We start from the raw sequence: 71,753 nt of genomic DNA, 5'->3' as shown, positions 1-71,753 counted from the left end.
TGTTTCCTCCCACAGTCCAAAAACATGTATGTCAGGTTGATTGATGACTCTAAATTGCCCATAGGAGTGAGTGTGAGTGTGTGAGGTTGTTTGTCTCTATGTGGCCCTGTGATGGACTGGTGACCTGTCCAGGGTGACCTGCCTTACACCCAAAGAGAGCTGGGATAGGCTCCAGTTGATCCCTGTGACCCTAGAAAATAGAAATAAGTGGATATAGATAATAGATGGATGGATAGTCATTCAGGTGCCACCATAAAATACATTTGTATTACACCAAATTATTACACTTTTTAAAATATTCACTTGTTCAACAACCTGACTTTATGTCTTTGGTCAAATTAATAGAATACATCCCAATATAATACCCCATTCCAGATTACTATTATTATCAAACAAGGGCATCAAAGCCTAACTCTTCTTTGTATAATCAAAGGCTTAGGTCTATTAAAGTAGAGTGAGAGGATGTCCTGTATTTGCCCCAAAACTCCTGCTTCTGAGTTGGCCACTCTGCACTACAGTGCTGAGTCTTAACAAAAGCAGGAAAGACACTGAAAGGAGTCAGGACACATAAAGGTCACCAGATGTACACTGAATGACCAAGGATGTGCCTTACGAAATGGAACACATATGTTTTATTTAGAGCCCAAACTGGATGGCACAGTGCATTGAAAACCTTATTCCTGTTTTTCCAGTCTAGAAAGTTGTCAATTTTATGATCATTTTCTTGACTTGAGAAAAAGCCTGTAGCATGAGACTTCCTAAAGGTGAAGAGAAGTTCAAGCTAAACTTCTCTTCCACTGGGTTTGAATATGAAGTCCAGTGAGCAAACAGACATCTTTTTGTCTGCAGTGCACTTTTTAAACTGCAGCACAGTTCCTCAGCCCTGACTTCCCCTTTATTTAATCCTCCCCATGACTGACTACACTCTCTTTAAACTCTCTGTAACCTTTCCCCTCACTGAACTTCTCCATTTCAAGATTTTTATCAAGGCTGAACCACAAGCAACCTCTTGATTTCCTCCTGATTGCTGAAGCAGTGGCAAACATAAAGGAGGGAGTTGAAACTGAGGTCAAGGTGTAAAACTTGACAATTGGCTGTTTGTCTGTGGCTTCTCTCTTTGATTTCCTGACCTCAGCATGAGGCCAAAAGGATGTGAATGCTGCACACCAGGCCACCAATGACTCAACTACAGGCAGAGGACTCGGAAGTCCCACAGCAGATATTTCATAGCTATGAGGCTTCTAAAAAGTATTTCCTGGCATTACAGATGCCTGTTCTCTGACAAACAACTTTATGACCATACTTAACCTCTTCTGTCAAGGCTACATGGCAGCACATGAACTCTGTGAAGCACCAGCTACTTTTGTGCTTACATTTTATAGTTAAATGAGATACTTTCTTCTTAAATGCTTTGTTTATTCACACGAAGACCACACAGAGCCACTACTAGGTGATTATTGTGAGAAATATGCTTCCAAATGTTCAGTCACCCTCCCCTCATACAAGTGGTTGGTTTGACCTCAGATGTTATGTAAACATACACACGCACACACATTTGTAGTGTAATTACACTGTGTATATATATATATGTGTCTGTGTGTGTATATAGATATATATCTATATAGATATAGATATGTCTATATATATATATATAGAGAGAGAGGTATTACAAAAATCCTTCTGCAGGTTGCCTTAGGGTAATGCTATTGCAGTGCCTCTCCAGTCATGCAAATAAAGAGGTTAAAGCACCTGGAGAGACTCCTGTTTCCAAAAAGAAGGTCAGATTGTTTTATTTTCCCAACCTTATACCGGTTCCCCCCAGTGGGACCTTTGCTTTTGAAGATGTACCTCTTTGTGAAGTCTGTTCCTTAAGCCCCAGGGCCATGACCTTTTGTGCACCTCCTTGCCCTGACCTGGCTGATCCTGTTTCCCGAGACAGGATCAACTGTTGTACTGCAGCTGTGACCCCTCCCTACCACCACCACTCCACAGTACACATGCACACACATACAAACCACACAGCAAACCACCAGCACCACCCACCTTCCTTCCGCCTCTCTTCTTCTCCCCAGCATTACACTCAAGCCATTCTAACATTTTGTGTAAATATGACAAGTGTCAGCATGGCTTAAGTCATTTCTTTTCCTTCATGCCAAATAGCCTCTTGACCCTAACTACTTCCAATGACCTCCTAGTCTACATGCATAGTTGCAGTAATTAGTCTTAAATGACAAATTGGCTTGATGTGTAGAGTCTGCAGAAAAGAATGAAAACAATAAGTCAAAGTGAAAAAGCAACTTATGTCACCTGTGAACACCATGGGTGTAAAGTACAAGATTAAAGTGCAAGAACTAACTATTTTTATGCTTGATAAAGTGAACAGTAGCTATTTTGGAAATGCTTCCATACTGATAGCCATGTACAAGCATGTAAACAGCCCCAGTGTAATATTCATGGTGACTGAGTCCCCGCAGATCACAGAGTCGTCAGCTGGAGAGATCTTGGCTGACATTGAAAGAACATGGATGATGCTTGCCATGTCAGATAAGCACAAAAGTAAATGTTTTCCAAACTGCCCAATGAAAGAGCAATGTAAATCTCCTGTTTGCTAATGGATTTTACCTCTGCAGATTTTCCCAGAAGTGAACATGTTCTATTTTCTTACAAATTCTTGCTCATACATCTGGAGCTTTTTGATTGATGAAGATTAAAATGTATTTAATTGTATTTACAGTTGTATTTGCAGAGGTGATTCATTTCACTCTTAACCTCTCTTTGACCTTAATGTCTTCTCAGTTTAAACCTAGAGATAGTAAACAACTGCTTTCTCACCATATTTCAACACTTTCATGTGGAAACTCTCCTCTTAAGGAAATTTATTTACCACTAATTTCCTGCATGCATCATCAAAAACCATGACACTATGGTTGATCTGCAGGGTCATGAACCTTTCAAGTAAACATTCCTCAAACTCCCCAGTTGAATGAGAAAGGGCAGATCAGTGTCAACCAGCCTGGAACTTAGTTGCAGTGCAAGCTAAGGGCCATTTAGGGCAAAGCATGCCAAATTTAACTCTGTTAAGTTTGTACTCTGATGTTCCACTCAGTGTGAAGTCAGACAGAAAATAATACTAATGCTGCATGTGGCATTCAGAAAGAGTTTTGTTGTGTCTTGAAAACAATGTTAGGAGCATTTGAAAATTTGACATTTAGAAGGGAAATCAAATTGTAGGAAATGACATAAGAACAAAAATATGTTATTTTGCTATTGTTCAGGATTTGTAAAGCTTTTTTTTTAGTCATGCTTGTAGCACTGTTCTGTCGGTCAGGCTGGCACTGGTCTGTGGGCGATATCTTAACTATTATCAGTTAGATTGGCACAAAATTCTGTACAAGAATTCATGGTCTCCAGAGTATGTACCTTAATGTCTTTGGTGATTCCCTAATGTTGTGTTGGTTGCAAGCAAGGCTATAGAATCTTGGTGGATGATGTATAAATGTATAAATGAGATTTATACAGTATGTATATTTTTGCAAGATATAATGTTATTTGTGATGTACCCTATTAGTGACCATGGATTTTATATTTAACATTCCAAGTACAATCTTCTTTCCTCTTTAATACATGTTCACTGCCTATAATCCTAGCTGTGGTATGGTGCCTCTCAGGTAAGTTGTGTTCCTATATTCTTTGTCATATATATTTAACATTTATGATAGATGTTTGTGTCTGTGTTTGATGAGAATCAGGTACTAAAATCTCGATGTGGCACAGTAATTTCCCCTGGTCATATTGAGGCTTATCTTGTCAAAAGACCAAGAGCTATGCTCTAGTATGAGGTATAAATGCTTTCAGATGACACATCCGTTTTTATGGGTTCATGTTCTATGACAGATACATATCCTGTTGGGAAATTATGAGCCAGCAGTGTTGAAAATAACTGCTGGGTTTTCTGCTGGAAAGAGAGTAAATTTGACTGATATATTGACTGACTGTCGGGTTTCAGCATATGGAGAAACTGGACTCTGTCTGCCTCCAGAAAAGATCCTCCCACATATCAAATTTCATAGTGACCGTGCCAACTCATTTGGAATTAAAGCCATTATGAGATAGACTACACTCATAAAAATTATCACAACTCAATTTCATATAGTATAGTGACCTGCACAATAGTCTCTTCTAGAGTGTGTGGATTATATTGGATGATGCTTTGTCAGCCAGATTCTGAGACATGTAATTGCTGCAAGCCTTTAGTTAATAAAAGAAAAACTGCTTTATTCACAATAACTCCACAGTGTCCATCTGCAGCCTTGGAGCCTGGCCTGACTGTAAAACCCCTGAGTAAATCATGGACAGTGAGTTAAACCTGGCAAGTACACAAATAGACTCAAGAGGGCAGCACAGAGACGATGACCATGGCTGCAATTCAAGATTTTATTTATAAAACATTGTTGCAACATAATTTGTATACAAAGGGTATACATGGAAACAACCTAGTCTGTTTGGAAAAGAGTATTTTAAAGTGAGACATATCCTAAATTATCAGAATCCTATCATTTAATGTATATTAAGATACAGTTGTGCTATATGGTACATTTTATTTATAGCAGATTTATGGTGTGAATAAAGATGTTGCACAACCACCAGGCTCACTTTCAGGTTCCATTTTGATCTTCAACAAACAAGTCTGGGCTCTGTATGTATCAGCTTGTCAGCCAGGGATCCATTCACACTGCAGCAGCTACTGTTTGACTTTGCCAATTGATCCATCAGCTTATTTTCTGATTAGGTTCCTGACAGCTTCCCAGATTCTCTGACTGATAGTCCTGCCTCCTATTTTGAGGTCAAACTGTGTCATGTGTCTCCTCAGACAAGTGAACTGTTTTAAGATGTGTTCTCAGGTTTTAGGGTAACCTTCACACATTCTAGTGGTCAGTCAATATTTCAGCAAGCCGCCCATTAGATATATAAGATATTGATTAAGGTGCAGTGCTGAACACGGAAAACCAATTGGAATCATTTTCATGATTAATTTCCTTTTTCACATTCTGACTTCCACTGTATAAATCTGTCATTATACGATCTGGAGCTTTGCGGGAGGATATTGCCATCTGTTGGAAAGAAAGCTGAATGACATCATAACACAAGGATTGTATTGTATCAAGCTTATTGATAAGCATTATGAATATATTTTTGCATTTAAAATCAAATTGCACTGAGCACAGGTGTACAATTCTTCTTTTTAGAAAAATTGATAAATGCAAATAGATGAAATTATCCTTCTAACATCGCTGTTGAATATTTCCCCCAGTAACACCATAATGTTTTGACTATTCTCATTAATATTTATGTGTACTACTTAGGTGACACAATTCATTTTAACAAAGCATGCTGGCTGCTTCTGTTATAACTATTACAACAATGCTATTCCTGAACATCTAAAGAATGACCCGTTTTGTGTGAGAGGACTGTTCTCCTCCATCTCACACTGAATTAATTGACAGATTTGAATGCCCAGTGTTTGGATGTTGGTATTATTTTATCTGTTGGAATAATTAGGCCAGAAATCGGACAACCTTCACAAAACCTACAGAACATGCGTTGATAATCCAAGGATTGACGAATTATGGAATACCATAATATGAATAATAGATTTTTTTCCCACCTATGCATTACTATGTAGATAGTTTTTTCATTTTAGCTGATCAAGGTGGAGCCCCAGCAGGGACCTTTCTGTGTGGAGTTTGCATGTTCTCCCTGTGCTTGCGTGGGTTTTCTCCAGGTACTCTGGTTTCCTCCCACAGTCCAAAAACATGTATGTCAGGTTGATTGGTGACTCTAAATTGCCCATAGGAGTGAGTGTGAGTGTGTGAGGTTGTTTGTCTCTATGTGGCCCTGTGACTGACCTGTCCAGGGTGTACCCCTGCCTTTCACCCAAAGAGAGCTGGGATAGGCTCCAGCAGATCCCTGTGACCCTGAACAGGAATAGACGTATTAGATGATGGATGGATGTTCATATCATGGTTCTTCCTAATTGCAGTATAGCATTTGAGCCAGCTTCCAACAGAAAAGAGTTTGTTTCAATAACCTTTCTTAACTGAGTGTGAAAATCTGGAAGACTATACAGTAAGGGATCACTGAATACAATGATATAAATGTTATCCACAGATATTAAAATTATCTCACCACAGATTGTTGGTCCCTTTTAAATGAAGACCTTTGCAGTGATCGCAATATGCAAAAAACTTACTCTACAAAATAACTCAAGCAATAAAAATAAGTCTTGGGAGGTAAAAATATAAACCAGTGGAAAATATAAATAGATAAATTACAGGTACCTTAAGTGAACTTGCTAAAATAAGTACTACTATTAATAGTACTTATTTACTTTCCACCTACCTTCCATAGCTTAATTAATGATCGTCTGTAGTGTTGTGGAAGGTGTGGACATGATCACCAGCTGAATCTGCATACTAACTCCACATATTCACATTAAACCAAATACATTTAAATACTATGCCTCTTCAACACAGTGGTGTTGAGCGCTTCCATCACCATCATCATGGAGGCCAGAGTATAGCACATTGCAATAATATATCAAGGCTGCACCCACAGTCCGCGCTTATTGTGGGAGCAGTTCGTGCCGAGTGACGTGACTTGGGGCTCTTCAGTAATTTGTGTGTTCATTAAGCTAAATACCTGTTCAAAATGACGGTCTTGTCTTATTTCTGGTATAACTGTTCACTGTAGCATCCCTGCTGTTACTAAGTGGGGCAGGTGGAGCAGTGCTGGAAGTTTGCCACCATGACTGAGTTTTCCATGCTGTTTCATGACCTGCTGCATTGTGCATGTATAAGTTGTTCTAAATATTAAGCCAATAAAACCTGCATGTCGTAGCCACAGGCAGTATGAGGTACAAAAAGTGATAAAGGAAATTCTCTCTTATGTCACTTTGTTTACGCCCATTGTAGCAAAAGAACCACCACAATCTGCGGAGAAGCATCCCAAGAGTTGAGGGTCAACAATTCCAGAACACAGACCCTTACCATAAAAGTTGGAAGGAGTGAGTAACGTTTTATTGCCAACCAAGAAAACTGCTTTAACACAAACACCCAAAAAACAATCTTATCAGCAAGCTCTAACACTAAACAGAGCACTCTACTTAAGCTATAACCAATGAGCAAACCCACACACGTACATTTCCAGAAAACCCCATGGACTGGTCATCCTCAAAGACCTCCGAGCCAGGCCAGAAACCAGCAATAAAACACTCTTTTTAATAGGATTCAACTTAAAGGACTGATGGCGCCACTAAGACCCCTACTGGAGAGATTACCTCAATGAAAGCCACACACAAACAGATACATTATTTGTCTGTATTAATCCATGTATTCATTATATTGTAATCAATTTAGCCTGGATTATGTGTGTTCAAGTCATACATAGCTAAATAATCAACTGTGTCACCAGATTTATTCATTTAAACTTTTAATTTAAAATTTTCTGTCAGTGAATCAACTTATGACGAAACCTCTGCTATGAACATGTGCTTAATGTGAACTAACCATTGTTGTTAACTTAGTCATGTGTAACAGAAAGTGTCAGCGAAATGATCACGCTGTTTAATAAGAGTCTCTGCCGTCTGTAATTTTGAAGAAAGGATTAATTTTTCCCTCTCTTCTCCTTGGAATCAATTTTATGACTTTGAATCCCCCGCTTCCAGACGAGAGCCTATGAAAAGGGAGACAAGCCTTTGTTCCAGGTTCTGTTTCTGTAGCTGAACTGCCTGGTTGATGGTTGGTCTGGCTGGGCCCTGGTTGAAACAAGATCCACCATATCATTGGTAGGGCCTCGGAGAAGGGCAGTGGTACCCAGGAGTAATATCCAGGCACCCATGCATTATTGAGCTGGACCTGCTGATCCATTGGGGAGCCGTTGTTGACCTGTACTGTTCAACCCTCACCATCAGTGCACTGACAGTGGCTCTCCAGCCTACTTTCTGACAAAGAGGCACGGAGCATGGGGAGATGGCCACCAAGCAGCCCTGATCCAGCCGACGCTGATCCATGATGGCAAGCCCTGACGCCAAACTATGCCCCTCAATGGAACCATCGCCTACTGACCCGGATCTGCACCAGCACAGCTGCGCTCAGTCATGACTCCCGAGCCGGCCGACACCTCATCTACTGAGACCACTGAGGCTGTCCACGACCTACGGCAGCATAGCAGTGGGACCTTGATCAACTGCAATGTGACCTGTTGGGGAGGCTCCTTGATGAGAACAAGGACATCTTTGCAGCCAGGGATGAAGACTGCATGCAGACTAGTCTAATCCAGTACTCCATCGACAGTGGCTCAGCACAACCCAGCCCCACTGGCATGCCCTGTCCAAAAGACAGATAACAGAGGACATGATCCACAAAACGCTGGCTGCTGGAATGACTGAACCATTGAACAGTCCCTGGGCTACCACAGTCGTCCTGGTGTGGAAAAAGGGGGTGGGTGAAGGTTCTGCGTGGACTATCGCCATATCAATGTGTAGCGGACCTAAAGCAGCAGAATATGGTCAATTCCTCATTGAGGCAGGAGTGATATCCCTCTGACAATTTATGATTATAAAACTCTTTGTGACCCACTAAGGTAAACAACAGGAGATGGTACAGGCCCTCGCAACAAGTACTGCAATCTCAAGACTCCTTTTGATAAAGAGCAGATCACTGGCTCTTCACAAAAAAAAAAAAACTTTTTTTGGTGAAGATTTGAAACCTATACAATGACTTATGAACTGGTCTTCATATCCTGTCCTTATATTCCTGCTAAATATGTAATATGTGACCAGACTTCTACAGAGCATCATTGTCAGACTACGGTGTGATATAGAAGTGGGGCTATTGTTTACCTGCTATGCTTGTAGTTAATTTATAACTATGAAGTTTTATTGATTCTCATTTATGTTGTTGATGAACTATTGACTCTGGTTAGCTACTAAGTTTGTCATATGTTTGAACTTTGCTGGGTGGAAAAATAAATTTTTGTTCCCATCTTAGAAAAACATTCTTAAAACTTACAACACAATAAGTTACTCTCTTGATTCACACCAAGACCAGTGAGATTTAAACCAATCACCAGCAAGGAGGCAGAACTTCCTGGACCAAACACATCGTGCCAAGCACAGTCATGGGACGAACCAGATGGATTCCCCCACCCAGCGTGGCAAAATACAAAATGACAATACATACACAGACAGACCCTGAACTCAGAACTCTCTGAGGAGAACTCTGAAAGAATGAATACTTGGAACTGAACTCTGAGAACTCTGAACTCTCTGAAGAGAACAGAAATAGACAGCGTTCCAGACAGATTCAGAGAAAGTTAAGAGAGTTCCAGACTCTCAAGACCCTCTCACTCTGGGGAGAAAGACTCTCAGAAAGAGAGCACCACACAGAAGAACCATGAAGTAGAGACCACTTTTACTGCCCAGCAGAGGAGAAACAAAGACATTTTCCCTGCCTGTGGCTGCCCTACAGCTGACAATCCCACATCAACCAACTCCTTGAGACAACCCTGCAGTGGCCACATGGAGAGTGAGGAAAGGCGACGGACACTCAGGTCCGTAGCCAAGGTCTACTCCCTCCTAGGAGTCGGACCAGCCCACAGCGGAACAGACCGAGCCTCAGTAAACCTGAGGACAAGCAAGCAACTTGTGGCTGTGGTGGTTCTCTCACACTAATCTCAGTTGGTCTCCATAGTTACTTAGAGTTTCCTCCTAAACTGTGTTTAGACCTCAGACTCAAACACAGAACATGAATTAATTTCAAGATTTCTTTTCCACCACTGCAAACAACCTGCTGTTAGACTGTTATAATGTTTTATTTGTTAATTTTGCTAATTTCTCAGATCAATTCTTCCTCCATTTCCTCCTGTGTAAATAGCATGTTTATATTGTAAATAGCTGAACAAACCTTAAAAAGGCATCTGTGACTGGTATCAACAATGTTATTTCACACAGTAAATATGTCACTGAATCGGGAGAACTTTCCCTGATTGTAGACTGATATCCTGTACTACTCGTTAATTGACCAGTTGATCTGCCATTTAAAAAATCTGGTGCCCCAAATTATGAAGATGATTTATGATATTCATAATTCATAAACAAGATATAATAAACCTTCATGTTCAATACATGTATATATTTAAATTCACTACAAATGCCATCACCAAGAAGGTCTCACGTCACCCTAGTTGGTACAGCTCCCTTGACATGTGCAGCAGCTACTGGTACGTAGTGCTACACCCCAAATCAAGACCACAGGCTGCCTTCACCTTTGGGCAGGGGCTGTGGTAAGGGAAGGGAGAGTTAGGGTAAGGGAGCTCAGTGCACCGATGATCCTCGGGCAGTCTAGGCCTATAGCAGCATAACTAAGGGATGGTTCAGGGTTAGCTGAAGCCAGCCCTAACTATATGCTTTGTCAAAAAGGACGATTTTATGTCTAGCCTTAAAAGTACAGCGTGTCTGCCTCCTGAACCCAGACTGGGAGCTGGTTCCACAGGAGAGGAGCTTGATAGCTAAAGGCTCTGCCTCCCATTCTACTTTTGGAAACTCTGGGAACCGCAAGTAGACCTGCACTGTGAGAGCGAAGTGCTCTATTGGGATAATATGGTATTATGAGGTCTTTAAGGTATGAAGGAGCTTGATCGTATGTGAGAAGAAGGATTTTAAATTCTATTCTGGATTTTACAGGAAGCCAATGAAGAGAAGCTAATATAGGACAAATATGATCTCTCTTGCTAGTTCTTGTCAGGACTCTGGATGCAGCATTCTGGATTAACTGGAGGCTTTTTTATAGAGACACTGGGACATCCAGATACTAATGAGTTACAGTAATCTAGCTTTGAGGTAGCAAATGCATGGATTATTTTTTCTGCATCATTTTTGGCAATGTTGCGTTAGTAAAAAAAGGCAGTTCTGGAGATTTGTTTTATGTGTGAGTTAAAGGACATGTCCTAGTCAAAAATAACTCCAAGGATTTTCACAGTAGTGCTGGAGGCCGGGGATATGCCATCTAAAGTAGCTATAATTTTAGAAAAGCTATTTCTGAGGTTTTTAGGCCCAAATACAATAACTTCTGTTTTCTCTGAATTTAAAAGTAGAAAGTTACTGGTCATCCAGGCCTTTATGTCAGTTAGACACGCTTGAAGTCTGGTTAACTGGTTTCATAGATAGGTACAGCTGAGTGTCATCTGCATAGCAGTGGTAACTAATGGAGTGCTTCCTAATAACATTACCTAAAGGAAGCATGTACAAGGTGAACAGAATCAGTCCTAGCACCGAACCTTGTGGAACTCCATAACTAACTTTTGTGCTCGTGGAAGGTTCATCATGGACATGAACAAACTGGAATCTGTCCAATAAATAGGATTGGAACCATTTTAATGCTGTTCCTCTGATACCAGTCATATGCTCCAGGCTCTGTAATAAGATGATGTCGTCAATAGTGTCAAATGCAGCACTAAGGTCTAATAGTATAAAAATGAGTCCATTATCTGAGGCTAAGAGAAGATCGTTGGTGATTTTTCTGTACTATGATGTGCTCTAAATTGGCTACAGACCTCTATCTCTCTATCTTCTATTAGTGAAGAATAGTATGCAAATCTGGCTTCATGGAGAGATTTTTTAAAATGTTAATAGACTGTTTTTCCAGGCTAGATAAAATTCCTCTAGATTTTTGGGACGCCACTTCCTTTCCAGCCTTCGTGATGCCTGCTTTAAGGTATGAATATGTAGGTATGACTACGACAAGCCATGGCTCATCTGAGAGAGGTCTTCAGCGCCATTCGACACGCTGGAATGCAGCGGAACCCTGCAAAGTGCCAGCTGTTGCAGAGAGAGATGATGTTCCTGTGGTAGGCACAGACCCCGCTAACATACATGACCTCTGCAGTTTCCTGGGTCTGGCTTCCTACCGGCGCTTCATCAGGAATTGTGGCCTCCAACAACCAGTTTTTGGTGTCAATATGCATAAGCTACTGTGGCCACGCCGCTCCGAGGAGGTGCCTGTTATGTAGATAAACTTCCCTTCTGATGACATTCTTGTTTCCATGGCAACGTTGGGATTCTGAAGACAACGTTAGACGAAGCAAATTAAGTACAGCAACCATGCCTCATTACTCAGTCTTGTAATGCTTTTAAATAAACAGGCCAACCAACAAAAACACTAAAAAACTGTTACCTAAACATTTCCATTTTTCATACTACCAAGCAAACAGCAAGCCTGTCCTATTTGACAGTAAAAATGAGGCTATGAGTAGAGAGTACGTTAGCCAGGCAGCATTAGAGGTAGCTAACTTATGGAGCTAACATGGCTAATGTCAACACATCAATGATATAAAAAAACGTATTTAGAAATATAGAAACTCACAACTGCAAGATTGTAGGACTGCTCATGGACTGTTGGTGTGTATCAACCTCAGCTGTGAAGCGAATCCAGCATTGAACTGGCCCTCATTTTCAGAGCAGTCAGGTGAAATGGTGAACAAACTGTGAACAAAACTTTGGGGAGATTTGCTGGCATTTGTTCGTTATATATGAAATAAATCCACTCTGCCTTCTTGTCTTGTGAGTTTGGGAGTGAGAACATGGTGCTCGTTGTTAACACTTAATATCCTGAGTCACAAAATATGTGCGCTTGTGTCTTTAAAAATGCCAGTATATTTTTTGCAGTATCTCTTAGGCATTAGTTTATTGAACTTGGTGCTGCTCCCTACTAAACTGCTGTAAAAGGTAGGGGGCGCTACATATACAAGAGGAAGTGGAAAACCTATCATTTTGCGACTTCTCTTCAAAAAACATGAAAAAGGAAAAAAAGGAGGCGGTGCATCTCTTCCTCGCTTGGTGTGTGCCAACAGACACCAGACAGCCATGTAAATGTACCGAAATAGCCAAAAAGTCGATTTTGCATAATAAGGTACCTTTAAAGCTACTCTTACAGAAGCTCTGTTCTTGGCATGTCCTGTTGCTCATTGTGGACACTGTAAAGTGGGAGAAGGGGCTGTCCTCTCTCAGCATGAGGAGGGAGGAGAACGCACAGTGCCCTGAGCCATGAGGAGAGGAATTATTGTGTCATCCAACAGGAGCTTCTGGCCGTGGTGCTGGCAGAGCTGGCTCCTAACTTTCAAGCAGCCCAAAGGACAAGTGGCCTGGTGGTTGGAAGTGAAGGTATACAAATTCCAGTGGGGCAACTTTGAGCTCCACAACAACCTGCTGTACTGGCAATGGCAGGCTCTAGGGCATGGTAACATCATCCTGCAGCTCCTGGTGCCGCTGGCCCTTCAACCCAAATACTCCAGAGTGTAGAGCCAGGCCACTTTGGAAGACTCTCCACCACTTTAGGGGATGCTTCTATTGGCCTGGCTGGAGACCTCTTCTTTTCCTTTCGGCTGCTCCCTTCAGGGGTCGCCACAGTGAATCATCTGCCTCCATTCAACCCTATCCTGTGTATCCTCCTCACCCACACCAACTATCCTCATGTCCTCCTTCACTACATCCAAGAACCTCCTCTTTGGTCTTCCTCTAGGCCTCCTTCCTGGCAGCTCTAACCTCAGCATCCTTTTACCAATGTATTCACTGTCCCTCCTCTGAACATGTCCAAACCATCTCAATCTGGCTTCCCTGGCTTTTTCTCCAAAACATCTAACATGAGTTGTCCCTCTGATGTGCTCATTCCTGATCCTATCCATCATCGTCACTCCCAGGGAGAACCTCAACATCTTCAGCTCTGCTACCTCCAGCTCTGCCTGATGTCTTTCTCTCAGTGCCACTGTCTCTAAACCATACAACATTGCTGGTCTCACCACTGTCTTGTCCACCTTTCCTTTCATTCTTGCTGACACTCTTTTGTCACACATCACACCTGACACTTTCCTCCACCCGTTCCAACCTGCTTGCACACGTCTCTTCACTTTTTTTCCACACTCTCCGTTGCTCTGGACTGTTGACCCTAGGTACTTAAAATTCTCCACCTTCTTCACCTCTACTCCCTGTAACCTCACCATTCTACTTGAGTCCCTCTCATTTACACACATGTACTCTGTTTTAGTGCGGCTCAGCTTCATTCCTCTCCTTTCCAGAGCAAACCTCCACCTCTCTAGATTTTCCTTCACCTGCTCCCTGCTCTCACTACAGATGACAATGTCATCTGAAAACATCATGGTCCACGGAGATTCCTGTCTAACCTCATCTGTCAGCCTGTTCATGACCACAGCAAACAAGAAGAGGCTCAAAGCCGATTCTTGGTGCAGTCCCACCTCCACCTTGAACTCTTCTGTCACACCTACAGCACACCTCACCACTGTCTTACAGCTCTCATACATGTCCTGCATCACTCGAACATACTTCTCTGCCACTCCAGACTTCCTCATACAAAACCACAGCTCCTCTCTCGGCACCCTGTCATACGCTTTTTCCAAATCTACAAAGACACAATGCAGCTACTTCTGGCCTTCACTGTACTTCTCCATCAGCATTCTCAAAGCAAATATTGCATCTGTGGTGCTCTTTCTTGGCATGAAACCATACTGCTGCTCACAAATGCCCACTTCTGACCTCAGCCTAGCCTCCACTACTCTTTCCCATGAGTTCATTGTGTGACTCATCAGCTTTATTCCTCTGTAGTTTCCACAACTCTGCACGTCTCCCTTGTTCTTAAAGATGGGCACCAGTACACTTCTACTCCATTCCTCAGGCATCCTCTCACTCTCCAATATCTTGTTAAGTAGCCCAGTCAAAAACTCTACTGCCACCTCTCCTAAACACTTCCATACCTCCACAGGTATGTCATCAGGACCAATTGCCTTTCCACTCTTCATCCTCTTCAACGCCTTCCTCACTTCATTCTTATTGATCTTTGCTACTTCCTGCTCCACAACAGTCACCTCTTCTACTCTGTGCTCTCTAACATTTTCCTCATTCATCAACTCTTCAAAGTATTCCTTCCATTTTTCCATCACACTTGTGACATCTGTCAACACATTTCCATCCTTGTCCTTAATCACCCTAACCTGCTGCACATCCTTCCCATCTCTGTCTCTCTGCCTCACCAACCTGTACAAATCCACCTCTCCCTCCTTAGTGTCCAACCTATGATACAAATATTGGCCTGGCTGGACACAAGATGTGGAATTACATGTGCACTGCTGCAACTCCTGCCCCGCCCAGAAAGAACCAACTCAAAGCTCACATGCTCCCCTGCGCAGTACTTGGTGGTGGGGCCCTGATGGAGCAAGTGGGGGTGGACATCCTTGGCCCCTTTCCTGTCCCTAACTCTCATAACTACTATGTTCTCATGGCCATGGATTATTTTACAAAGTGCCACTATCACCACCATGTTTGGGGCTCCCCCAGAGCCAGAGGTTGTTGGGGGGACTCAACATGGACTACTTCCAAAGACTTGAGAGTATCTGTGGGTACTCCATGACTGTAGTCACCAGGTGCAGGCTGACTGGCATGCGGCAGAAAAGTGCCTATGACAGTCAGTGTCAGGGATGGGCCTTCATGCTGGGGGACAAGGTATAGGTGTACTGCTCTGCTAAGGGCAGCTTTGTTTAGGCTAAATGTCACAATATTGTTATAATATATTTCTTAAACTATGGAGTTGTAGAATCCTGTATCTGACATAGGCTATAATAAGAGGACAGAACAAAACCATTTTTTCTAAGGTTGTGATAGATATATCTACCGGTGTTTTGACAAAGTCTGTTCCCCTGTCGAGATGTAGTTCCCTTTAATTTCTTAACCTCAACCTCACCTCGTCCTAACCACAAACCGCGCTATGGACAGCACAGATTTTACAGGGGAAATCTCAAGGGGGGTACTGATTGAACAGAATTGATCGAATATGTCTAATTAGTATCCATTAACATGTATCCACATTTATCTTTCATAGGACATACACCATAGGCATGCGTCTAGCTTTCATTTTTACGTTTTTTGAACAATTAAAAAAACTATTTACAATGATTTTTTTATGTATGTATTCAGACCAAAAAAGCTAATGGTGAAATACATAACTACACTCACGACATATTGATGGTATTATACAGGTCTACGTTTACAAATGTTTTCAGATGATCCTAAATAACAATATTTGTATATACTATAGGTTTAATTTGTGAAATAGGCTTCCCCTCTAAACGCGTCTGCTACGTAATGTAGATGCAGCTCCAACAGACCTGAGTAATCGATCCCAGATCTCACCCAGGGCAGAGCAATGTTTTCATGCCTGCTGACGAGCTGTGCTAGTCACTCTGCCATGGCGCTCGTAATGTCACTGATTAAGGAGGGGACGCCATAGCATCGTGTTTTTACTCGCTTTAGGGAGCGCCATCTCGTGCGTTTTGCTACTCCTGGTTTGACTTTGATTACCTGTATCTGTGAACCGGCCATGACCGTGGAGCAGAATGTCCTGCAGCAGCACTCTCAGAAGGTAAGCTGCAGAGGCTAACATGATGGCTAGCTAACTTTAGCCTCACTGTGTGGCTACAGAGTTTTAGGGCTCGGAGTACTTGCGTAGTCAGCTACCCAGCCCCATGGTCGGGTAGGTTAGTCCTGAATGTTGTTTTATTAGGATTGAGGGACACCCGCTGATAAAGAAGCGTTTGTAAGTCTCAGGTTATTTTATTTAAGCGAGGCCCAGCGTTATCCTAGCGTAAAGCGTTAGCAGTATTTTGCTAGCTGCTGGCTAGCAATAGCTATCAGTAACGCTGGCGCTGTTTGCTTAAGTTGTTAACGAGAACTTGTAGTTCGTGTGATTTTTGTTGTTTGGCAGCGTTAGCATGCAAGGCTAACTGTGTCGTCGGTTTCAATAAATAAGGTCAAGTTCATGTTGTCAACTTTGTAGTATTGAATTGCGCTAAGCGCATAATTGTACTCCACGGGGCGTTATCGGCAACGATACTACTAAGTTGGAAGGAGTGGGTGACTGTGTTTCTGTTTTCAAATGTCTCCTGATTTACTAATCGCATATCCGATATCTTTGTTTACAAAGTGCAGCTAGTGGAGAAGGGAGAAACAGTACGCTTGGCGAGGACTGGCAACCTTCATAACCAGCCAAGAGCGTGATGGGCAATAACCGAGGAGACAGATTATTAGGTTACATTCAACAACAACTCTCAGTTTACCAAAGTGGATTAAGGGTCGACCCCTTTGCCTAGGCTCTTAGTTATGCGATTTACTCTGACCACCATGTCTGCTGTTGCGTTGCTCCGGTTAGTAATGTAACGTTATCTACTTGACTGATGTTGCTGAAAATTAAACAAGATGTTTGCCCCGCTGTTCGGTTTTAAAAGAAATAATCCTAATAAATTGTTCACAAAAGCTGTAACTTATAATAATGGTTTCCTTACACTAGTTACAGTTCAGTTACAGTTAAGTACTTAGGTTCTGCATGAAGGTCGACTGTGTTAAAACAAATCTGGCACAGCATACCAACAGAAAAATATAAGATAGCTGTGTGATTGGGCTAATTACAGTCAGCAGTCCAAAATGTTGATCACTCAAACTTAAAAGTAGCAGGGTAACACAAAGCCTATTATGCAGTCTGACCTTTTCAGGGGCTGGAATAAAAGCACAGTGAAGTTGGCTTAAAGTGGACTAATATATTTTTTTCAGATACTTAACATAAAAAAAATGGATTTTTAAAAATATGTTACACATTTTTACAATAATTATGTGAATTTGTTCAGATCTGATTGTTTTGACAGTACATGAGTGTGATTATAGTTATTGCTCCATCATTAGAGTGGCTGCAGGGCGTGGCACCTGTTTTCAAGAAGTACAGTTTGTTTTGGTTTGCAACTCCTTCACATGCACATGCAAAACAGCTGCAATAGCTCGCAAGTAGATTGACTGGGGATACCCCTGTCTGCAAGCTGTTTTCAGAGCCTCAAAGTTGTCCCCTGTGTCATGTTGACAATTCTGTGGGGTTATTCACAAGCTGTCTTTTAATGGCTGAAGACCAGTGTGCCCGTCATATCACATGGAGATGACAATTACATGTGTCTGTGTGTGTTCATGTATGAGTAGCTGCTGTTGTGGTTTACTTGGCCCAAATCTGCTGATTACCTGGATCAGGTGTGTTCAGTCAATTAGAAACTGTAAGGGCATGGATTGTTGGAAAACCTGCAGCACAGTAGCTCTCGAGGACCAGAGTTGGAGACCACTACCCTAGAAGGTCGTCGAAGGTGGAAGAATTTAGGCCTCTTATGTTGGAAACTATAGTGGACACCAGAGGTGGCAAAAGTACTCACATTCTATACTTAAGTAGAAGATACTTCCAGATACTTGTGTGAAAAAAGACTGGTAAAAGTAGAAGTACTGACTCAACTCCTTACTCAGGTAAAAGTAAGAAAGTACAGGGTCTGAAATGTACTTAAGTAAAAAAGTAAAATGTTTTTTTGCCGTCAGTGATAGACAATACATCTTTTGATAACTCCACAAAACAAAAAAAAAGTTTGACATGAAAAAACAGAAAATTCTTCTTCTTTCATTAACAACCTACACAGTGCTGGTGCAAGGAACAAAACACAATGCTTTTACCATGAATCATTCTTGAAGCCGACAACATCGAATAGTTGTTTTAAATACTAGTACTTTTAAATACAGCCATGGATGGGGAATGTCTTGCTTTTCCGAATCTGCTGCATCGTCGTCAGACTTGGCAACACTGCTTGGATCCGTTTCTTCCTCCATGTTGCACTGCAAGTTTTCTCTCCATCATAACCTGTACACTCACTCGATTTCCGTCTCTAGTTACGTCATGTCGTCATCCACAGAGGATGAAAAAGCAACAAGCCTATTTTGATCATGTAAGGAGGAGAAAGTACAGATATTTCTGTTTAAATGTAGGGAGTAAAAGTAAAGAGTGGTTAGAAAAATAAATACTCAAGTAAAGTACAGATACCTGAACAATCTACTTAAGTACAGTAACAAAGTATTTGTACTTCATTACTTCCCCCCTCTGGCGGACACATGCCATTCTGATATTGTTGTTTGTGTTGGTGCTCATCTGTAAATGCATATTTTTCAGATTCTTAGGTTTTTGCGATAATGTTATCATGAAGATGATAATTAATCTTCATTTGTTTTTTGTTACAATTTTACATTGAGAGAATCAGTTTTAATAGTAATCCTAATGAGCTGGAATCTTCAATTAATTCTTGGGAAACAATATGCAATTTGTCTACAGTGTGTAACTAGTAATTTTTTAATATAGTAATCTATATATTTCATAAATCGGCAAATGTAATCACATTAACATTAGACACTCCAATTTATTTCCAGGGCAGATAGCTTGTGAAAATGCTTTCAGTGCATAATGTTGTGGGTGCATGACTGATGCCTCTGTATACAGTGCATCCGGAAAATATTCAGTGTTTCACTTTTGCGAATATTTATGTACATGTGATTTTTTTTTTTTTTTTTTTTTTGTTGTTTTTTATTTTTACCAAATTTGCAAAGATTTCAAACAAACATATTTCCCATTGTCATTATGGGGTATTGTTTGTAGATTTTTGAGGAAAATATTGAAATCCATTTTAGAATAAGGTTGTAACATACCAAAATGTGGAAAAAGTTTCAGTTTATTTAACCCTGAAAGTGGTGTTCTAGGTGTGACGTAAGGGGCCAACACAAACCTCCGTTGTGATCAACACTTCCCAACTTTGGCTTTGACTACCTAATAGTAAATGTAGTTTCTTTAATTTAACTTGTATTATGTGACTATGCACAGTGTTGGATTTTCAGTGTTTGTTTGTTAGTTTGACTACTGTTTTTATATCTAAACTGTATTGGCATCAGGACTTGCATAAGCTGTAATTTCTCACTTTATCCCTTCTGCCAGCCAGCTGGCATTTTGGTGGTTAAGAAAAGACTATAATTTCTAAATCACTGTGCTGTTTTGCAGCTCTTGACAGCACAACAAGTAATGTCTTGGACCCCTACAGAATATGGTTGGAGCTAATAATCCTTAAATATTACTGTAAACCAAATTTTCTGCATGTGGCAATGTTCACATTTCAGCCAATTTGAGAATTATTTTTCCAAGAACTAGAGAAGTCCATTTTCTTTTAGAGTTGAGTACTTTTGAGTTGGTAAATTACAGTGTTGGTTATTTATATAACATCTGGACCAAATTTCGTTAACTTTATCATTTCACATTCAGAGGGTAAATGCATCCCCTGCATGAGAGCAGAGCACAAAAGTCCTGTTAGATGAAAGCCTGTGTTATTTGCTTGGCGTGCTTCGCTCCTAGGCATGACTGTTTTTACTGCTTTTTGTCTAATAGCTGCAGCAAAATCATTGAAAGTGTTCTAAAATGCCCATTAAGTAGATCGTGCGCAGTGTTGACATAGATGTATGCTGTGCAGTCAGTTTATGGTGTATGAAAACAATCTACAGTAATGAGTCCTAAATCATTGAAGACCATTTTAAAATGTTATACAGCTGTTGCCTGGTTCACTTGTAAAAGCTACAGTCTGTCTTCCTCTCACCCAAGAGTAAAGACTTCTACCTTGGATGCTGACACTAAGTGCACTTTTCCATTATTTATAGTGCATTTGTAGGTTAGGTGAGTGTGGTAAGGCCATGCAGTCCAGCTGGGTTTGACATAGGGGATGGGTTCAGAGTTTATTTTGTATCCACTTCCAAGTTGGTAAAATACCTGGATTTGTTAACCTTCATTAACAAACGAAACCCTCATTGATGTTTCATTTACTTTATTGTTTAGGTTACACTCTTTTGTTTTCTCTGACACTATAGACATCACCAAAGGAAAAGAAAAGTACAGAAAGTGGTGATAACTAAGCTACTCTGTTGTAAACAAACATTATGCTCTGTATTATATATCAAAGTTCACAAAAAAAACCCCCCACTGCTGTACACATGTCAAACAAGTATCGTGCATGTCAAATATAAGTAATTTGTTTAGTTGGTATTTAGTGACGTAGAATTATTATTACTTTCAGTGTTGATTTTGGCATCCACAGTTTCAGCAGCTGAACTGTAATAATGGGGATCCTGCCTTAGTTCCTCAACTACAAGTTAGATATATATGGTGATTTCTCATTATGTGGAGAAGGGTGTTATGGGTAACTGGAGGTCACACAAACCTGCTGCACACATATCACAAGTCTCAGCAATTTGTGTACTCCTGTGTCAAATAAGTTGATTGGTTGATTCACCTTAATGTCACAAGCAACAGAGGAAGTTGGGAAGTAAAATATAAACCTATGTTTTAAAAACAAAATTCCTCTTTAAGCCATTTAATATTGCTGTCCTTCTTGTTCCTATCCTGCCCACATATGTTTTTTAAATCCAAATTTGCTTCACCAGTGGATGATTAAGTAATTTATACTATCAGGAGGGTGGCATTGATTCCTGTTTCCAAATTCACTGACCTATGTCATAAAAGTGGAAAAGAAACTGTGTCTCAAAATCATGGATGTATTAAGGTAAATATGTCTCAAATATGTTTTCTTATGTGCATCATGGAGAATCATAATGTCAGCTTGATATTGTGATTAATTGTTGCCTTACATTTATTTTATACTGATTCTTGATATTGGTTGTATGGAACCACATTTGAGAAACTCTGACAAGAACATTTGAAAGCTTTGCTTCAAAATAATTATAATATTAAATGATTATCAGAATAGTTGTGGAATAAGTTTCTACCCATTGTTTAATTGACTGATTATTGCACCTCTAATTCCTAATGTTTTTTTCATATAACTTCATGACCAATACTTAAAAGTAATTACAACAAAGTTTAGATTACATTTTTTTATTATTATTTTAAACTTTCCTCTTTGGCCTCAGGGGAATAGAGTAGATATCTAGCTGTCACTCTAGACCAGGCGTGCCCAGTTCTCGTCCTCAAGGGCCACTGTCCTGCTTGTTTCCAACTATCCCTGCCCTACCCCCTGCTCTAGGCATTTTATAGCCAAATAAATTGTTGTGCTTGCCTTTTTCACCCCTAAATTGTGCTTCTTTAACATTGTTTTTTAAGAACCTGAACCTTTTGTAGACTCCTCTTTCATCATGCTCTGCTCTTAACTGCCATGCCTTTTGCTCTCCTCTTTTCTCTTCAATAGCACCAGCAGACGCTACTAAACCAGTTGAGGGAGGTCACGGGCACGACGGACATTCAGCTGCTTCAGCAGGCTCTGCAGGTACATCTGAGTTGACACAGGCATATTTGTATACACACTTTTTCCTTGGTGTTTGGCTTAGTCTTTTTCATACACACACACACACACACACACACACACACACACACACACACACACACACACACACACACACACACACACATACACATACATACATACACATATATACATATTTAGATATAGCTTAATGCAGACATGGTTTCTTTGTTTTCAAGCTGTTTTCATATAGTTCAGAAAAACAACACATGGAAAAATTAGCGTCATCCCTCAGAAGCATCATCACATGTTCTGTTCCTGTGAGACACATTTCATGTATGACACAGGTGTGAAGCTTGTCTAACCCAAACTCGAGTTTGGCCCATGAGACTGACACAGGTTCATCTCTGTTTATCACTGTACACCGAATGTACAGGTAGTGCAGCACATTGCTACAAGACCATACAATTATACAATGTTACATTAAATACAGACCAAATGAAGTTTTTCAATTTCAGGTGTTTTGTGTGAAATCATCTTACTGCAGTTTTTTTATAGATCAGCAGTTGTGTTTATGAGCTGTTAACATGCATGATACAAAAAGTCTTACCAAGGACCTAAAGAACCAAAAAGTCATGTTTGTGATAATTATTTCACTGTGTTCATCCCCAATTAACATTAGTTTAAACAAGCATAATCTTGCTACAGGTGAGCAATGGAGACCTGGGCGAGGCTGTGACCTTTCTGACTGAGAAGAATGCTAAGGTTCCTTTGCAGGATGAAACAACCTACTACCAGACATCCCAGGTTGCCAGTGACAGATACATCAGTGTGGGCAGTCAGGCAGACACAAGTGAGCAACCTCCACAGAGCTTCTAGAGATTGAAAGGAAATATAAAAATAGGAGCTTTGTTTTCAGTTTTATAACAAGGGCCCAATTGATGTAAATTGTGTGTACGTAATTTTAAATGTATATCAGAGCAATTTTACAACTTTGTTTTATCTTGTCAGTATGGTGTGTCATATTAATATAATAGCCCAAAAACGTAACACTATGTCAAAAAAGAAATTGTGAAAAAAGCATAAGGTTTTTGAATATTTCCCTCAACTTTTTTAGTGTAAACCATGAAGATAAAACCTGTGGTAATGCAAACCACATGACCACCTGTTGGTGTGTATGCTTTGCTAATACAGACGTCATTGACTTGACTGGGGACGATAAAGATGACCTGCAGAGGGCTATTGCCCTCAGCCTGGAGGAGTCCAACAGGGCATTCAGGGAGACAGGGATCACTGATGAGGAGCAGGCCATCAGCAGGTGGGCTCCACAGCATTGTGACTAAAAACAAATATGCCAAGAAATCCTGGATTCCACATCTGACCAAACTGTTACAAAAACAGCTCATAGCATTGGATGAATATCCAGACTTGACACCTACAGTGGCATGTGAAAGTATGGGCAACCCTAGTCAACATCTCTGTTAATGTGAACAGTTAAGCAAGTGGAAGATGAAATGATCTCCAATTTTTGTCTTTTACATTTTCAAAATAACAGAAAAGGAAACAGGTCCACAGCAAAAGTTTGGGCACCCTGCATAGTAGCAGCCCCTTTGGCAAGTATTTGTACCATTTGTAGAAGCCATTCTCTTTTCAATTTCAGGCTTGTGTAAATGTTCTTTCATAAAATTCAGATGCTGAATTTAAATTAAATATTTGTTGCATACACTTATATGCTACAATTCTGCGTAATTCATCTACAGTGAAAAAATAAGACCACTATTGTAATAAGTATAGGAAGGTTAAATCACACACAACTGCCACATAATAGTTCCTAACAACAGATCTGTCCTATCAAATAGTAACAGGCTTGAAATTAAGTAGTTTTTAAATTGGGTTTTGCAATATTTTAGACATATCCAGACTAGATTTGAGGTTTATTGTTGTCTGAACAGGCACATTTTAGAGGCATTATGGTGGAATGAATGTTTAGACTAGTCATCACTTGAAGCCATTCATACAGAGATTTGTATCGGGTGGGGAGCTCTGTGACATGGTTTTGTTTTTTGGTAGATAATGAAGCATGAGATTTGAAAGTTACACTCAACCTTTTAGGAAGCATATTTTGGTGCAGTGCGGGAACCAGTGAATGACAAGGGGTTCAGGAAACCCAGTCTGCAAAGTTGAGTTGTATATAAAGCAGGTATTCCTGTTTATAGAGGCATGGCAATGCATGATACTTTTTTGCCTCATTAGATAGGTAAACAGCATTTGTTACTTTTTAATAAATTGTGTTTGTATTTTCCCTTTATTTTTAGAGTTCTAGAGGCCAGCATAGCAGAGAACAAGGCGAGTCTAAAACGTACCCACACAGAAGTATGGAGCGACTCACCCAACCCCCACGACAGGAAGAGGATTGACAACTGCCCTGTGGGGCTGAAAAATGTTGGCAATACCTGCTGGTTCAGTGCTGTCATACAGGTGGGCACTAATCACTGGCACTCAAGGAACAAATGAAAGACATTGTTTTAAAATAAAATAACCCTTTTCTACTGAGTTTTTTCTAGTTGTGCTACAACAAAGTTCTTTGGAATTCTTGACTTCTGCTTTAGTACATTCCTATTTGGTTGCATGTAGTAGTAATGCTACACTCTTTTTAACAAAAAGGGGTCTGAATACTTATAGAGTGGAAAGTACTGCAAACACCAGCAAATTTAAGCATTGCTTTCAAAACATCTTTTAATAGAATGTGACCTGTGATAAAATATGCCAGATGAACACTGGATACACTATCACATGTTGCCTGACTCCTGTGTGTAATGTAATCCTCACCCTTGAGAAGAAGGCAGTGAGCTTAGTGCACTTACAAAACTGGAGTAAACAGTTTACTCTTGGTGTTATGCCTCTTGTACATGAAGTTAGTATTTCCAAATCTTAATAGTTTTTTTTAAAAATATATTTATATGTAAAACATAAATTAAACATTATAAGCCTACATCAAAGTGGTGAGCACAAGTATTTCTTGTTTTTGCTACCACTGCTGTCAAAAGTTGGATATTCTGGGTCTATAGTTGTTTTTTTCTTTTTTTAGATGCAACAAAATCACACAACCAAGTGTGATTTTGCTTTATATGTAAAAAATTCATAATACATGAGTGTTTGCATGCACCCTCGACTTTCTTGCTTTTTACCTTATGCTGTTCTATACTTTTATCACATTATGCAAATAAGCATCGTCTACATAATATTCCAAGTTGTAGAGAAAGCAATCAATTTTACATTGTATTTGTGTATAATCCTGCTTCACTGTCTGTTTAATGAATTAGAATATGCATGTTACAACATGACTTGAGTGTGTTACAGAGGAAAGAAGTGTTCATGTATGCAGATTCTATGACTAAAAATGAATCTGTTAATTTGGAAAAATTACACAAGTAGATGGTAAATGTGTCCTGGTCATGTTGTTTACAGTGTAGTCTAAATAATATGAAAGTTTAAGTCTCATAGCAGTTATTCCTGTGCCAATACTGTTAAGAGTAGAATGTCACAGTAAAAGGTCTCAAGGCATGTTATGCCTGTTACATTAAAATACTGTATTTTACAATGCAGTTAATTAGGATTGTACTGATATAAAACAACGTAGTAGGCCAAGGCTGGCTTATCATTGTATCACATGTTTTTATCTCTCTTCAACCTGAAGTCTCTGTTCAACCTGCTGGAGTTCCAGAGGCTGGTGCTGAACTACTCTCCACCAGCCAGAGTCCATGACCTGCCTCGTAACCAGAAGGTAAGGCACCACCTGTCCTCCCAGGTCCTCAACAAAGGAAGTAACAAACACCAGATGTGATTTCTTTTAATGCTTTTTAGTTTGATGTGTGTCACACGAGCTTTGTTTATATCATAGCAGCCCTTTTTTTGACCCTGTCAGAGATGTGAGCTGCCATTCACAGCTGTGTCACTATGAAAACATTTTAGCCATATTTTAGTCTAAGGCCTTCACCATAGGCCTCATGGGGCATTTACACAATTTAAATAGATATATTTAACAAGGGAAAGTATGGGGGAAAAACAATCCCATATACTTTCCAGTTAACACAGCAGCAAGTTGGGTGTTTTACATAACTTTTTGGAAATATGAAGGTTAGCTCATGTTGACATGGTTTTAAATTGCTGAACTGGTATTTGGGCGTATTATATTATTAATGCTGAATATGTGACGTCATATCTGACAGTGAAGAATGATTCATTGTGGGCAGATACCACAACTTAGGCGCACTATATTATTAAATGTTTTTCCAAACAAATGAAAGCTTTGCAAATTGGGAATATATCTCAAAAGAATGAAAGAACAAAAACCTGATTAATGGTAAACAAAACATAAAGACATAACACTGAAGTCTGAATTAGTAAGTTGTGAATTGGATTGTTTTCACTAGGAGTACAGGAACCTGCCCTTCATGCAGGAGCTGAGGAACCTCTTCTCCCTCATGGTGGGCTCCAAGAGGAAATATGTGGATCCGTCACGAGCTGTGGCAATTCTTAAAGATGCCTTCAAGTCCAGCGAGTCCCAGCAGGTAACCCTCTTTCTGCCAAACCTTCCTTGATGTAATGACTTTGCAAATAACTACTACTTCAGTATCTATTACTGTTACATCAGGGAGAGAACTTCTCTGGATAGCACCTGTATTGCTTGGAAAATGTGTCACATGGCAGTTTTGACCTGGCACATAATTTGCCTAAGAATGTAGCAATAACGCTGCGCTTGCTTACCTCCATTTCTAAAATTGTTTTCTGTGTGAGAGAAGGTCCTCACAGACATTAATCACTCTCTGCAGCTGGGCATATCTTAAATCTAACAACACTCAGTAATGATGCAAAGTCTAATCTTCCATTAAGTCGAATTTTAAAGAAACTGGCCATTGTGTAATTAAGTGTTTTTTAATCAAACAATAGTTTGCTAGTCCCAGCTAGCAAACCCTCTCACTAGGTAACCCTCTCACCAACATTCCATTGATGAGAGGCAGGCGGGCAAAGTCTCACTTTCATTCCTATAGGAATTTTTCAGTCACCAGTTAACCTAAACTACATGTCTTTGAATGTTCTCCCTGTATCTGTGTGGGTACTCCAGCTTCCTCCTACAGACCAAACTTCCAACAGAAAGAAACCTAGAACCCTTCTGCTGTAAACCGTCAGTGGTAACCACAGCTTATTAGGTTTTATTGACCAGTTAAATTGTTTTAGTGGTTTCTTATTGCTTTGTTTATAAGTTTTTGTTTTGGAACAGCTGCTTTGAAATATTCCATATAAATTATTTATTATTGTACTTTCTGGGACTTAAGACTAATATAATGGTTACCTATAATGTAAAATGTTTCAGTCAACTTTTGTCTTTTGTGCCATCAGACTTAAAGAAAGTGAAAGATTCACATAGGAACATCGGTGTTTGTTAATATCATTATTTCTATAGTGGTATAGAAAATAAATATTTTTTTCCTCTTTGCACACATACAAAAAAAATGTATATTCATTATCCCCTTATTGTGCCTAGACCTTTCAGCCTAAGGCTTGACAGCTCATTTTGATTGTTTTTCTACCCAGCTATGTTGAATCCAAGATGCGGAACATCTCTTATTTACAGTAGAACAACAGGGAAGATTAAGCATTTACAACCTTAACTCTAAACTTGTGTTTCTGCAGAGGTTACTTGTCACTCATGCTACTCCTCTAAATATTAGTCAAGTTGAATAGACATTGGTCTGTATTATTGGGTGGCATAGATGTATATGAGAAAGTGGCCCCAGGTTATACACATTCCTTGTTGATATTCTGCAACTGAGCTCCGCTGTGGGTGCATTTCACACCAGTGGTTTCACTCTGTGACCCTCATGTCCTAAAGGCAGTCCTGTAATAGATAATTTTGTACATTTGTCTGTGCTTTCCTCAACAGCAGGATGTGAGTGAGTTCACCCACAAGCTGCTGGACTGGCTGGAGGATGCCTTCCAGATGAAGGCTGAAGAAGACAGGTAACTAAATGGCAAGAATGAATATCATACAGTAGGCTGTGGTGCTAATGGGTGACAAATTCTGAGCAGGATATCAAATGTAGATTCCTAGGTTGAACTGAAAGAGAAATGTCTCCTCTAAAAAACTGTCATGTGTTTTTGAACAGAATGGTTATTGTTTGTTTTCAGGGAGGGTGAGAAGCCAAAGAATCCCATGGTGGAACTTTTTTATGGACGCTTCCTTGCTGTGGGTGTCCTGGAAGGTGAGAAAAGATGTTAGCACCAAAAAAAAAAAAAAGAAAGAAAGAAAAATGGGGATAACCAGAGAATTGCAAAGAGATTAAACATTAAGTCTAAATTCAGTGTTCAGAAATCAAGCAAGTTCTTGCCCTTAGTAATGAAAGGTGACCTTGTCTTAATGAGATGTGGTCCATGTAAAACAGGAGAGCTGGTCCATTGATTGTGGAAGACCTTGATGGGTGACTGACATTGCGCTTATTATGCATGACAATACTGGCACAGAGCCACCAAAAACATGGCCAGTGGAATGTGCTGCACATGAAATGACCTTAGTGCCTCATCTGCATGTCCACTAGCGACTCCTCTCCTCCTCTTTGTTGCTGGTATAGGGAACTCTTTGCAGCTGTTGAAGTACAGTGGTGTGAAGAAGTGTTTGCCCCCTAAACCTAATAACTGGTTGGGCCACCCTTAGCAGCAACAACTGCAATCAAGCGTTTGCGATTACTTGCAATGAGTCTGTTACAGCACTGTGGAGGAATTTTGGTCCACTCATCTTTGCAGAATTATTGTAAATCAGCCACATTGGAGGGGTTTCAAGCATGAACCACCTTTTTAAGGTCATGCTACAGCATCTCAGTTGGATTCAGGTCAGGACTTTGACTAGGCCACTTCAAAGTCTTCATTTTGTTTTTCTTCAGCCATTCAGAGGTGGAGCTGGTGTGTTTTGGATCATTGTCCTGCTGCCGAACCCAAGTTCGCTTCAGCTTGAGGTCACGAACAGATGGCCGGACATTCTGCTTCAGGATTTTTTGGTAGACAGCAGAATTCATGGTTCCATTTATCACAGCAAGTCTTCCAGGTCCTGAAGCAGCAAAACAGCCCCAGACCATCACACTACCACCACCATATTTTACTGTTGGTATGATGTTCTTTTTCTGAAATGCAGTGTTACTTTTACACCAGACGTAATGGTACACACACCTTCCAAAAAATTAAACTTTTGTCTCGTCAGTCCACATAGTATTTTCCCAAAAGTCTTGGGGATCATCAAGATGTTTTCTGGCAAAACTGAGACGAGCCTTTATGTTGTTTTTGCTCAGCAGCCGTTTTCGTCTTGGAACTCTGCCATGCAGACCATTTTTGCCCAGTCTCTTTCTTATGGTGGAGCCATGAACAGTGATCTTAACTGAGGCAAGTGAGGCCTGCAGTTCTTTGGGTTTGTTGTTGTGGGGTCTTTTGTGACCTCTTGGATGAGTCGTCGCTTGGGGTAATTGTGGTTGGCCGGCCACTCCTGGGAAGGTTCTCCACTGTTCCATGTTTTTGCCATTTGTAGATAATGGCTCTCACTGTGGTTTGCTGCAGTCCCAAACCAGTGTAAAATAGCTTGTGTTTGTGCCTTTTTTCATGCTCTTCCTCTTTCCAACTCTTCTTTCGTACACCTTTGACCTATGTGTATTACATGAAGCTGTCTTTTTTTTTTTTCTCACATGGTGATGACACAGCTGCTTAGACAATTGCAAGGAAAAAGAGCACTTTGTCTAAGTAGACATTGTTTATGTTCTCAAATGCTGTTTTACTTTGGTGAGCAGTTACAGTTATCAGTGCTTATGTGTTCGTCGTTGTTGTGCATGTGTAATTTTACAGGTAAAAAATTTGAAAACACTGAGATGTTTGGGCAGTACCCCTTGCAAGTGAATGGCTTCAAGGATCTTCATGAGTGTCTTGAAGCAGCCATGATTGAGGGTGAGATCGAGTCCCTGCACTCAGCTGAAAACTCTGCTAGGTCTGGACAAGAGGTCAGTGCCAACTGAGGATGACAGCAGTTATTAGGAAATTTAGATGTTAATTTTCAGATGATGTACATATTTGAAGCAGTTAGATTAAATGTACAAGTTGCAATAGCAACTAATAACTAACATTGACACGAGTCACATGTATAATGTCAATCATTAGAAATGCATTCCCATTGATATTTGACTTACATGGTTGCATCGTAATAGAAAATTAAAATACTTGAATTTAAAACATTTATTGTTTATTATTGCAAGCTAGTCAAAATCATTTTATTGTTGCCCAACCAAAACTGAAAAAGCTGCTACCTCCTTTTGCATACCCAAATTAAACTAGCTGTTGTACTTATATTTTAAGGGTTATATTAATGAGCTTAGTATCATTGGAAAGGAAACACTTTCTAGTTTATTGTGACTATATTCAAATTTGACGATTTTTGGTAATGCATATAGAAACACAGTTTCTACAGTTTCGGGCCCACCTGTGGGCCCAGGTAGGGAAAGTGTTTTAAGAGAAGACTGCGGTTAAATATTGGGATTAGGTAATGGGTCGTCTCTACAGATCCAGCCGCCTTGCCCTTGCGTGACACCTGTGCTATTGTGGGTTTGAACTCTGGTTAGCTGTAGCCTTGCCTACGCTGTCCCACAGCAGCTGGGAGCAACTAATTACCAGCACAGTACACAGATAGATACAGCTCTGAGCCTTCTGGAAAAGCAGCCATCAGCATGAGGGAGGGAGCATTAGAGACAGCAGGAGTTGGAAGAATACAAGCAATACAAGGGGTTTCCCTATAAAGGTGGTTAGGGAGCTTGGTAATTCATAGTGCTTTACTTAGGAAAAGATGGGCATTAGAACATCATGATAAGCATTAAAATTAATTACAAGAAAATAAAAATAAGAAATAGTTACAATAATATACATAAAATGAAAGTGTAAGCATCTAAAAAATCTTCTCCTAACGACTTGCAAACCAAATGTTGTCTATTAGTCTTTAGCAAATTCAATAATCTAACATTGTAAAAGATGTAATGACAGTATCACCATTCAATTTTCTTTTAGCACTGGTTCACAGAGCTCCCTCCTGTGTTGACCTTTGAACTGTCAAGATTTGAGTTCAACCAAGCACTAGGACGTCCTGAGAAGATCCACAACAAGCTTGAGTTCCCATCTATGCTCTACATGGACAGGTGATAGAAATCTCAACACTCGTGACACGTTAGAATCTGCTGTCTCTCTGTAAAGAACAGTTAAGTCTCTTGACAGCCTCTGCTGTGATCTTTTCATTATTAGGTACATGGACAGGAACAGGGAGATAACCAGGATCAAGAGGGAGGAAATCAGAAGGCTGAAAGAGCATCTGACTGTGCTCCAGCAGCGACTGGAGAGGTACTACTTGTCTACCACCTCTACTCATCATCTCTTATTAGCCCTTCTTACACTGCTTGTTCAAGGCAAGACTATTGCACCAATTTGCTGCCACGTCACTCTCTAATAAACAGACAAGACTGAATTAATCATCTTTGGGCCACAGAAACAAAGAGAAAAGTATCAGTAGTTACCTTGTCTCTTTCTCTAATATCTAAAAATCAGGTTAGAAACCTAGGGGTATTAATGGACTCAGATTTAACAGCCATATTAACCCTCTGGGGTCGACGCACGCGCCAGCGCGTTTTGACGCATCCTTTCCTGATAACGCCGAAACAAACTTAAATTACTCCGTCAATTCTGATCGTACAGATAAAAGAAATATATCATTCAAATCTGTAAAGGGTCTAGTTTTAGTTGTATACCATCATAACAAACGTTGTGCTTTTTTTTTTTTAATAAAGAAAGCCGACAGGGTGCGCTCTCGGTCTTTTCTGTCTCTCTAATTTCTCTTCACAGATGCGTAAATAAAACGCATGTGCACACCCCCGAGAAATGACATAAAAAATCAAACTTCATCATAGAATTTACTCACTTTTTCTGCGCGTTTGGATGATGGCACGTCACGGACGTGAAGAAGCGCTTCTTATATTCCACACAGAGACAAATAGTTTAGTTTGTCCTCAGAGTAAAAACACTGATTTTAACTCAAATGAGGATCGTTTGGCTCCTCATTGTTTTGTATTGTGCTGCACTAATCCGTCCCATCTACACTGACTGAAAGGCTCATTATGCGCGTCTTTGTCTGGTCGTTCAGTGCGTCTTTTGTGTTCTCAGGTAAATCACATGACTATTCATCCTCAGACACACCCTCTTTCTGGACAAAAAGTGTCTTAGAAAATTTAAATCAGTGTATTGTTTACTGTGAATGTGTGAACAAGATGACTTTCACAACACTGTGAAGTAAACACTTTAGCCTACAACATGCAGGTCTCCAAAGTCTTGTGAACCAATGTTCTGTTTGTGTTTTATGGTCTTATTTCAGTGTGTAAAAAATTGTAGTTTTGCACTAACCATGCATAAACACTGTTTTCTCAAAAACACAATCATGTATAAACTTGCTGCTCACATATTATTGTAGCCAATTTTGTGCTGGTTACAGTGTTATTAGACTTTAGACATTAATATGTTTAAAAGACACTGAAAAAAGCACAAATGTCAGGACATGTCAAAATTTGTCCAGGCCCCCAAAACCCCCTCAGACCCCAGAGAGTTAAATCAATTACATTGTCAACATTTTACCACCTCAAAAACATTGCCAGACTCAAACCAGACTTGGAGAAATTCATCCATGCATTTATCTCCATCAAGTTAGTTTATTGCAATGGCCTGCTCGCAGAGCTCTAAAAAGGCAGCTGCAGTACATTCAAAACGTTGCTGCTCGGGTCCTGACTAGAACCAGGAAGTACAACCACATTACACCTGTTCTTGGATCTCTGCACTGGCTTCCTGTTGCTCAGAGAATCAACTTTAAAACAGAACTACTTATGTATAAGTCTCTTCATGGCTCAGCACCACAGTACATCTCTGACTTGTTGCTGCCATATGAACCATCTCGGATTCTGAGAACATCAGGGACAGACTTGTGCCCAGAGTCAGAACTAAACAGGGAGAAACAGCGTTTCAGTTTTATGCAGCTAAAATCAGGAATAGTCTTTCTGATGATGTTAGACAGTCCTCATCTCTGGTAATGTTTAAGTTGAAGTTCACAATTATTTGTAAAACACATTTAAAAACAATTGTTGTACCAAAGTGCTGTACAATTTATAAACATAATTAAACAACATCAAAAGCAACAGAAAGTGTAACAAGAATGGGCATTTCCTGAAGAAAATGCGTGTGATTGCTGAAAGCACGCTGTTATTGCCGCTTGCAATACATATTTATCACTTCAGAAGTTGGAGCATGTTCAAGATCGTCAAGCACCTAATGTATCAGCATTTTAAGGAACTGCAATCTTCCACATGCCCTCATGATGGTGCTGTAGGGAAACAGAAAACATACAAGCAGAAATCAACAATTTAAAATAGAGATCTCCCTCTGTCTGGAACCTGTGTCAGCCAGGTGAGAGGCACACGCCCTATTAATGAGCTATAGTGGGAAAGCTGAGAACTCTTCCATTTATACCGCATAAAAAGAAACACACTGTAGCTAGCAAGGACGCTGTCTGCGAACGTGTCTCAAACTTGCAATTTCTTTACAAAATACTCATTCTGCAGGAGAATTTCTTTGACTACTAGATTCCTAACATCTTGTATAACAACACCATATGCAGTTTGTCCAGATTGAAGGTAAAATTGCACCGTGAGAGCAGGTTAGAATGACAGCCTCAGAAATGAGCTGCTGGCAGCAAATTTCTATTGGAGTCAATGGGACAGAAACACGACTCACCTGTCAATTAAGGCTCTGATGGCAAAACCCACAACTCTTGTGGATTGTATGTGTTGACGAGACAAGTTGAACGAAGAACAAGAAGTTGCAACTTCTGAGGTGAGTTTTATGTGAGCAGTTGAGAGAATTTTTTTCTCAGAAAAACAGGATGTTCTCCGCTCTAGCTGTTGACATCACACGCTGTTAAACTCAGCAGAACGCTGTGACAACCCTCACTTTAGACTTAATAAAAAAAACTGTAGAATATATTACAACACAGAGCACAACCCTGACAGATGAAACATATTGAAGCATTTTAAAATTTTAACGGCGTCTCTAGCTGCATGTATGCCAGAGATAAAGGCTCATGGAAATTGACTTGTTTCAGTAAAGTCAGATCATTTCTCCCATTCATTTCAATGGGAATTTTCTTATTTTTAAAAATTCATATAAAACATATAAAATCACAGAAATGAGATACAAACATGAGTAATAGCAGTGATCTGCCAACATGCTTAACATTTTACAGTTGGAACCATGTTTCTAGCCGTAAGCATGTAGGAGGAGAAGCGCACTGTGAAAGAAAATATATTAATAAATAGTGAAGAGAACAAGAGTGTGATTGCTGAAAGCAATAATAAGAACACTAATAAGAACTCATAAGAGACAAATAAAAGCATGCAGAATAAACCATAAATGGCTTTATAACCCTATATTCTCAGGCAATACCATAAGCTAAAGAGAATAAATGAGTCTTCAATCTAGATTTAAAAGTGTCCAACGTGGGCGAGGATCTCACAGTAACTGGAAGTGCATTCCTCTGTTTAGGTGCCACAATGTTTAAGTCCAAGCTAAAACCTTTTCTTTTTAGCTCTGCATATGACAGCTGAAAGTGTTTTATCTGCACCCATTCTCCTTCAATTTTATTTCAAGTTCATTTTCAAATTGAAGTTCAGTTTTTTTTCATAAGTTTTTTCTTTTTATTTAAATTTTTGTCTATATACTTTTACCTTGTCTTTTATTTCTCAAAAGCACTTTAATTTACTCTGTGTATGAATTGTGCTATACAAATAAACTTGCCTTGCCTAATAAAGGTCCCAAACCAGCATGGGGTGTCAGTGTTGACCATCCCTCGTACTGCCATCAGTGATTTCTGTGACATGCCTCCAGGGGATTTAAAGAGCAGTTAGCAGCTCACCCACTGCAGTTAATAGAATCTGTGACTACAATCATTAACATGTTGTACCCAGTGCACAACAACTCTAATTGATTCTGAGTCATGTTTTGTAAACGTGCAGGGCTAGCAAAAGCGCATTGGTGCTCTGTTTGTCTCACTGTTCTGCCACCGCTGTGCTTTGTATTTTCTACACATTATGTAATGCTAGATGTCACATTACACATTATACCTCATCTGTAAAAAGAACACAGTTGACAATACGCTGGATTTTTTCAGTGTAAATAGGTAAAGTTTAACATAATTATAGCGGAATATCTGTCTAAAAACAGTTAATATGTCATCTGTAGTTATTTCTCTTTCCCTCAGCTTCTCTCCATCTCTGTGACACTTGATTTTTCTCTGTTTTCTCCCAGGTATCTGAGTTACGGCTCAGGCCCCAAGAGGTTTCCTCTGGCAGATGTCCTCCAGTATGCCATGGAGTTTGCTTCCAGTAAGCCGGTGTGCACCTCCCCAGTGGAGGATATTGACTCATCAGCGCCTCCTGGTGGCACAACTGGACAACAGCTGCCCCCACCCAGGCAAGCTTCATAACAGAGCATTTGTTTTCACTGCTTTGTCTTCTTCCGTCATTCTGTTTTAGGGGAAGGGAGAAGAAAACGGGGAAAAAAGACCCACCTCAAGCAAGCTCAAACATTTTCACATTCTTATTTTAAATGTCATTTACTTTCCAGTTGTATTCATCAAACCCTCTTAACAGAAACAGAAAACAAAACAACTACACCTGTCATCTATGTGATCACTGTAAAGTTATAGAAATATATATTTGGTTTGATGTGAAGTTAGATGGAGAAACATGTCCCAGTAAGGCAAAGCAGTTAAGTCATATGAGCCATGTTGTTACGAAGTGGTGGTGATGAAGGAGGAGAGGTAGGACCCAAATGCAGCCACTCGGCGGGCAGGCAGGCAAACAATAACACCACTCGGCGTTCCGGACACGAAACAAAAACTTCTTCTCACTGCTGCAATACAGCGCAATACATACAACGCAATGCACCGACAAAGAACAAAAGAAAGACTGGTGGTATAAATAGACCTGAAACAAAGGAAAACTAAACACAGGTGAAACTGATCAAACTAATGAACACAAAACTACCCAAGATCAACACAGGAGAAACAGGAAATTAACCAAAAAAAAAGTCCAAGACCGGAACTCAAAATTCACATCATAACACGTCATATGTCTCGTTTGCTATTCTCAGAGGTTAGATATTACAACATAGCTGATTATTTTGTCACATATTAAAACCAAGTGTTCATAAACTGTTTATTTTATAAATACTGATGTTAAACCTAAAAATATTATAAGTTAACTTGAAAAATATATTCAAATAAAGATATAATTCCTGAGGTAAATATATGTTTGATAGTAGATTATCTATGCATTACTCACACAATGGGTCATTCATGAATTGTGTTACCAAAATACCAAAGAGAACATAAAAACAAAACCAGAAAAAATGTATTAATGTAACTTGTTCTCTTACATCAGTTGTACATGCCAGAGAGAAATCACGTAGTCTTGAGTTGTTCTTGAATAAGGCCTACTGGGAGTACAGTGTTTTTAAAGCTACAAAAATGGGTGCTTTTGGAACACTGGACCAAACCTGTTTTTCTGTTTATCCTCTCTTGATTTTATATCCTGTGTCTCTTACCTTGCAGCACAGCTGAGCAGGACTCCTTGCCTCCTCTAGAGAGCTCTGGGCCTGCCTCAGGTCCCACCACAGCACCTGCTGCAGCCCAGCAGCAGAGAGTACCCATTCATAAGCCCTTTACCCAGTCCCGGCTTCCTCCTGACCTTCCAATGCACCCTGCCCCACGTCACATCACTGAAGAGGAGTTGAGGGTGCTTGAGGGCTGCTTGCATCGTTGGAGGAGTGAAGTGGAAAATGACACCCGTGGTAAGTCTACGAGTCTCCCAGTTTTGGCTCTTTATGCTTGTTTCTGTTGTGGTTCCTTCACTTGTCAATCACTTTCTGTTCTGTTATATTGCAAAAGTAAAAATTAGGTCAATACTTACTAATAGATTCTATATGATGTTCTGTCCTCTAGATCTGCAGGGCAGTATAACCAGAATCCACAGAACCATTGAGTTAATGTACTCTGACAAATCTATGATGCAGGTGAGCAGCACATTTCTGCATCTGTTGTATTTACAAAATAAAAAGCTACATCAACTGCATCAGCATTTGCATTTATGTTGTTCTAGGTTCCATACCGGCTTCATGCAGTGCTGGTCCATGAAGGCCAGGCAAATGCAGGCCACTACTGGGCTTACATCTACGACCCACATCAGCGTTGCTGGATGAAGTACAATGACATCTCCGTCACCAAGTCTTCCTGGGAAGAGCTGGTCAGGGACTCGTTTGGAGGCTACCGTAATGCCAGTGCCTACTGTCTTATGTATATCAACGACAAGAAGCCCTTTCTCATAGAAGGTACACATGGCCTTGGTTATAGCTTTCCGACAGTGAGAGCTGATTCAGAATGTCATACTTCACTTTCACTGTTTGTTTGTGGGCTCTCACAGTGGTCACTAGGCTAAAAACAATTCAACATGCATTTCTCCTTTCTGCCAGCCTGTTTGTGGATGTGCAAACATACAGGTACAGCACCAGATAAATAATTATAATCTGTTAGAGTTTCATAAGTTACTAAAATAGTAAACATCATGTAGAGTTTGCTAGAATGAAAACATCTTTGTGAACATTCATTTCAAATCATTTTACACAGTTGCTGTCACAACTGCATGTTGTCTTTAATTTTTCAGCAATTAATTATTAATTATAATTAATTAATTATTGGGCTTCATTAAAACACAATAGATCTGACCAGTGTAGCACTACACTGTCAATTTTAAATTAGCACTGCCGATTTACTATTTTATAGTCTACTTTTTCAGTCACCCCGTGTCAAACAGCAGTGTGCAGCTGATTGTCAGGGAGGATGGTGATGGTAGGAAGCATAGCACTGCTACACCTGAGGCTCAAGTTCAACTACAGCTGTAGTTCACCCTTTGGCTGTGTAAATTATTAGTAATACAGATATATTTAATAATACTAATAAGTAATGAAGTTACCACTACAACTGGCTGTCAGTCTATACAGTGCTGTACTGTGAATATCTGTACTATACTTCCCCAACACGAACATTACAACAGAGAGGTACGGTGGGACCATTGCAATGTTTTTTCACCTGAAAGGTGTTAGTACCTTTTGATGGGTATACATGTACAAACTACAACTGCCAATACATGTCAGTAAAATTTTTCCAGCCAACACATTTTTTTCAGCAAAAAAATCTGATTCTCCAGTACAAAAGTCAGTTTTCTGACTATAGCTTAAATCAAAGATTTATTATATGCAGGGTCTCACAGCGAAAAAATTAAGTAATTCCCCTCTTAATCTCAGAGTGTAGCATCAAGTGGGATCAAACTTATCTGAACATGTCCAAACCCTCTCAATCTGGCTTCCCTGGCTTTTTCTCCAAAACATCTAACATGAGCTGTCCCTCTGATGTACTCATTCCTGATCCTATCCATCATCGTCACTCCCAGGGAGAACCTCAACATCTTCAGCTCTGCTACCTCCAGCTCTGCCTGATGTCTTTCTCTCAGTGCCACTGTCTCTAAACCATACAACATTGCTGGTCTCACCACTGTCTTGTCCACCTTTCCTTTCATTCTTGCTGATGCTCTTTTGTCACACATCACACCTGACACTTTCCTCCACCCATTCCAACCTGCTTCACTTCTTTTCCACACTCTCCGTTGCTCTGGACTGTTGACCCTAGGTACTTAAAATCCTACAACTTCTTCACTTCTACTCCCTGTAACCTCGCCGTTCTACTTGAGTCCCTCTCATTTACACACATGTACTCTGTTTTACTGTGGCTCAGCTTCATTCCTCTCCTTTCCAGAGCAAACCTCCACCTCTCTAGATTTTCCTCCACCTGCTCCCTGCTCTCACTACAGATGACAATGTCATCTGCAAACAACATGGTCCACGGAGATTCCTGTCTAACCTCATCTGTCAGCCTGTCCATGACCACAGCAAACGAGAAGGGGCTCAAAGCCGATCCTTGGTGCAGTCCCACCTCCACCTTGAACTCCTCTGTCACCCCTACAGCACACCTCACCACTGTCTTACAGCTCTCATACATGTCCTGCATCACTCGAACATACTTCTCTGCCACTCCAGACTTCCTCATACAAAACCACAGCTCCTCTCTCGGCACCCTGTCATACGCTTTTTCCAAATCTACAAAGACACAATGCAGCTCCTTCTGGCCTTCTCTGTACTTCTCCATCAGCATTCTCAAAGCAAATATTGCATCTGTGGTTCTCTTTCTTGGCATGAAACCATACTGCTGCTCACAGATGCTCACTTCTGACCTCAGCCTAGCCTCCACTACTCTTTCCCGTAAGTTCATTGTGTGACTCATCAGCTTTATTCCTCTGTAGTTTCCACAACTCTGCACGTCTCCCTTGTTCTTAAAGATGGGCACCAGTACACTTCTACTCCATTCCTCAGGCATCCTCTCACTCTCCAAGATCTTGTTAAGTAGCCCAGTCAAAAACTCTACTGCCACCTCTCCTAAACACTTCCATACCTCCACAGGTATGTCATCAGGACCAACTGCTTTTCCACTCTTCATCCTCTTCATCGCCTTCCTCACTTCATTCTTACTGATCTTTCCTAATTCCTGCTCCACAACAGTCACCTCTTCTACTCTGTACTCTCTGACATTTTCCTCATTCATCAACTCTTCAAAGTATTCCTTCCATCTTTCCATCACACTTGTGGCACCTGTCAACACATTTCCATCCTTGTCCTTAATCACCCTAACCTGCTGCACATCCTTCCCATCTCTCTCTCTGCCTCGCCAACCTGTACAAATCCACCTCTCCCTCCTTAGTGTCCAACCTATCAAACAAATCCTCATACTTGGCCTTTGCCTTGGCCTACCTCTATGTTTGGCCTTTGCCACCTCTACCTTCATTTTACGCTGCATCTCCCTGTACTCTTGTCTGTTCTCTTCTGTCCTCTATGTCCCACTTCTTCTTAGCTAACCTTTTCCTCTTAACACACTCCTGAACTTCCTCATTCCACCACCAAGTCTCCATATCTGCGTTCCTCTTTCCAGATGACACACCAAGTACCCTCCTACCTGTGTCCCTGATCATTTTAGCTGTAGCTGTCCAGTCATCTGGAAGAACCTCCTGACCTCCCAGAGCCTGTTTCAGCTCCTCCTTGAAAACCACTCAACACTCTTCCTTTTTCAACTTCCACCACTTGGTCCTCTGCTCTGCCCTTGTCCTCTTCATCTTCCTCACCACCAGAGTCATCCTACACACCACCATCCTATGCTGTCTGACCACACTCTCCCCAACCACTACTTTGCAGACACTGATCTCTTTCAGGTTGGAACATCTGCACAAGATGTAATCAACTTGTGTGCTCCTGCCTCCACTCTTATATGTCACCCTATGCTCCTCCCTTTTCTGGAAAAATGTGTTCACTACATCCATTTTCATCCTTTTTGAGAAGTTTACCACCATCTGTCCTTCTGCATACCTGTCCTGCATACCAGACTTACCCATCACTTCCTCGTCACCTCTGTTTCCCTCACCAACATGTCCGTTGAAGTCTGACCCAATCACCACTCTCTCACCACTAGGGATACCCTGAATCACCTCATCCATCTCCCTCCAGAATTTCTCCTTCTCTTCTAACTCACATCCTACCTGTGGGGCATAACCACTGACAACATTCAATATCACACCTTCAACTTCCAGCTTCAGACTCATCACCCTATCTGACACTCTCTTCACCTCCAGAACATTCCTAGCAAAATCCTCCTTCAGGATAACTCCTCCTCCATTCCTCTTTCCGTCCACACCATGATAAAACAGCTTGAACCCTGCTCCTAATATATAGGCCTTGCTACCTTTCCACCTGGTCTCCTGAACACAAAAGATATCCACCTTTCTTCTCTCCATCATATCAGCCGACTCTCTAGTTTTCCCTGACAAAGTCCCTACATTCAAAGTCCCTACTCTAAGTCCTACTCTCCTGCCCTTCCTCTTCTCTCTTTGCCTACGAACACGTCTTCCTCCTTTCCTTCTTCGGCCAACATTAGTTCAATTTCCACTGGCACCCTGTAGGTCAACAGCACCAGTGGTGGTCGTTGTTAACCTGGGCCGCGACTGATCCGGTATGGAAGTCATAATTGTGATTCGCATGTTTGATTTGGCTTAAATTTTACGTCGGATGCCTTTCCTGACACAACCCTCCGCATTTACCCGGACTTGGGACCGTCACATGAAGACACTGGATTGTGCCCCCTGTGGTTGCATTATAGAATGTTATTAATTCAGAAAATAAATTACATGACAATATTATCACTCAAATACATTCCTTACAAAATGTATCTACATTTGCAGTTTAGTTGAACAAAATGTTTTAGGAAATAGGGTTGGCTGATTGTGCTCATGAAGGCAAGTGAAAATTTCCAAAATATTAGAGAAAGGTAACAATATCTAGACACAATAAGCAAACCCTGACCACCAGACTTATTCTTTACTTCAGTTTCTAAGTACACAATCATTAGTCTATTAAGGACTCAGTGTAAGGTGAGCACCACCTACAGACAGTATAGTGTAACACGTGCCGTGCTGTGGTACAAATGACAACTCATGGTGAAACTGGTAACTTACCATGACAGAGTGACACTTTGAACCTCTACCACTGTACGTATCTTAGGGTGGTGAGCATTACTGGTTTGTAACCCGGAAAAGCGAATCCAGAAATGTTCATTGTTGCTCTCTGTTGTTTTTGCAGAGGAGTTTGACAAAGAAACAGGCCAGATACTCAGCGGGATGGACAAACTGCCTGCAGACCTGAAGCAATATGTGAAGGAAGACAATGAGCTCTTCGACAAGGAGATTGAAGAGTGGGACATTATGCAGGCCCGCAAGGCCCAGCAGGAGAAGCTGGCTCTGGCCACAGCAGCTGCTGCTGTCTCAGCAGCATCCAGCACCTCCACTTCTTCTTCCCCTCAGCCCATGAGTATTGAATCCAGCCCTCCAGACAATACAGGTCAGGTTCATGACAACTCACAACAGTGAGTAGAATATGTAACTTAGAATCAATACCTGGTTGTGAGATAAATTTAAAAAACGGTTCCCTAGTGAGTTGTCTGAGGAAATGACCTTGAAATACTGACGTGCAGGCTTACTACTTTTAATTCGCTGACATGTTATTTTGTACTCTATAGTATACAATAAAATTTTTAACTCATTATTCAGCCCTCAACTTCCAAATGCATTTATACCAAATAATGGTGCATTCAAAATATGATGAGTGATAAATTAAGTAGTGGAAGGCTGTATGTGTTAGTACCCTGGTACTTAAAAAAACGTTGTTTTCTGAAATAAGTTTAAACTGACAAAATTCATTGCCATTCACTATTCCCTGTTCCGTATTTAATAGATCAGGTATGCTTTTTTAAAAATTGATCTTACTGTTTCTATAGATGTTCTGTCAGGTTAAGAATTGGGACTCACAGCAAGCCGGTTGAGAATGTGTTCTTGTATCCTTTTATTATTGGTGTAGCCATGAGCTGAACTGAGACAGACTCCTCTGACAGCTTTTCCAGATGGCCCTGATAATCTTCAGATTTCACTGTGCCTCACACAGATTCAAGGCAACCTGTGCCACACATGGCAAAACATCCCCATAACATAACTGAGCCTGATATAACTAAACAGCATCTCATTTTTCTTCATCTAGCCAAAAGCCATTCTTCCAGAAGCATTGTGGCTTAGTTACCATGTATTTTAAAAGATTCAATTCAGTTTTTTATGTTTGTCTTTCAAAAGTGTTCTTTTTCTGAGCCTCCTTCCAAGGAGCTCACACTGACTCAGAGTGGCATACAGTGGGTACGGAAAGTATTCAGACCCCTTTAAATTTTTCACTCTTTGTGTCATTGCAGCCATTTGCCAAAATCAAAAAAGTTCATTTTATTTCTCATTAATGTACACTCAGCACCCCATCTTGACAGAAAAAAACAGAAATGTAGAAATTTTTGCAAATTTATTAAAAAAGAAAACCTGAAATATCACATGGTCATAAGTATTCAGACCCTGTGCTCAGTATTGAGTAGAAGCACCCTTTTGAGCTAGTACAGCCATGAATCTTCTTGGGAATGATGCAACAAGTTTTTCACACCTGGATTTGGGGATCCTCTGCCATTCTTCCTTGCAGATCCTCTCCAGTTCTGTCAGGTTGGATGGTGAACGTTGGTGGACAGCCATTTTCAGGTCTCTCCAGAGATGCTCAATTGGGTTTAGGTCAGGGCTCTGGCTGGGTCAGTCAAGAACGGTCACAGAGTTGTTCTGAAGCCACTCCTTTGTTATTTTAGCTGTGTGCTTAGGGTCATTGTCCTGTTGAAAGGTGAACCTTCGGCTCAGTCTGAGGTCCTGAGCACTCTGGAAGAGGTTTTCTTCCAGGATATCTCTGTACTTGGCCGCATTCATCTTTCCTTCAATTGCAACCAGTCGTCCTGTCCCTGCAGCTGAAAAACACCCCCACAACATGATGCTCCCACCACCATGTTTCACTGTAGGGATTGTATTGGGCAGGTGATGAGCAGTGCCTGGTTTTCTCCACACATACCGCTTAGAATTAACGCCAAAAAGTTCAATCTTGGTCTCATCAGACCAGAGAATCTTATTTCTCATATTCTAGGAGTCCTTTATGTGTTTTTTGGCAAACTCTATGCAGGCTTTCATGTGTCTTGCACTGAGGAGAGGCTTCCGTCGGGCCACTCTGCCATAAAGCCCCGACTGGTGGAGGGCTGCAGTGATAGTTGACTTTGTGGAACTTTCTCCCATCTCCCTACTGCATCTCTGGAGCTCAGCCACAGTGATCTTTGGGTTCTTCTTTACCTCTCTCACCAAGGCTCTTCTCCCACGATCGCTCAGTTTGGCTGGACGGCCAGGTCTAGGAAGAGTTTTGGTTGTCCCAAACTTTTTCCATTTGAGGATTATGGAGGCCACTGTGCTCTTAGGAACCTTGAGTGCTGCAGAAATTCTTTTGTAACCTTGGCCAGATCTGTGCCTTGCCACAATTCTGTCTCTGAGCTCCTTGGGCGGTTCCTTCGACCTCATGATTCTCATTTGCTCTGACATGCACTGTGAGCTGTAAGGTCTTATATAGACAGGTGTTTGCCTTTCCTAATCAAGTCCAATCAGTTTAATTAAACACAGCTGGACTCCAATGAAGGAGCAGAACCATCTCAAGGAGGATCAGAAGAAATGGACAGCATGTGAGTTAAATATGAGTGTCACTGCAAAGGGTCTGAATACTTATGACCATGTGATATTTCAGTTTTTCTTTTTTAATAAATTTGCAAAAATTTCTACATTTCTGTTTTTTTCTGTCAAGATGGGGTGCTGAGTGTACATTAATGAGAAATAAAATGAACTTTTTTGATTTTGGCAAATGGCTGCAATGACACAAAGAGTGAAAAATTTAAAGGGGTCTGAATACTTTCCGTACCCACTGTATACTGTGAGTGAGAAAATCATTTGAAAAGTCCTGTGTGGAAGAAAACCTTTCTACATTTGTCTGATGATGTCCTTGCCTTCCTGCAGTACACCAGCAAGACCCAGAGTACATGGAGCAACCGTCCCCCACAAATGACTCCAAGCACTTGCAGGAGGACACAGAGAGGGCCATCTCCAGAGCTGCTGCCGAAGAGGAGGAGAGAAGTCCTGAAGCACTATTAAGTGCTGTATGTATAATATACAAATACATGCAGTACACTCCACACTCACCAAGTCATTGCCACCAGTCAGGTCCATCTATTTTTTTTTTTTTTTTTTTTTGTATCTACCTGTTTTCATATTTAATCTACGATCATCTGTTTCCATTTGAGCAAATCAACTTAGAGAACCCCGGTCACAGTAATTGTTTGCTCAGGATCCAGGTTTATTTATTAAAGGAAGGTGTTATTTTTTACTCTTAAAATGTAATATTAAAGTGTCAGTATTTTTACATTAACAGTGGATCATATGACTGAGTGTATGCTGAAGGTATCGCTTGTAACACTGTGATTGTAGTGATCAGAGAGATTTCATGCTTGACTCTGCAGTTCTCCACAGCTCTGTTGGGATTAATGGAGTCTTTCAGCTCAGCAATTTAACTGTTTTAGTTCACTCTCACTGCTCTCATAGCATCACAGCAGGCAGCTGTTTTTAAGGCCAAAGATCTCTGAAAGCTCACTGTTCACTACCTACCTAGGATCAGTCGGCAAACACATTGTGTGACCAGCTGGTGAATAGAGGAAAAAAATGACCTACTAAAGAGATATAAAAAGATATTAAATTTACTGAAACATGATGCAAATTATAAAATTGCTGTGACACTGTAGGTCTTGTAAATGAGCAATTATTTGATAAGGTTTACCGTATAACCTTCAAATGTGATGATATGTTAGTGGTGGACATGGTTAATGCAGGTTAAAGATTTGAAGGTTTGACATGTTTCTAAACAGCACAGTGTTTTCATGCTGTGCTGTTGTGAGAGATGGTAACATGATAGTGACTCTGAACAGGGATGAGAAGTTATTTGATCTGCCAAGCCCAGTATTGAAAACACTGTCAGGAAATAATACAGTATGTTAGCTGTTCAGAAAAACCACAGAAAATATAATCATACTATTTTTGTAAGCATTTTACTGTTTTTTGTCCTCTATATTTAAAGTTCCTTGCTTTTCAGTCAGTTGTCTATCCTTCGTATTTTATCTGTCCCAATCTCTCTGCAGTCTGTTCCCCCTCCCACCTCACCTCAGCTTGAGGACGAGGTGAACACCCCTTCCACCCCTCCTCCTGATCTGGTCACAGAGGACGAGTCCCCTGGCCAGCGCACTGTAGAGGTGGCCATTCCAAATGTGGGGACCTTTGTCATTGAGTCAGAAGAGGGGGGGTATGATGATGAGGTAGCTCTGACCCAGACAAACCTTGTCTCCCTTTCTGTGCCTGTTTGATGTATGGAATGAGTGCCATTCATGGCTCAGCAGAAGATTTTTCACACCTGAGAAAGTTTGACACTTTATGCAAACTGATTACAGAATGGGCTTGAGGCTGACAATGCCACATCAATAAGACTGGCCTCTTTGTTGACCTTTCTGTATCACTCTTGTGTGAAAAGTCTATTCTTGAACCAGTCTGCATCTTGGCACAAAGGCAAGCTGACCTTTTGCAGAAAACTTAGCTCTGCTTCTTCACGAGCCACTGTTGAGAAAAGCCAAGACCATAGGCTTATGGTGTAATATCAACAAAGCTAATGTTCATCTGCATACAAAAAACTCTACAGGGGTCCTTTATTATAGGACGTACTGATTTTGTGATGTCATCATGGTATTGTTTTCTTTTCTTTTGGGTTGGCTTTGTATCCACTGAAGGCGATCAGTATGTTGTGAGTGTCGAACAGCTGTTGATAGCCAGTATTCCAGCGTGTTCACTCTCTTCCCTGCACTGTATCTGTCACACACCGCTGTCAGATGGCTGGCTTGATTTTCACACATTGTCCTTGCGAGGATTGTGCATCGTGCCATTGAATTGAGTGGCTGTATCCCTCACAGCTTTGTCACTCTAACCAATGCATGGACTGCTGGGTGATGCCTAGCATGCCTTGAATGTGGTATGCTTTATTGTGGTGCCTCAGACACATAACATAGTAGCTGGCCTTGCTTGGTTTGTCACAAGGACCTATTGTTGTGTTTAACATGGTTCCTGCTTCCTGGGCAGGCAATGATGACCCCCAACATGCAGGGTATAATAATGGCCATTGGCAAATCCAGCAGCGTATATGAAAAGAATGGGCCTGAGGCAGCCTTTTTTAAGGTACCCTATTTCTCCTTTTCTGTTCATCATGCCATCTTCACCTCCATCCCCTTTTTATTCTGTCAGTCTATTTGTTGGTCTTCTCTTGTGTACGTTCTTACTGCACAGTAGATAACTAAGGCTGAGTTTTTGTTTGTTTCTTCCAGAGAATCAGTGGTATTGTGCTGCACACATGCTTAGTTTTTACCTGTTTATATTTTTGGGAGGCACATTAGATATTGAACCCAACCACATGCATTCATTACCTCTGTCAATTTGGCATTATCCTACTGATCCAATGATCCAATGCTTGTAACCTCTCCTTTCAAAATCTGCACTTCTCTCTCAGATTTTAAAAAAGCAAGTAATGTAGACAGTATGTACAGAGAAAACAAGTAATTTCTATACACAGTTTCTCAGTAGAGACAAAGGATTGTAAAAAAAAAATTGAAGCAGAGCAAAACCTGAGAAGCAAATACATATACAGTGGTGTGAAAAAGTGTTGGCCCCCTTTCCTGATTTCTTATTTTTTTGCATGTTTGTCACACTTTGTTTCAGATCATCAAAAAAATTTAAATATTAGTCAAAGATAACACAAGTAAACACATCATGCAGTTTTTAAATGAAGGTTTTTATTATTAAGGGAAAACAAAATCCAAAACTACATGGCCCTGTGTGAAAAAGTGTTTGCCCCCCCCCCTGTTAAAACATAACATAACAGAACCATGAATTCTGCTGTCTACCAAAAAATCCTGAAGGAGAATGTCCGGCCATCTGTTCCTGACCTCAAGCTGAAGCAAACTTGGGTTCTGCAGCAGGACAATGATCCAAAACACACCAGCAAGTCCACCTCTGAGTGGCTGAAGAAAAACAAAATGAAGACTTTGGAGAGGCCTAGCCAAAGTCCTGACCTGAATCCGATTGAGATGCTGTGGCATGACCTTAAAAAGGTGGTTCATGCTCGAAAACCCTCCAATGTGGCTGATTTACAATAATTCTGCAAAGATGAGTGGACCAAAATTCCTCCACAGTGCTGTAACAGACTCAATGCAAGTTATCACAAGCGCTTGATTGCAATTGTTGCTGCTAATGGTGGCCCAACCAGTTATTAGGTTTAGGGAGCAAACACTTTTTCACACAGGGCCATGTAGTTTTGGATTTTGTTTTCCCTTAATAATAAAAACCTTCATTTAAAAACTTCATGATGCGTTTACTTGTTATCTTTGAATAATATTGAAAGGGGGGGGGCAACACTTTTTCACACCACTGTATGTGTATAGAAGAGCTTTCTACCATAGAGAGACATGCATGAAAGTGAATATGTGGGTCAACCTGCACTATAATATTTGGTATGACATTTGATTTTCATGTACCAGTCCTATGGAGACTTATTAGCCTACTGCAAACAATTTGTTGTGAATAGCTATGGAAGGTATGACATTTTTACAGGAGACTTTTTTTTTTTATCTTCAGCATCTTCTTACTACCATAGTCCAACATTTACTGAATTCTTTGGACAGTTTTCACCCCCCTCTTTTTTTATTAATATCCTTGAAATCAGAGACCAGATTAAATTTAGAATGTCTGAGGTGCTGAAGTACAGATATGAGGTGGTTGAATATGAAGTCGTGTCCATATACAACCTATCCCTCTGTCAGTGTTTTAACTACAATTTGTTCCTTCCTTGTCTCCCTGGTCAGGCCATAAAGCTGGAGTATGCTCGCCTTCTAAGATTTGCCCAAGAGGACACATCACCTGAGAATGACTACCGACTTCAGCACATCATTGTCTACTTTATACAAAACCAGGCACCCAAGAAGATCCTGGAGAGGACTTTGCTCACACAGTTTGCTGACAGGAACCTGGCCTTTGATGAGAGGTAGTTTTGAATTTACAAACTGACACAACCTTGTGTTTTAAGCACTTCATGTTCTTTTTCTCTGTCCGTCTTAAACATAGTTCTTACTAGAATCAAGTTAGTTTACATGAAATTGGCTTCTCTAACGGACCAGCAGAGGGTAGCAGAGGCCCCTGCCATAAAACATTCTTGCTAGCCATGGTTGGTTTACTGTCAGTACAGACTGTCTCCTCTGGACAGTGCTTTCATTCTGCAAATTCTTTTTTAATGGGTATTCCCTCTGTCTTTTGTTCAAACACAGATGTTAAGTGATACATGTCTAGTAATTAGTTTTTTAATATTGCTGGAAAATATCAGTCCCTACCCATTGTTACGGTCATGTCATTAGGGCATATAATACCCCTTACTATCACTTAAAACCTTTCAACTATGCTTGTTGGCCTCAATCCATATTCATGAGTGAAAAATTGATTTCTCCCTTCTCCTCTATTTTGAGCCAGATAATTAGATTTATGTGTGCATGTGGCCTCAATAGGAACCTCCGGAGGAGTGTTTCACTTTTCCCTTTCAGCACTGAAGAGTGATTCATTAGGCCATGTTAAGGCCTAGAGGCAGGGTGGACCATTTCATCTCCTGGAGTACCTCACAATGACTCACCATCTTGTCACTAACACTGGTTCTTCATCCTATCTCCCCGTCTTCCCCACAGATGTAAGAGCATTATGAATGTGGCACGTGCCAAGCTGGACCTAATTAAGCCTGAGGAGGTCAACATGGATGAATATGAGGTCAGCAGTGGTGTCTTATGGGTTTTAGTTATCTGAAATGCTAGACTGCCTTTAAGGTTTATACTATTTTCTTTAAAGCTTTTGTTGTGACCCAGTCACTAATCAAAAATGCATATATATTTGTTTGGGAGCTTGCCTTTAGTAACTTCTGTTATCTTAATCAGATGTGGCATCAGGACTACAGGAATTTCCGTGAGACAACCATCTTCATGATGACTGGCTTGGAGCTCTTTCAGAAGACAAAGTATGGTGACACCTTTTTTAGTTCTCCTAATATTTAAACTTGGAAAAAAAACATTGTACCACCATTGTAGAGTATTAAATGAATAAATTGATGCAGATAACATTTATTTTTAGTGCACTTCTTATGTCAAGCAGCCAGTAAAATTTCAAATTGTCTCCTGCAGAGGGCAGCAATAAACTGTCTATGCAACTCTAGGCTTTGTAGCCATGCAGTGGGTTCATCAAGTTCTTTTCTTCTGGTTTACTCTAAAATACATAGAAAGTGCAATTTTGATATAAAGTGCAGTCTAGTTTATCAAAATGTAAAATTTGTTCATCAACAGTTATGTGGAGGCTCTGATGTACCTGATCTACTCATATCAGTACAACAAAGAGCTTTTGTCAAAAGGGCTGTACAGAGGGCACGATGAGGAGCTTCTTGGTCATTACCGTCGAGAATGTTTGCTGGTGAGTTCATTCATACAGTAAGACAGTGATTTATTTCAGATAACTTGTCAAGTCTCTATTGAAATGAGTGGATATGTTTATTCCTATTTGTCATATTTCTTCAGTTAAACAAAGTGATTACAAAGAGGCCATTGGGTTTGCAACAGGGTCTGTTTTGGAATGGATGCCTTTATGTCCAATACTTGTTCCATGTGATCCCTGACTCTTCTTTTTTCACTCCCTTTCCTCTGTATCAAACTTCCTCTGCTAAAGTGACTCAGCAAAACTAACATGGCCAGACATTTCCCCCTTCAATACTGAGCTGCGGTACTATAATCAAATTACTTTTGCTGAGATATTGCTTTGGCTTGCTTGCAGCCCACAAAAGATTCCAGTGAAGATTTTTCATCTGATACTGACAGATGAAAATCCTTTCAGCGTAGTGATGTGAGCCCCTTTTCATTTCACTCCCACCATTCTTCAGGCTCTGGTATTATTGGTTAGTGCAGAGGGTATTTTGGTCAGATCAGCCTCATACTGGTCTTTAGCAGCTCTCTTGCTGCTGCACTCAGTAACCTTACACCAGCATTGTGCTCATAATGTAATCACTGTAGTGGGAATAGGAAGCAGGAGGGCCAGTGAGTGTAAACACATTACCATGAGACACAATCGTGTCCTCAGCTAACCTCAAACCTCAGCTCTGCACAGCCTGATAGGTCATCTTAGATCTCTAGCCAGAACCTTTGGCTCCATCCCCTCAGCTGTTTACCTTCAGTTCTTGTTTTAATTGAAAACACTACTAACATTGACACAGTTTAATGTACTTGGATGTTTTGCAAACCCAGCCTCATAGTCCCGATTCCAAACTGGCTTGCAGAAAAGAGGTCGTTTCCTCAGAGACGAGGTCATGGAGTTTGTCTGTAACTGTAAGGTGGTTTTGGCCAAGAACAAGAAGAAAAGCTTGTATCCACATGCATACATGAGCATCAGAAACCACTTAATCCCAGTGGATATCGGATACTCTGTGATATTACTGATGCCTGTAGAAATGTTAGTTACTGACCTTGCACAAAGCATGTCAGCATGTTAGTACTTAGTCTAATATTTTTCTTTTAGAACAAATGGAAAACATCACTAAAAAGAAAACAAGTATAGTAAAATAAATGATTTAAAATTATTGTTTGGAGTGCAAACAATTACATGAGATAACATAAATATACAAATCTATCAAAGTGTGTTCTTGGACAAAGTTAAAGAATTAGCATTTGTTTTCGTGGTCACAATATTCTTCTGTCTAAATGCTGCAAGGGCAGCTTGACCTTGGCTTGAGTCTAGCCGGAGCTTTTTAACCTGTAAGGCATGCCTTCTCAGGGGGATTTGATAGAATTGAAAGGGCCACAAGGGAGAGATGAGAGCTAAGAAAGTTGGATGAGGTGAAAGGGACAAACGCTTGGCAGTGTTTTAAACACAACAGTAAGTTAGTTATTGTTGTTTGGTCCACTGATTTGGCCTGCTTATCTACACTGTTAGCAGTTATGACACACTGAGGAAATTATGGTACTTAAAACAAATAAAGATTGTAGCAGGTTTTGTCAAAATTCAATTCTTTAAACTGCAAATATTTAATGGTGCCACTTTGCCGAAATGTACACATATATTGAGAAAACAAAACAGAATACAACTTGTAGCCCACAGCTAAGTGAAACCATGGCAACATTATGGTTCCTGTTTACATCCACAAAACCTTCAAATCATTGGAAAAGTAACTTAGAACACAATTGTCACTTAAGCTCCTATGTATTACTCATTAGAATCATCTTTCCTATAGAAATTAAATGAGCAAGCAGCTGCCATGTTTGAGTCAGGAGAAGAACCAGATGTGAGCACGGGCCTAAGCATCATGAATGAGCTGGTGGTGCCATGCATCCCTTTGTTGCTGGTCCATGATGCTGAGAGGGACCTGCTGGCGGTCGAGGACATGAGGAACCGCTGGTGCTCCTACCTGGGCCAAGAGATGGAATGTGAGTGCCTGAGGGAGCAGAAGCACGTTTGGCCTGTTGAAGTCTTAGGTTACTAGTACATTCTACCCTACCTGTGCACAAGAACATGATGATCAGGTTCCTGGTTGTGCAGCATTTCCTTTTGCCTGGGAATCCTGAAATGTTTTGAGTTATATGGTGTGTTCCCATCATTTTATAGCTAAAATGAATTTTTGAATTTGGATCATTTCAGAGCATCCCAGAAGTAATCACTTCTTCAGTGAAGCTAAATATGTTTTAGATTCCTCAAAATTCCTCAAAGTTTACAAGTCTCATGAGGTGGTCACCTGGAATAGTTTTCACTTAGCAGCAGGCACCTGTCCAAAGTTAGTAGAATTTTGTCTTCTCAATGTTTTTGAGACTACCAGTTGTGTTGTGCAGAGATATTCACCTGACCTAAACCAAGCTGAGCTGGTGTATGGAACAACATTCCAGTTGACCACCTCATGAAGCTGGTTGGGTGTGTAAAGTTGTTTTCAAAGCACTTTTTGCTTTGTTTATACATTTTCTATATACTGCATAGCTACATAGGATAAAGTGTTTCTTAGTTTAGGTTGATATCTTCAGTTCTGTAATTTAGAAAATGATGGAAGAGAAAACCACTGAATGAGATGGTATGTCCAATTGGAAATTGAGTGCCTTTGGACAGCCAGTTGGATTTTCTGGCTTTTTTAAATTTTTTTTTATTTAAAGAAAACAATTAAGAAAAAAATCAACAGTGAAGTTAGTTTCAGCACACAACAGCAGTGCTTAAAGCATGTCAGATTACATTGCAGATTGTAAGAACTGATTTTTTTTTTTTTTTGGTAGAAAAACATGACGCAAAGGATTCAGCTTTTATCAGTATGTTCCACTATCAATCCACAGAGCTTGTTTTTCAGAGTGCCTGGCCTTTGTTCAGGAAAAGTATTACCATCCAAGTATTACAGTCTGTTCTGTCGTGGAACATGTTTTCAAATTACTCGTGATATCACACTGAAAACATTTACCCTGTGATTTCTATGTTTAGGAATCGGATTTTAACTATGTTGTGATGTAAGGCACATAGATAATCAATGACAATGTCTGTCTGTCCTCTTATTGCTTGCAGCAAATCTCCAGGAAAAGCTAACCGACTTTCTACCCAAGTTACTGGACTGCTCAACTGAGATCAAAAGCTTCCATGATCCTCCCAAGCTGCCCACCTACTCCACCCTGGAGCTGTGTGAACGATTCAGCCTCATCATGGCCGCCCTCGGCAGGGTGCCCACCAAGGGCAGATGAGCTCAGAGGGACAGCTCTCCCTTTTCAAATGGCCCGTCCTGGGCAGAAATCCATGGACCTCTCTTTAACCCATGCCTTGCTTATAAATCCAGAGGTCACTTGCTTCTAGCTGATATTCCTCTGTTACTCTTTTGCTGCTATAGGTTTTATCATTATAAATATTATTTCACTTTTATTTTAAGCAAAATACAACAGAGAAAGGAGGAGGAGAGGGTGGACTGCTGGAAGGGAATAGAGAAATGAGAGAGGAGAAGTTGATGGGAAAAAACAGCAGCAATCCTGCAGTGGTTAAAAGCCAAACACATTCTGCTTCATTTTTGCAAAACAAAAAAAAACATATTGTTTTTCATAGTTTTATTATTATTGTTGTTGTTGCTGTTTGATTCAAGCTTCCCCAAGCACGCTCATAGACCTTTTTAAAGCACCCTTCTCTGCCTGGAAAGGATCACCCCGTTGCTCTGCCTCCAGTTTGGTACAGTATTACCACGTTTTGTTTTATTTTTCTAAGGAAGTAAGAAAGAGAGCCTCCAGATTTACCAGTGGCTCAGAGTAGCTCAAATGGGTCTCATGTCTCTGTGGACTGCACCAGAATGACATGTTTTAAGTGCTGTGGTAGACAGCCATGGACTTCTGTGGCTTGTTAATAAATTGAGAGAATAAAATTTTATTTATGGCCCTTTTAGGCCAAATAAACAAACATTTTGACTGATGTTGATTTTTATTTTACATGAACAATAACTTTCATTTGAGGAGAGAAACAGCATGACTGGCAGTTAGCAAGGTAAGTAGAGTTCAGAGTCCTGCTTAAAGTCACTCTGACAGACTCTTAAACCTGTGTGATAATTCAGCTGGTATTATTCATCTGGAATTATTCAGCTTATGAGAATCAGACTTTCATTTACATGGGGATACAAACTTCAGGCCATATAGCATGTAGCCAAAATAATAAATATAAACCAGACTCAATTCTAGCTGCTTGGGTTTTTTAGTAATTGCGTTTTGAACTAATTTCCTGGAGTAATACTAATCTCTGGGAACACAGATCACTGCAAATCCATCTGATGAAGGCAACCCTTTCAGAATTCTGCTACCAGTATTGTGTAGGTCATTGTGACAAGCAGTCGTGGCCTAATGGATAGAGAACCTGAAAGTTGCGGGTTTGAGTCTCAGGATTGTCAGTGGGGTGGAGTGAATAGCCAGCGCTCTCTCCACCTTCAATACCATGACTGAGGTGAGATTGTTGAGCAAGGCACCGAACCCCCGACTGCTCCCCGGGCGCCGCAGCAATGGCTCTGGGGGTGTGTTCATGATGTGTGCACTTTGGGTGAGTAATGCCATTTCCCCATTGAGGGACTAATAAAGGTAAATAACTTAAAAGTAAAAGGCATCTTTCACACTTGTTTTGAATATTGAATGTATTTTTTGTATTTTATGCAAAGATTTAGGATCATAACTGGAATCGCTCAAGAACAGTGTGATCTTGATTTAACCTGCCATTTTGTCCAGTGGATTCCACTTTTAGTTATCTGCACGCATCACCTATTCTAGTTTTGTATGAACTGAGGAGGTATTAATCAGTTTTATAATTGCTTGCTACTAATAGACAAGAATTTGATGCTGTTCTTTTTTATACAAAAGAGATGAATTCTGAAGATTTAATCCCTTTTTAAAATCACAAAAAACTTTAACAGCAAACTAAAATACAGTGGTGTGAAAAAGTGTTGGCCCCCTTCCTGATTTCTTATTTTTTTGCATGTTTGTCGCACTTCAACATTTCAGATCAAACAAATTTAAATATTAGTCAAAGATAACAAGTAAACACATCATGCAGTTTTTAAATGAAGGTTTTTATTATTAAGGGAAAACAAAATCCAAAACTACATGGCCCTGTGTGAGAAAGTGTTTGCCCCCCCTGTTAAAACATAACTGTGCTAACTTTATCACACCTGAGTTCAATTCCTCTAGCCACACCCAGGCCTGATTACTGCCACACCTGTTCACAATCAAGAAATCACTTAAATAGGACCTGCCTGACAAAGTGAAGTAGACCAAAAGATCCTCAAAAGCTAGACATCATGCTGAGAGCCAAAGAAATTCAAAAACAAATAAGAAAGAAAGTAATCTATCAGTCTGGAAACATTTATAAAGCCATTTCTAAAGCTTTGGAACCACAGTGAGAGCCATTATCTACAGATGGCGAAAACATGGAACAATGGAGAACCTTCCCAGGAGTGGCCGGCCAACCAAAATTACCCCAAGAGCGCAGCAACAACTCATCCAAGGGGTCACAAAAGACCCCACAACAACATCCAATGAACTGCAGGCCTCACTTGCCTCAGTTAAGGTGATGGTTCATGACTCCACCATAAGAAAGAGACTGGGCAAAAATGGTCTGCATGGCAGAGTTCCAAGACGAAAACCACTGCTGAGCAAAAACAACATAAAGGCTCGTCTCAGAAAACATCTTGACTTTTGGGAAAATACTATGTGGACTGATGAGACAAAAGTTGAACTTTTTGGAAGGTGTGTGTACCATTACGTCTGGTATAAAAGTAACACTGCATTTCAGAAAAAGAACATCATACCATCAGTAAAATATGGTGGTGGTAGTGTGATGGTCTGGGGCTGTTTTGTTGCTTCAGGACCTGGAAGACTTGCTGTGATAAATGGAACCATGAATTCTGCTGTCTACCAAAAAATCCTGAAGCAGAATGTCCAGCCATCTGTTCGTGACCTCAAGCTGAAGCGAACTTGGGTTCTGCAGCAGGACAATGATCCAAAACACACCAGCAAGTCCACCTCTGAATGGCTGAAGAAAAACAAAATGAAGACTTTGGAGAGGCCTAGTCAAAGTCCTGACCTGAATCCGATTGAGATGCTGTGGCATGACCTTAAAAAGGTGGTTCATGCTCGAAACCCCTCCAATGTGGCTGAATTACAACAATTCTGCAAAGATGAGTGGACCAAAATTCCTCCACAGCGCTTAACAGACAGCGCTGTGGATGTTGTTTTTGCTCAGCAGTGGTTTTCGTCTTGGAACTCTGCCATGCAGACCATTTTTGCCCAGTCTCTTTCTTATGGTGACCTTAACTGAGGCAAGTGAGGCCTGCAGTTCATTGGATGTTGTTGTGGGGTCTTTTGTGACCCCTTGGATGAGTTGTTGCTGCGCTCTTGGGGTAATTTTGGTCGGCCGGCCCCTCCTGGGGAAGGTTCTCCATTGTTCCATGTTTTCGCCATTTGTAGATAATGGCTCTCACTGTGGTTCCAAAGCTTTAGAAATGGCTTTATAAATGTTTCCAGACCGATAGATTACTTTCTTTCTCATTTGTTTTTGAACTTCTTTGGATCTCAGCATGATGTCTAGCTTTTGAGGATCTTTTGGTCTACTTCACTTTGTCAGGCAGGTCCTATTTAAGTGATTTCTTGATTGTGAACAGGTGTGGCAGTAATCAGGCCTGGGTGTGGCTAGAGGAGTTGAACTCAGGTGTGATAAAGTTAGCACAGTTATGTTTTAACAGGAGGGCAAACACCTTTTCACACAGGACCATGTAGTTTTGGATTTTGTTTTCCCTTAATAATAAAAACCTTCATTTAAAAACTGCATGATGTGTTTACTTGTGTTATCTTTGACTAATATTTAAATTTGTTTGATGATCTGAAATGTTGAAATGTGACAAACATGCAAAAAAATAAGAAATCAGGAAGGGGGAAACACCTTTTCACACCACTGTATGTCACTAATCAGAATAAAATTTAATGTTTTATAGGAAATTTGCATCTAACCCAAGTACTGAAGTACATAAATGTCTAACAGTGAGACCCTAAAGCATATTGAAATATATGGACATGTATAGTTGCACTTGTTTAAGACCTGGGATGAGGAAGATGTCTGCTTACGAAACATGTGTGGACAGACTGAAGGCAGGCTCACAATACTAACCCAAACTTCTGCACACATGCAACCAGCTTTAGCTTAAACAATTACTTTGTGTCTGTCAGTGACCTGGCATGAACTCCTATTAAGTTACAAGTGCTTGTGCATTCCTTCACGTCTTTCCGTACCAGTGTTGGGCTGTCAGTTGACAGCTTGCCTGCCTCATTTGCCTTTCTTTATCGATGAGCCACATTTTCAGCCACAAGCCTGTCACACCATGGGCTGCATGTTCTTTGAGGAGTGAACCAACTTTGCTGCCCATAGTTTGTTCAGCATGAAAAACCTGAGAGGTAGAAACAATTCTTGAATCACTTAAGACAGTGAGTCCTGGCATGTGTTGACATGTTTGATCTGATGCAGCATAAGAGCTTATGTTTCATGTACAAATGTTCTCATCACAACAATGTAGGAATTCCTGCAAGAAAAGTTCTTTGTGCAAGGTCAGCAAAATGTAATGTAAAAGCACTAGATTCACCATGTGATATTATTCAGTTGTCTTTGATATTGAAACTAAAGGTGAAGTGACTTTTGAATACTTCAGGGCCCATATGTATTTGGGTAGTCTAGTTTAGTATGGCTATGCACTTTCAGTGAGTCACAGACAAAATCTGAGGAATCATGAAATGATTAAGGAGAGGAAAGAAGAAAATATAAACATTTTTGGGCTTCCAGCAGAATTAGCTTTGTTGAAATCATGAGATGCTTAGACGGGAAATCACTATTATGTGGACCTGCTAACAACTCTCAGATATCTGGAGCACAACACCACACTCTTTTGTAAGGTCTCGAGTCAAAAGCAGCACTTTTAAATTCAGACATAATGTATTTCATAGGCTCATCATTCTTGTATAATTATTCTATAAAGTACAAAGAAACTAGCTAGAAAGGAAATGGAGTGAAAAATAAAAACTATATTTCCACAGACCTATGTTTACACCTCCATTAAGCAATAAATAGAAAGTATAATATTTAAACAGCAGCAAACTACATCTTGCTAGTCATTTCTCTTTTCCCCAACAGTTTTTCATTATTTGGAAAGAATCTTGTTTAGGTAGTCATATCTCTCCCTTCACCCCATCAAACACTCCCACAATCTGACTCAAGGGCTGCAATTCATCCTGTCAGCTAATCAGTCTGAGGTAGATTCAACAAAGAAAGCCAAATAAGGAAACTTGCACTTCAGCCCTTCATTTTATTTCAGAGATAGCAGGTTGTTGGTGTTGAACTTTTTTTTTTATTCTAAGATACTTTATCAAATAGACTACTGTTTTTTAAACCCTGTTTTAGGGATTTCTCTCAGATGAGCTGATTTTTTTTTTGTTGTTTTTTTTTTTTTTTTGTTTTTTTAATAAAGGCCAGGCAGAATGTATTAACCTTGTTGACAGTTAACAAGAGTCTTCTCAGGGAATCATTCATTGTCTGAACATCTAGACTCCATGTGGCACCTGATACACTGTCCCATTGCTATCTATGTGAAGATCAATAATCTACTGCTCTATCTGAGTATTTAACTAAGGCCTTACAAGTAATACGACCTGGAGATCTGTTGTATATGGGACTGCCCTTGTTTAACCTTGTTGTAAAAAAAAAAAACTGGGCAGGAGTTATCATCTGTATTGTTGTGTGTGTGTGTGATTGCCCTTCTATTATTGTAAGGCTATTTTGGCCAGTCCTCACTCTTTAAGGGTTAACACTTGGTTTTAGGGTTTTATATGTTAGCATTACTTTTAGGTTAGGGTTGAGGTTAGGTATTTAATTGTGGTGGTTATGGTTAGGGTGAGAGTATAGCGCATACGTTAGGCCAATGACTGTCCACACAAAGATAGAAGTAAAAGTGCATGTGGGTGTGTGTGCGCCTGGTATTACTTATACTGTAGGAACCTGCTTACACACTCACCAGATGCTGGTCCCACCATGTAAGTCACAGAATTTTATAGTAATGACTTGTCTAAGGTTAGGAAAAGTATAAGGTTAGGGTTAGGCAAGTAGTGATTATAGTTAAGTGCAAGTCTCTAGGAAATTGTTGTATGTGAATGTCAAGTCTGGGTGAGGAATGAAAACACTGTTTTCACACTGATTTGGCCTTTTGATAAACCTATCTAAGTCCACGTCATTGGTCACAATTGTTTATGGGGCATTATTGGTAGCAACATCAATTCATTTTGCTTATTATTTTTATTGACTTGAAGTGCGGCATGAAGCCAAGTTCTGTGATGATTATAGAGTATAGAGTATAAACAGTGGCACTCCAGTTCATGATATTGATGGGCAGGCATAATTAGTAGTTTGAACCGGTTTTCCAGCAGTATCCACATTTAAATTCACAGACCCAGTTCATGAGCTGCAGTTATTGAGGTGAGGGAAACAGTTGAAACAATACCCCCTGCCAAGTCTGTGTAATGTGTATATTTTGTGGAAAATGTAGGATTTTCATACGAGTGGATTTATAGATGTGAAGCTAAGGCAGAAGTTCAACAACGAAGATCCTCTCATTCTATTTTGTTTCAGTTCTGCTTTTATAGTTACTTACGCTTTCTCTTTCTTTTCCCCCACGCTGTCAAATTTCGTCCAGCCATCCATCCATCCATCCATCTTCTTTCGCTTATCCAGGGCCGGGTTGCGGGGGCAGTAGCCTAAGCAGGGACGCCCAGACTTCCTTTTCCCTGGACACTTCCTCCAGCTCATCCTCCCCAGGGAGGCGCCCAGGAGGCATCCGGTACAGATGCCCAAGCCACCTCAGCTGGCTCCTCTCGATGTGGAGGAGCAGCGGCTCTACTCCGAACTCCTCCCGGCTGACCGAACTGCCCTCCCTGAACCACCACCTTATCGTGGTGGAGGGGTTTGAGTGTCCAAATGATCTTAGGAGATATGTTGTCAGGGGCTATATGCCCCTAGCAGGGTGTCCCAAGGCAAACAGGTCCTAGGTGACAGACCAGACTAAGAGCGGTTCAACACCGAAGAAGGAAACAATAAGGACCGTGATGTTGCCCGGCACGGCGAAGCCGGGGCCCCACCCTGGAGCCAGGCCTGGGGTTGGGGCTCGAGCACCTGGTGCCTGGGTCTCCCCCCATAAGGCCCAGCCGGGCGAAGTCCGAAGAAGCGACGTGCAGCCGCATTTCATTTTTATCACTACCTGCAGGAAGATCTATAAGGGGCCGGTGCTGTGTGGATCAGGCAGTGGTTGAAGGCGTGCACCTCAACGGCCCGATCCCTGGACTCTGGATTTGATACAAGAACCAGATTCTAATCCATGCTGTTTTGGCCATTGTCACTACCACTGACAGTCAATCACATTAGGAGGTGTTTTCCTTGGTATTTACCCAGTTCTGGACCTGTAAATGTATTATGGATTTGAGAGTATTGTTTGTTGCTTACCTTTTATGTAAATCCAATTTTATTCAATTCAATTTATTTGTATAGTGTCAAATCACAATAAGCACTTTACAAAACCCCAGCAAATCCCTCATGAGCAAGCAATTGGTAGCAGTGGAGAAGAAAAACTCCCTTTAACAGAAGAAAAAACCTCCAGCAGAACCAGGCTCAGTTTGGGCGGCCAGGAAAGAGAAAAGAACAACAATAAACAACAAATAGACACTGCAGGTTGGTGGGGCCAGTAACTGCACATCAGCGATATACAGCTCCAGGACCAGGGCCACCTGCAGAAGGTACAGAGAGAGAGAGAGAGAGGACATCCAATGGTGGCATATACATGTGAGGGGGGAGTAGAGGAGAGGAGAGCTCAGTTTATGATGGGAAGTCCTCGGGCAGTCTAGGCCTATAGCAGCATAACTAAGGGATGGTTCAGGGTTACCTGAAGCCAGCCCTAACTATATGCTTTGTCAAAGAGGAAGGTTTTAAGTCTAGCCTTAAAAGTACAGAGAGTGTCTGCCTCCTGAACCCAGATTGGGAGCTGGTTCCACAGGAGAGGAGCTTGATAGCTAAAGGCTCTGCCTCCCATTCTACTTTTGGAACCACAAAAGACCTGCACTCTGATGGTACTATAACGTCTTTAAGGTCACAACATGATATGAGATATTGAATGGCAGTAAAACAATAGCATTTAAAAAGATGAAGCTGGAGGCTACATAAAGCTGATGCAGGATATTGTATGAAGTGTTTTACTTGACTTGGGTTGAGGCTACATTTTTATCACCCGATGTGTCTTTGGCATTGTTCAGAGCATGGGCATGCAGCTCAGTATGTGAGGGAAGTGCAGAGAGCAGTGGGTCTGTATGGGAGCTGGAATAGAGTTGAGCACACAGGTTTGTGCAGGTCTGTAGAATTGAACCACCTCAGCTGCCAGTCCATACAGGTACAGTTTAGCTCCAGGGGAAAGCATGTCACCATCTAGACTGATTAAAGCTAGGTCACATATTATTTAAAGTAACACTATTTCTGGTTGCATGTGTTTCTATTCACAGTATATGTTTGTCAGTTAGCTGGGTAACATGTAAAACACAGGTAGTTGGGAGAAGGTGAAAGCTGGAGTTAGTACATAGTGATGAAGACTTATATCAAAGGTGGAAAGGTTTGTTTTTTCATTTGTGGCCAGAACTAGACAGTTACAGCAATAGAAATACCAACCACAACCACAGCTGATGTCACCATGCAACCATTTATAGTCTCTAACAGCAACAGTTGTATTTATATTCTGTGTTTTCACATTGAAACATAGTAAATATATCCAACACAATTAGATCAATATGAATCATCACTTTCCACTTTTGTTTTGGTTAGGAACTAACCTGGGAGACATATGGATAGCTTTTTGGTCTGGATGATCAGCAGAGCCTTCGACTTTTCAGGAATACTTTCAAAATAGAAGTGAGTAGTGTGTTTATAAAACCTGGAGATTTATCTTTCAAAACTTGAGCTTTTGATCAAGATACATCATCTGTTGATAGGCTCTGTATTTGTTAATTGCCCCACACTAGATTCAGCGTTAGTTTTAAACTTGTCTTTTGTCATTATTCAGTGTGTTGTTAAATGCCAAAAAAGCCCAGGCAGGTAATATCATACATCTCCCCACCCCACTGGTGCTGCTGCACTGAGCTGTGCAGTTTCCGTCACTGAAGCCTTTGAAGCTGATAGATGGCACAAGAGACACTGCATGATTTCAACTCTGTAGCTCTTAAATATTACATAACCTTTTCTTCCCTCTGCAGAGTTAAATGAGTCATTTTGCAGTTGAATCAGCATTTTTACATTTGTCAAAGAGTTCATATTTTACAAGTGTCCGGTGCAGTGGAAACTCAGCCTTCATCAGCTGCAGCAGCTAAAGCAAAAGCACAGAGCGTTCCAAGCTTCCACTGCTGGCAATTTGCAGCCGTCGCATGAATAGAAAGCAGAGGAAGGCATTCTTCACATAGCCAATCTGAACACATATTTAACGCCTTTGTTCATGTTGGTCTTTAATCCCCCTTGAACTGAATATCAATTAACAAGCACCTCTTTATAGTCAGGTTCGAGAATAGCAGATGGTAAAAAAAGGGGGATTTCAAATTGCTCACCATTCACTTAGCACTTAATGGTGCTTTCTGAGAGTCCTGCCCTTGTTGGGATGTGTTTTATGGCCAGATAAAAGTTGTGCAGGAAGAAAAATGCCATCTGGGCTCTGAGGCAGGTGCTGGTGATTCACAGAAGCTACTGCCTACACCAGGATGTGATGAGAAACATGGTGGAAAGGGGGGATTTTGGAGATTGGGGTGTGGTGGCTTTCAAGGTGCCACTACCATGGAGATGCAGCTGGGTCAAACAAGACATCCATCAGTGGACAAACAAAAGGTGAAGTGACTGTCTGACTGCCTCATTAGTGGAAGCCCAGCAGCATCCACCAAACTGCTTAGATCTGCTTCTCTTGGCCATCAATGAGGGCAGTGGTAATCAACATTTACTGGTAATGAGTGATGTTGAGCATAAATCTCTTCTGATGGGATTGGCTGTGCTGCTGCTGTTGCATAGAAAGAAGCGTTTTTTTCTTTATTTTTTCAGCTTGCCATGCTTGCTTGTTTCTGTTTAGTTTAAACATGTTTGTTGCCATGCTGTGTGTCATGTGTCTGCCAGCTGAGGGAAAAAAGGCAGCACGGCCACCTCATGTTTGACCATCCCTTTCACCACTACTTGTATTCTGTCTATTCTCTTTAATCACAAACTCTAGGATTCTTAGAACGTTGGCTGAAAAGATATAAAGTGCCACCAGTCTCCCTTCCAATCAATGTGGCTCTGTGTTCAATCAGCACATGTGGAAAGGACCTGACATGTGTTTGCCCTGATAGACTACAGCAGGATGAAAGTGGGGTTCAACATTTCTGCTGAAATGTCCCTTTAAAAGAACTTCTGATAGTTGCAGCTTTTGCATATTTTTTCAATGACAGCAATTCTTCACTTTTTCAGTGTGGGTTTGTATTATCTTTTAAATGTTTCACTGTCTCTGGGTAATCCCTTGTAATAGGATCTTAATTAAGGTCCTGATGAGGTAAGGTTTAAGTTCTACTGAATACTTTCCTTTCAGAAGCAGCCAGTAAGACATGAAGTCATGAATATGAAGTGAAGGAAACAAAGCAGGAGCAGTAAGCACTCCCATCAAAACTGTCCAGACATTCATTTAACATTTAGGCAAGGTGACAATCAGCAAAAAAAAAAAAAAAAAACAGTGTCTTGGCTTTTAGTCAATGAAGAGTAGTGATGAATTTAATATGTAAGAAACATTCACTAAAGCCCAAGGCCATAAATCATTACCCTAAGCCTTTTTATTCCACGTTTTTTTTTCTTAAATTCGGTCTCTCTCTCCTACCTCGTGCATCAGATCACTGAGGAACTCACTAAGAGCATTGTTCCTCCTGCCAGCTCACTTGGCATATCTATATTTTTTTATTTTTTTTTTTACAGAATCCTCTGGCTGTTTGGTAGGAGGAGGGAATAAGGGGTGTTAAAAGTATTTATGAGTTTGTCCTCAAAGAACCTTTCTTTATATCAACAGTTTGACTAATACCAGTGACAGTTAACTTGATGTTGGCAGCAGCTATGAAGAAGTTGTCTCTATGACTGATGTTAGTTGTGATAGCTGCCAAGACAACATGCATTAATTATAGTAGCTTTTAAACAGACTGGTTTCCCTGAAAGACACAATGTTTGTGGAGTTCCTAAACGACTTGGTTTTCAGTACAACTCCCCAAATAAATTTAACTTAATAAAAATATGTATTTTATTTTGAAAATGCATATTCTTAATGTTGATAGATGTCAACAGAAGGTGTGAAATGAGAGCGGGAGTGTCCTGTTGGACAGAGTGGTCTGGGACACATAGGCCTACCTCATCCCTTAAGTGTCCTTGCATTGAATCCTGTAGGCAAGCTCTGTTGCATTGTGTTCCATCTTTCAGGAATAAAGTTAAGCTCTAGTTTTACATTTGAGCAAAATATATTTTAACACAAACAAAAATATTTCAGTTCATCAAGGTGCTCTGAATTACAGGCTACTGTGTCCCCTTAATGCTCTCGTTAATAAAAACTATTTCTAATCACACTGGATATTTTACATCTTTTATTGATATATTTCCAACCATTTACAACTTGGTACAGTCGGTGCTGATGTGACAAAAATATCAGCTTAAACTTGGAGCTCACCATTTATTTTGGAACTTTTGCCCAATTTAAGGAATGAATACCAAATAAGATAAAAACTAAGAGAACAGAGAGAAAATCCCAACTGTGAACTGTAGCAGTTGTTTAGGTTTGTACTCAAGTGGGCCAACTCAAGTTGAAGTATCTGTACTTGAGTATTACCATTTTCTGCTACATCTCACCACATTTAAGGGAAAAATACTGTATTTTTATTCCACTGTATGCACTTTCTGATTATAGAAACTAATTACTTTCCAGAATTCAATTTAATTCAATTCTATTAATTTTTTTTTTTGTATAACATCAAATCACAATACAATCATCTCAAGGCACTTTACAAAAAGCAAAAAACCCAACAAATCCCTTATGAGCAGCACTTGGCGACAGTGGAGAGGAAAAACTCCCTTTAACGGAAGAAAAAACCTCCAGCAGAACCGGGCTCAGTTTGGCGGCCATCTGCCTCGACCGGTTGGGGTGAGTGGATAGAGGAGAGAGAAAAGAACAGCAACAATAAACAAGAAATAGACACTGCAGGTTGGTGGGGCCAATAACTGCACATCAGCGATATACAGCTCCAGGACCAGGGCCACCTGCAGAAGGTGCAGAGAGAGAGAGAGAGAGAGAGAAAGGGAGAGAGCACAAACTAGGGGAGAGAGAGAGAGAGCACAAAGTTAGTGACATTCAATGGTGGAATATACATGTGAGGGGGGAGGAGAGGAGGAGAGGGGAATGGAAGGGAGGGGAGGGGTAGGGGAGCTCAGTGCACCGATGGTCCTCGGGCATTCTAGGCCTATAGCAGCATAACTAAGTGTTTGCCTCCTGAACCCAGACTGGGAGCTGGTTCCACCGGCTTGATAAATAAAGGCTCTGCCTCCCATTCTACTTTTGGAAATTCTGGGAACCAGAGGGGATAATATGGTACTATGAGGTCTTTAAGGTATGAAGGAGCTTGTTCATGAAGGGATTTGTATGTGAGAAGCAGGATTTTAAATTCTATTCTGGATTTTACAGGAAGCCAATGAAGAGAAGCTAATATAGGAGAAATATGATCTCTCTTGCTAGTTCCTGTCAGGACTCTGGATGCAGCATTCTGGATTAACTGAAGGCTTTTAATAGAGATACTGGGACATCCAAATGGTAATGTGTTACAGTAATCTAGCCTTGTGGTAACAAATGCATGGACTAGTTTTTCTGCATCATTTTGAGACAGGATGTTCCTAATTTTGGCAATGTTGCGCAGGTGAAAGAAGGCAGTTCTAGAGATTTGTTTTATGTGTGAGTTAAAGGACATGTCCTGGTCAAAAATAACTAACTAAATAAGGTTTTTTACAGTAGTGCTGGAGGCCAGGGCTATGCCATCTAAAGTAGCTATAATTTTAGAGAAGCTATTTCTGAGGTTTTTAGGCCCAAATACAATAACTTCTGTTTTCTCTTAATTTAAAAGTAAAAAATTACTGGTCATCCAGATCTTTATGTCAGTTAGGCTTGAAGTCTGGTTAACTGGTTTGTGTTAGCAGATTTCATAGATAGATACTGCTGAGTGTCATCTGCATAGCAGTGGTAATTAATAGAGTGCTTCCTAATAACATTGCCTAAAGGAAGCATGTACAAGGTGAACAGAATTGGTCCTAGCACAGAGCCTTGTGGAACTCCATAACTAACTTTTGTGGGCCTGGAAGGTTCCTCATGGACATGAACAAACTGGAATTTGTCCAATAAATAGGATTGGAACCATTTTAATGCTGTTCCTCTGATACCAGTCACATGCTCCAGGCTCTTTAATAAGATGCTGTGGTCAATAGTGTCAAATGCAGCACTAAGGTCTAGCAGGACAAGTATAGAAACGAGTCCATTATCTGAGGCTAAGAGAAGGTCGTTGGCGACTTTTAACAGTGCTGTTTCTAAATCCTGATTGAAAATTGAAAATCTTAAAATAGTTCATTCCTGTGTAAGTGGTCTGATAGCTGCTTAGCAACAGCTTTTTCAAGGATTTTAGAAACAAATGGTAGGTTAGATATTGGTCTATAATTAGCCAAGACTCCTGGATCAAGACTAGGCTTTTTGAGTAAGGGTTTGATTACTACAGTCTTAAAGGCCTGTGGTACGTAGCCTGATACTAGAGATAAATTTACCAAGTCTAATAAAAGTCTTTTAGAAATTTAAGAATCACCTTAATTAAATAAAATATAGTATAGTCATATAGTCATATGACTTTATGGATCCCCAGTGGGAAACTCAACTACCCAGCAGTAAGTACTTCCTATTATAGACATTATAAATAGATTCACACATACAATTTCAGTGATGTGCACAGAATTTAATTAATAATCATAACCCTCTAATATGAAAGTGTGTGTGTTATTTGTTTAGTCTCAAAAATAACCTAGTAGTAGTAGGCCTCCTTCGGTCAGGTCGACCATGGATATTGTGCCCTAGGAGTTTGTGGTGCTACAGATGGAGCAGCATCAGTTATGACTGATAGGACCAATGCAGGTGTGGCAGTCCTTGCCGCACAACTACAAGTGGCGGGGATCTTCTGTCTGGCCCTTCTCTCTTCTGCCATGTTCAGTACCTTCTCCTCTCCCTTGTTCAGCAGTAAAATACCAACAGTAAAATATGGTGGTGGTAGTGTGATGGTCTGGGGGCTGTTTTGATACTTCAGGACCTGGAAGACTTGCTGTGATAAATGGAACCATGAATTCTGCTGTCTACCAAAAAATCCTGAAGGAGAATGTCCGGCCACCTGTTTGTGACCTCAAGCTGAAGTGAACTTGGGTTCTGCAGCAGGACAATGATCCAAAACACACCAGCAAATCCACCTCTGAATGGCTGAAGAAAAACAAAATGAAGACTTTGGAGAGGCCTAGTCAAAGTCCTGACCTGAATCCGATTGAGATGCTGTGGCATGACCTTAAAAACATCTCCAGACATACCACTTCCTGGTGCCTTGGGAAGGAAACCTGTTCAGCCATTCCTTCTCACCCCGGTCCAGTTTCCTACATCTCCGACCCCAAGTAGTCACATAACTAAGTATTGTGAGTGAAACACCTTAACATAAGATTAATTGTGAAATCAGGCAGATTTAATAATTCTGTCTTCCCCTTTTCAGGTCCAGCCCTGCCAGACCAGAACCTTCTGCCGCAAAATCATTTTGCAATTGTAAAAATAAGCAATTTTAGTTTTCTTCAAGCTCACTCAAAAGAAAAGAAATTTTTTTTAACCTAACAGTTCCTTTAATTTGCCTCACTTCGTCTAGCTAGCTTAGCTAACGTTGTTATTTTAGCCATTATCTAGCATTTAACATTGACTCATTGTTCTATCTTTTGTACACACAATAATATTTTGCACTCTAAAACGGTGTGAAAGGTTCAAGTTGGCTGTCAGTGTCAGGTGCTAATATTATACTGGGTCTGCACATCAGGTGCAAAGTGATGTTACTTCTCAGTCACTAATCCTCAGTCACAGCATTTACTTTGTCCCTAAAATGTGAACTGGCAGGAGAATTGCAGTCTGGGCCAACAATTCAAAGTGTGGTTCCTCTGTTAAGCATGTTTCTTGTAGACCAGCTGTCTACCTGCAGTCTCAGTAGCTCGTCCTTGATGACCGCTGTTTTTCTTGCATCAGTGATGTTATGAAGGTCTTCGAGTCCTGTTCTCATTGTGCGCACGTTCCACCATCCCAGTTTGAGATTTGGTCTCTCCTTGTTTGTTACTGTTGCTTTCTTGCCTGGTGCAGACGGTGCGGTCTCCTTGTCGAAGTTTCCTAATCTCGATGCACCCAATGAGGAAGGCAGACCGTGGGGGGCGGCATCCTATTGGCTGGGGGCTGCCAGCCCATAGCCAGATTTAGTTAGTATTTCTACCCTCAAACACTCCCATAATCCAGTGCGTTTACCTGAAGTTATAGCTGGCTTTTTGGGTGTTAGCTAAAGCTAGCTACATTTGACAACAAGAAAACAAGTTTGCAGTTTAATACTCTTTGGTCCAGTCCTTAACCAATCCTTTAACCAATCCTCAGTCACAGCATTTACTTTGTCCCGAAAAACGTGAACTGGCAGAATTGCTGTCTGGGCCAACAATTCAAAGTGTGGTTTCTCTGCCTGCCCCGCAGGCAACAGCCCACTAAAACAACAAAGGAAACCTTTAGGACGAGTTCAATTTGACTAGAGTAATAACCTCACCACAGCCTGGAAAACGTTTTTTGCATTTCCTGGTTGTTTTAACTGTAGGTCAGTGACGACTGTTTATGAAATATGGTTCCTTCTGATTTTAACCATTAACTGAGGACTAAACACTAAAAATAGTGTATTGGCTGTCATTACAGGGTTATCCAGTGTGTGTGTGTGTGTGTGTCTGTGTGCGTGTGTCTGTGTGTGTGTGTGTGTGTGTGTGTGTGTGTGTGTGTGTGTGTGTGCGCATGCGCATGTGCATGTGTGTTTTGCCTCAGGTGTTCTCAGTCATTTTCAAGTAGCATCGACTGCCCTTCTGGAGCCTCAGATATCTATTTCATAATATTTGAGTTATGTAATATATTTTTACATTTTTGACAAAGAGTGATGAGGAAAAAACTTCTGATTACAGTATTAAAGATCATATCCTGTTTACTGAGAGTGACCTATTGGAACTGTTAAATTAGTCTTAATTTGCTGTGATTCTTCCTGCCTTCAGTCAGATTGTATATACTGTAACTGTGAATATTGAAATACTGACAAACAAGATGACCATTATAATTAACCACCTAAACTGAGGTGGTAGACATCAAGATAAATGTGCACATCATTTCCGTCTCTTATCTGCAGACTGCATCTGTTTTAATTTCTCTTCTTTTTTCTTCTCTTTCTGTGTCCTCTGATTCTGTAGAGAGGATGAGAGAGGCAGGGTAGCAGGGGTAAGTACAGTGTAGCTCTGCTATGTCATGATAACTAATTTATTAATCCCATTATCAAACAATTTATTTGCCTGGCTGTGTGTAGTCTTGCAATGCATGTAGTAATAAAACATGTAATTTTAGTAGAAAGAGAAGGTTTACAAATCTATAACCTGCTGTGAAAGAACATGTGGCATTACACATTCATAAACAGATGCTTTAAGACCATTCTTTTCCATTTAAAACAGAAAATATGTTTCACACAAAAAAGAGAAAATATATCTGCCTTGCTTTTTAAAAAAAAAAAAAAAAAAAAGCATTTGTGCTGAAGTAGAATAAGATGAGATGTCAAACAGTGTGGCATCAAGCATGAATGCTACTTTTTATATTTCTTGCAAATTCCTGTTCTGCTCGTGAAAGACTATATACTATATATCTAATCCTCCAAAGTTTAGTTCTTCCCAAAACACTAGTAGAAGCATTTAAACAGGACTACAAATAATGTATAATATACATTATATAGAGTATGTGAGATATAATCATGTATCAGTTTAGAATTCCTAGATTTTGATTGATTGATTGATTTTCAGATAAATTTTCAGAATTTGCCTCTCAATGAAACTGATCTATCTAGGTATGTCTTTTTAATTCCTGTGGAGGGCAGCAGCAGGCTTGGGATATATCTAGGCTGCCTATAGTGTGAAAAGAAGAATAAGAATAGGAAGGTGAACACCACACCACCCCATTTGAACAGACCAAAGCTAAAATCATCATTGTACACCTACTCTACCTCAAGATGAGACCTCTCTCATTGGGATTTATTACAGTTAGAGTGCTAAAGTGGCCTCATTTTAACCTAGCTCAGAGCAGACTGAGATTTAACATTATGCACTTCTAAAGCAGTAGCACTAATATCCAGTTTCAGTTCTGACTGAAGCAAAATATTGCAGTTGCTGTACAAAAGGCTTTTTTGGCAGAGGTTTATGAGAAAGGCATGTGTTACCATATGATATTATTATTATAATAAATTTTGAGTAAATCTTGAATTTTTAAGGTTCACAGGCAGCTAATCTGGTGAAGAAAGTCTAGATGTGCATGACATTAAACTTAACCTGTTATCTTTACTCCAACAGGCACTGGATATATGTGAGTAAGTAAGTATGAGTAAGTAAGACCTTTTAAATTAGAGACTATTTTACAATTTAAAGTGAAAACACAAATAAAAAAGCATAGGTGCAGATAATACCCTTAATGATGGTTCTGTTTTATCTGAGTGATTTGGATATTATTGATATAGATTATTATGATTAAAAATTATGACAAAGAGGCAAATTAGGTGAGAAATATTGATCTAGAAAAACAAGCTTTGTTTCTGGTGGACAAAGTAAACAAAGTAATGGTGACACTATTTTTAAATAACTGAAAACCTAGTCTGTTTTTTCTGTATTGCCCTTTCTTTTTATTTATACCAGTGTATCTGCAATAAGCTAATTTTAACTACTGTAATGGGATAATTCTAATATGATTACATAATTTCACTAAATGTGAGAGAGGCTGTGTTGCCA

The 71,753-nt window shown here is 40.4% G+C and overlaps 1 protein-coding gene across 2 annotated transcripts; it reads left to right on the top strand.

The window, feature by feature from the left end:
- Positions 1–16,251: 16,251 nt before the first annotated feature.
- Positions 16,252–54,476, top strand: usp25 (ubiquitin specific peptidase 25). Of its 2 annotated transcripts, XM_026329367.1 has the most exons (26): positions 16,252–16,481; positions 22,147–22,224; positions 22,909–23,053; positions 23,395–23,518; positions 24,516–24,678; positions 25,898–25,984; positions 26,634–26,771; positions 28,145–28,221; positions 28,390–28,463; positions 30,085–30,236; positions 31,291–31,418; positions 31,522–31,617; positions 35,617–35,781; positions 36,923–37,161; positions 37,313–37,383; positions 37,470–37,698; positions 42,103–42,360; positions 44,919–45,058; positions 46,091–46,264; positions 47,076–47,171; positions 48,851–49,029; positions 49,718–49,796; positions 49,961–50,040; positions 50,363–50,486; positions 52,294–52,486; positions 53,595–54,476. In XM_026329367.1, the coding sequence occupies exons 1-26, from the start codon at positions 16,440–16,442 to the stop codon at positions 53,765–53,767; spliced, it is 3,504 nt and encodes a 1,167-aa protein (XP_026185152.1). In that variant the 5' UTR covers positions 16,252–16,439; the 3' UTR covers positions 53,768–54,476. The 2 variants fall into 2 exon arrangements, with proteins under 2 accessions (XP_026185152.1, XP_026185153.1); XM_026329368.1 differs by lacking the exons at positions 46,091–46,264; positions 47,076–47,171.
- Positions 54,477–71,753: the final 17,277 nt, after the last annotated feature.

Source organism: Mastacembelus armatus, chromosome 14 (genome assembly GCF_900324485.2).
Source record: "Mastacembelus armatus chromosome 14, fMasArm1.2, whole genome shotgun sequence".
In the NCBI taxonomy this organism is placed as follows: Eukaryota; Metazoa; Chordata; class Actinopteri; order Synbranchiformes; family Mastacembelidae; genus Mastacembelus; species Mastacembelus armatus.
This window is presented reverse-complemented; position numbering and strand designations above follow the sequence as displayed.

What these genes read in the sequence shown, in the direction of transcription:
- usp25 (XM_026329367.1), top strand. Translation starts at nt 16,440, where the DNA reads ATGACCGTGGAGCAGAATGTCCTGCAGCAGCACTCTCAGAAG. An exon ending in GAGGAGCAGGCCATCAGCAG is followed by an intron (nt 23,519 to 24,515) that starts GTGGGCTCCACA and finishes CTTTATTTTTAG; the next exon opens with AGTTCTAGAGGCCAGCATAG. An exon ending in CTGACAAATCTATGATGCAG is followed by an intron (nt 37,384 to 37,469) that starts GTGAGCAGCACA and finishes ATGTTGTTCTAG; the next exon opens with GTTCCATACCGGCTTCATGC.